Source organism: Cricetulus griseus, chromosome 5 (genome assembly GCF_003668045.3).
Source record: "Cricetulus griseus strain 17A/GY chromosome 5, alternate assembly CriGri-PICRH-1.0, whole genome shotgun sequence".
NCBI classification, from domain to species: Eukaryota; Metazoa; Chordata; class Mammalia; order Rodentia; family Cricetidae; genus Cricetulus; species Cricetulus griseus.
In genome coordinates, this window is record NC_048598.1 from 58,438,179 (window position 1) to 58,510,267 (window position 72,089).

At 40.1% G+C, this 72,089-nt stretch overlaps 1 protein-coding gene across 1 annotated transcript; it reads left to right on the forward strand.

The window, feature by feature from the left end:
* Positions 1-2,390: 2,390 nt before the first annotated feature.
* LOC100772422 (zona pellucida sperm-binding protein 3 receptor-like) lies at positions 2,391-35,481 on the forward strand. Its single transcript, XM_027418119.2, is given in 11 exon segments — positions 2,391-2,499; positions 3,541-3,720; positions 6,665-6,764; positions 14,873-14,958; positions 15,129-15,323; positions 17,269-17,451; positions 21,001-21,198; positions 26,961-27,155; positions 27,582-27,677; positions 34,370-34,575; positions 35,272-35,481. Coding segments are annotated over 11 exon segments (1,746 nt in total). The 5' UTR covers positions 2,391-2,402.
* Positions 35,482-72,089: the final 36,608 nt, after the last annotated feature.

Sequence of the window (72,089 nt, forward strand, 5' to 3'; positions counted from 1 at the left end):
AAAGAAAGCATTCAGGCCCATGCTGCTCTCCAACTGGGAGACGTTTTATTACAGTTTTACTCTTTTTGACTGTTAAAGGTCCGCCTTATATTATTTATATTCTCTTGATTTAGTAGATCCAATGTGTCTAGAAATGTACCTGTTTTGTAGGTACAATTTATTGCCAATCTACCATTTTCACAATATTGATACTGCTGACCAATGAGAGGTGTGATCTTTTCATATTTTAGTATGCAAAGTATTTTAAAGTTTTCACAGTGTGTCCAATTAGCCTCTGAATTTCATCGGTAATGTTTCCTTTTTCATCTCTAATTTTATTAATTTGGGTTCTTTCCTTCTTTCTCTTTGTGTCTTCCATTCCCTTTTCTTTCCTCTCCCTGTCTCTAGCTAGCTGGTCATCTCCATGTCACCCATTCTTTGTATGTTTTTTTTTTAAATTTCTATTTTCTTAACTTCTGTCCTTATCTTTATCATGTTTTCATTTATTAATTTGAGTTGGGTGTGCTCTGTTTTTCTAATATGTGTGGGTATATCATCAAGTTATTTATAGTCTCTGTTTTTTTTTGTAGGCAATTTTAGACATAAATTTCCTTCTTGTTATTTTATTTGTATTCCACAGATAGAGGTACATTGTGTTCTTATTTGATTCTAGGCATTTGTCATTTTCACCCTGGTTTCTTCAATGACCCATTGACCATTTGATATGATATTGGTCGATTTTCATATCCATTTATTTTCTGTGTTTCTTATACTATTGAGCTTTAATTTTTGTTGTTGTTGTTTTTGCACTGTGATAATATGGTATATAAGAAGTCATTTACGTTTTTCTTGCACATGTTAAGCCTTGTTTCTGACCTAACGCATGTTCTATGCTACAGAATATTTTATTGGCTGCTGTATATCCTATGGCTAGCAGTGGGATATTTTGTAGATGCCTATTAAATCCCTGTTATCTACAATGTCATTTAGCTCTGATGTTTCTTCACAGTTCATTGTGTAGATATCTGTTAGTGAAAATAGTATTAAATTGTCCACTAACATTGTGTGAGGCTTATGCGTGCCTGTATATTAGGTAGTTCTTGTTTTATTAAACTGGGTGTGTTGATGCTCACTGCATATGTTTTAAATAAGCTTCCTGTCACATCTCTCTCTTTGATATTACCTTGCAAACACATGCCGTCATGACCTTAGGGAAGTGAAGTCATTGTGTCACTCAAAAACAACAGAAAGGTTTTTCTATTCACTGAGGCCAAACTGCTAATCTTGGTACTGTTAACCCAGTCAAATCTACTTCTACTCTGTCTCTGTCTTCAACAAACACTTTCCTATTAAAATTCTTACCTTCTAACTAAAGGGATGACTATAGTATCCTAGAGATGGCTCTTATTTATTGCTACTACTGCTATGTCTACATTTGATTTTCATTTTTTTTAAAAAAAAATTATTTATTTTTATTTTATTTTATTAGTTCAAATTAGGAACAAGCTTGCTTCACATGTCAGCCTCTTCTCCCTCTCCCTCCCCTCCCCCCCAATATCCCACCTGCCCCTAGCCATCCCCGCTCCACTCCCCAGGCAGGGTAAGGCCCTCAAAAGGGGCTTCCCAAAGTCTACCACATCATCCTGGGCCTGGCCTAGGCCCTTCCCTATCCAGGCCAAGAGAGCATCCCTTCACATGGGATGGGCTCCCAAAATCCCTTCTTTTTTTTTAAGACCTTACATATTTAATACAGTGCGTTACCCCTGTACAAATGGAAAAAAATAAGTTCAACATTTCTGGACCAATATGGCTGTTAATTTTTGTACAATGCCAACTTAACACGGTAAACTGGGATACTTTTTTCCAAAGTTGACAGCATAGCTAAAGTTTCCAAAAATTCAAATTATATATATATATATATATATATATATATATATATATAATTGTTCTGCAGTCAATTGAACAAAATTGTAGAGGCATCCAGCACTCTCCATTAAAAAAAAAGTAAAAAACAAAATCCCAGAAAAACAGCACAGTTCTGTTGCTCTTGTGGTACCTGGCACCAAGCGCCACCACCTCCCAGTTTGATTTTCATTTTTAATATAAAGTATTCTGTACCTACCACTTTGGCATTGATCACAGAGGAAGCCAGTCCTGGAAGCCCCACTCTTATCTCTCCATTTAGAATTAACTGGTCTCCTGAGTAAGTTCCTGGAGAATTATGCCCAATAGAAGCTGCTGTGTGTTGTAAATATTTGTATTTAGTATGTTTTCTTATACACTCAGTTATAATCCCTTCAAAGATAGTTCCTATGTTATTGTTTTGAGTTTACTTGGTAGAAACATTGGAAAGGCATCAGATCATGTACTCTCCAAGAGCTTCACATGTGCTCACCAAGAGCTCTGCCCTCCACAGAAAAGGGATGATGTCAGCCTGGTCCTGCCTTGAGCTGTGGAAAACCTCTCACTCAACTCTGTTCCAAATGACATTGGCCACCGTTCTGATGGCTCCTGTTCTTGGTAAGTAATGGGGGAGGCAATCCAAATGTCACCACATCATGAATTCATCACATATCTGCCTCAAGCAATGTCTAGTGGATATCCATATTTTACATCATAGGGTGTATTAGATATCCTGGTATTTAGGAAAATTTGCTGCACTCCTGACTAAAGATAGTTTCATAGGTGCTTCTGATATTTGTTTAGATCTACAAATAATCTAAATTCAAAGCAACTATGACCAAGAATAAATATATGTTATCTGCCAGTCTGACCATGAAAATATCTATCCCATTGTTTAAGTGATTATTAATGTAGAATAGATAGAGATAATTCCACTGGGTCATGTGAAAGTATTTAGTATTTTATTTAATAATTCTTACTTGGGGAGTAGGATTAAGAATTTTTCCCTCAGGGCCAGAGAGATGGCTCAGAAGTCAAGAGCAACTAACTGGTCCTGAGTTCAATTCCTAGCAATCACATGGTGGCTCACAATACAGACAGAACATCATATACATAATAAATGCACTTATATAAAAAAGAATTTTTTCCTCAAAGGGTTTAATGCTGTCTCCACATTGTGATGATTTATAAAAGCATTTTAAAGCAAACAATTCCTACAAATTCCAAAAGCTCCAAGAAAACATAAACACTTCCTCCCACCCCTGTTTTCTGAGACAGCTGTTCTTGCATAACGAAATATGTTTTTACAAAGTCAGGAAGAAATATTATTTGGCATGACATAGATGACTGTGCTTTGAGTAGGCAGATATGGGCAATGAGAAAATAATGAAGGTGATCTATTTTACTGAGTAGGAAAGAGTAGGTGACATTTCTATGCCTTCAATAACATCATCATTACTATTGTCAGAAAGCACGTCATTGATCATCTATTGTGGTCAGAAAGCATGTCATTGATCATCTATTGTGGTCACTGAGATTTGGGGTAGTGAGTGGCATGGTGAAAAAGGAGGACTGACCTTTCTTTGTAAACATTACTACTCAAACACTGAGGTTCTCTCAAGATACAGCTTGTAGTGTTCCTTGTAATTTGGTGTCCAGGTGATTGTGGCCCTCCTCCCAGCTTGCCGTTTGCTTCTCCAATCAACCAGTTGTTTGAGACAACCTTCTCTTCCGGAACTGTTCTGAAATATACCTGCCATCATGGCTTCAAGAAAGTCAATTCGAGCCATCTTACTTGTGATGAAAATGGTTCGTGGGTCTATAATGTCTTTTGTGCCAGTGAGTATCAACCTGTATTTTCACCTGTACTTTCCTCTTCTCAGAAACTGCTCATAGATATGTAATGAGTTCCTCAAGTCTAAAGAGAACATTTGAACAGAATGGTATTGGAAGTTAAAATTACCTGGGGCTGGAGAGATGGCACAACTGTTGAAAGGGCCAGGGTTGGATCCTAGCACACTTGTAACAAAGCCTGGTGTCCAGTTGATGCCTGTAACTCTAGATCCTAGGACTCTGGTGTCTCCTTTTAGCCTCCACATGCATTGTGTGCACCATGCACACACAAGTGAATGTGTATGCTCTCTCTCTCTCTCTCTCTCTCTCTCTCTCTCTCTCTCTCTCTCTCTCTCTCACACACACACACACACACACACTGACTGAAATGATTGAAATACTTTTAAAGATTAACATTAACTATGCTGCTTGGAAAAAGGAAGTTGGGAGTGTACCATATCCTGTTTTTAAAACACTAATGATTTAAAAATCTATTTTCTATTTTCTTCTGTCTGTGAACAAGGCTAAACATTTAAAGTATGTATTCAGGTATAAGCCCACCAATGTGTTATATTCTATATAACACATTGGTGGCTTACTTAATCAAATGAAACTGAGTATAGTTTTTTTTTTTCTCTTTTTGAAGTGTTTCCTAAAAGTTGGCAGAATATTTATTTTTATTTTTCCTCAAAATAACAATTCAATGAGTCAGGAAAAGAAATCAGCACTGAAAAAAATAAATTAAAAAAAGAAATCAGCATTGGAATATACCATCAGCACTATCTGTAAACAGGAGTTTAAATGATTTAAGTGGCCGTTTACATTTATTTTATTCATTAAATTTTGTACATGGATACACTATATCTTGGTCACATCCACCTCAGTCCCTCCCTAGAGCTCCCTTTCCCCTCCAACAGCTTTCTCTCTCAGCGTCATGGCATTTTTTCCTTTTGTATAACCCACAGAGTCCAGTTGTCTGTATGTGCATGTTTGTTAGCTGTGGACTGGCGGATGAGAACTTACCAATGGCTACCACCCAAAGGAAAAGGATTCTCCCTTCCTCAGTAGCCATCAACAGCCTCAGGCAGGGCAGAGTATAGAGAGCCCCTGCCCAACTCCATACTGGAATTTTTTAATTGGCTCAGTCTTGTGCAAGTAGCCACCGTTGCTATGAGGTCTTGGGTGCAACAGCTGGTCACACCCAGAAGATGGCACTTCCCAGCCCTCTTCCCTGTCCTCCAGCTCTTACATGCTTTTTGCCCATTCTTTCCCTAATGTCTCTAAACCCTAAGGAGTGGAGTTGTGGGTTGCTATAAATGACCCATGTGTCACCAGGCACTCACATTGACTTACTTACTATCAGCACTTTCAACTGTCGTGAGTCTCTGTACTAACCACTACCCTCTGCAACCTGAAGCTTCTATGATCAAGGCTGAGGGTAGCCCAGATTTATGGGTATAAACATAAACATTTAGAAAGCCATTTGACAACATGATCATTTCACCAAGGAACATTAGTAGGTTCTATCTTAGGGCCTATAACCACCCCCCCCATCCCCAGCCATGGACTTTGATCAAGTTTACAGCACCAGGAATGAATTTTCTTCTGGGGAGCAGGCCTCACTCAGATCCACTTTATCTAGGTTATGCCATAACAGTCACACTATTATTGTACCAGTGGTCAAATCTTGCCTACCTCAAGGCCAGTACTGCAGCATGCAGGGTCCAGTGCTGGGTAAGACCATCAATGTCTTTTCTCTCCCAGTAGCCTGTATAGCACATTCTAGCATCATGAAAGCTAGTCAGCAGGGAGGAAGTTTCCTGGTTTTTTGTTTTCTTCTTTTTGACATTGATTTCTTTTATTTTCTCTAGCCAATGTGTGTGGTATCTTCAACAGTAGGTTCCTACCTACTATGGTTATAGTGGGAAACCAAGAACAGTGACAATAACCTATATTGTTTTGGGTACCTCTGGGGAGTTTCTGACCAATAACTCACAGGAAGGTTCACTGAGCCTGGCATTGAGATGTTCACTTAGTAACCCTTGTGTTCCAGGAGCAACATTCTCTACCCACTTGGGGGAATTCTGTTTAAGCTCCTTTTAAAATTATGTTCATTTTATAAACTAGTGGGGTTTTGTAAGGCTTCTCCACACATCCTTAGTTATATAGTTAAACCACTTCTTATCATCCTTTCCCCCACCCACTTGCTGCCATCCTCACTTAAACCTTTAGCTCCCAGCATGCCTGTCCTTGGCATTTTACTCGGGGTTGCAATATCATAGTTTACCATAGAACTTCTCCATGTACACTTCATCTTGGTTAACCACCCCCTTACTTTCTCATTCCTGTCACTCCCTAGCTACTTGAACCTTTCTGACCCTGTCACTCCTTTCTTTTATTACCTATATTCTACTGTCATTCTCCCTAAGTGCCTCCCCCAGTGGCTCGTTTCTAGTTTCCTGGCTTCCACATGTCCTTAGACTAAACACACAGAGAAGATTTGAAGCTAACATACACATTTGAGAGAAGACATGCGTTGTTTGTTTGGGGCAGTCCTGGGCGACTTCACTCAGTATAATTTTCCCCAGTTCCATTCTTTTAACTGCAAGTTTCATGACTTCATTTTTCTCTACAGCCGAGTAATATTCCTTGGTGTATATGGACCACACTTTCATTATCCTTTAGCAGTTGATGGACATCTAGGTTGATTGTTTCCTTGCTATTGTGAACAGAGTGACAATGAGTGTGGTTGTGTGGGTATTGCTGCAGTAAGATAGAAAATGCTTTGGGTGTACATCTAGGAGTGGTATAGCTAAGTCATTTCATCATCCTGTTTCTAGTTCTATGACAAAATTCAACACTGAATTCCCAAATGAAGTACTCCCTTTCCTTAGGTTTTATACCTTGTGATTGTTTCAAACCACTAACCATCAGCTTAATTTTCCTCCAGAGAAACGATGCAGAAACCCTGGCGAATTGGTCAACGGGAAAGTAGAAATTATGACGGATCTCTTTTTAGGTTCAACCATAGAATTCAGCTGCGCAAAGGGGTAAGTGAGAATGAGGCAAGTTGGAAGCGATACTTTTCTTTTAAATAATTTTATAAGGAGTCAACACATTCATGTTTTAAGAATTAAACTCTGTAAGTGTAGGCATCTAGAAAGTTCTTGCTTCTACACAGTCCCATTTATCCTTTCTTCTCTGTCTTCTGACAGGAAATGGCATTGGCTAGTTTATGATTGTCTTTTTGGCACTTATTATATAAGCACAATCGAGGACAAATATTTTCACCAGTATCTAACCCCCTTTTATGCACTGTTACTTGACTTTACATGCTGTTTTGAAGTTTGATTTTTTTCTCCTCTTAACTTCATTGTTTTGTGCTGAATGTGGCTTGAGTTACCCAAGTCCATATCTTCATTTGCAAGGTATCTGGAGATGAGTCCTTTTGGATGTAGGCCACCTGCCCACCAAAAGAATATGTACATGAGAACTTGTTTTCTCTACATCCTTCTGCAGCCTGGGAAGCTGCCAAAACTCAACCATTGCAACACCCTAGCCCCGAAGCTTCCAGCCTCCAATGAGTGGGAATGAAATATTTGTTAGTCATAGAGCATATCCTGAAGGTAAAACCATGCCCAAGTTTCTTGATCCCCCTTTTCCTGCTGTTTGCTCATTCTGCGTGTGTGTTTCGTATTTACTTATTGTGTACTGCATTCGTTTTCCATTGCAGTGACAGAATACCTGTGATTAACAATTTAAAAGGAGGAAAGATCTATTTTGGCCACGACTTTAGCGGCTTCAGTTTATAGTCTTTAGGCGCCATTATCTCAGTGTGCTAACTGTGTGGAGCAAAACTGTTCATCCCCATGGTGTCTTGGAAGCAAAAAGAATGAGAAGGGCCTGGCACCATGGACCTACATACTCCCACTAGATTCTAAATTTCCTCTCTTCTAGTAGATGTACCTGCTTGCGACCACACCTTCGATACCCGAGCCTTTGGGGGCTATTCCATAACAATACTACAGCAGATAGAGATTTTCATTTTGTATCAGATCTTATCACAATTTATTCAATCCTCCCTGAAAGCAGACATCTGTGCATTTCTAATCTCATTACATACTATTCTCAAATTCACTATTCTCTAGATATGGTGTGACATATGAATATAGATATTTCTAAAGGTTTCAGCTCTAGGGATGGGATGGTTGTTCTACACCAGTGGTTCTCAACCCATGGGTTAGGATCCTTTTGGGGGTTGAATGACCCTTTCAGAGGGATTGTCTAAGGCCACCAGAAAGCACAGATATTTGCACTGATTTATAAAAGTAGTAAAATTACAGTTATGAAATAGCAAAGAAAATAATTTAATGGTTGGGGCTACCACAGCTTGAGGAACTGTATTAAAGGTTGCAGCTTTAGAAAGGTTGAGAACCCTGAACTGGAATCCAGATGCAGAGAAGGATGAGTGAAGAGCAAAGGGGTCAGACCAGGCTGGTGGAACCCACAGAAACAGCTGACCTGAACATCAGGGGACTCTTGCTCCCCAGACTGATAGCTGGAATACCAGCATGGGACTGATCCAAACCCCAGGAACATGGCTTTCAGTGAGGAAACCTCGGAAAACTATGGGACCTCCTGTAGTAGTTCAGTACTTATCCCTAGCATAGGTGTGGACTTTGGGAGCCCATTCCACATAGAGGAATACTCCCTGAGCCAAGACCTAGGCTCTATCCCAAAGGATATGATAGAGTCTGATGACACCCTATGGAAGGCCTCACCATCCAGGGGAAGCAGAAAGGATATGTGATAGGTAGGGTTTTAGTTGCAAAAAAGGTTGAGAACTACTGTATCTACATAAAAGACACACTGACATTTTGATAAAGTCTGACAAGTTGCTCTTCAGACACTGTTAAAATTCTTATAATGCAAACGAATGTCTGTTTCTCAGATAAACTTCCAATCCATCTCTCTCTCCCATTTTCCAATGGGATTAGTTGATGTTTTCCCTTTATCCTTAGATTTCTTTGCCTACTCTAGATTCCAGTCCTTCACTGAATATGTGAAATGTGAAGTTTCCTTCCAGACTGCAGTTTCCTTTTTCATCCTCTTCACAAGATCTTTTACAAAGAAAAGAATTTTAATTTGGGTGAGATCCAGTTCAGCAGTGTTTCTTGCATGAAACATTGTTTTGGTGTCAATTATGAATTCTTCACTCAGACCTGCCTTCCCCAGTAGGGCCTAAGGCACAGCTGCCTGTCTCTTGAGCCATACTGGGGACCTTGCACAGGAAACCAGGAGTACTTTCAGCACATGAAGACAAAAATGTACCATATAACTCAGGGGGCTGCCACTCCCACCCAGGGCTGGAAACAGAGCTCTGGCCCACCATCTTCTGGGTCCAAAGGTACACTTGTGGTTCTCCATATGTGTTTCTAGTTTTTCCTAAACATTCTATAGGTTTAGATTTTACATTTAACTCTATGATGATAATTTTTGGTGGAAGTTGGTGTTATGGAGTTATCCTCCTCAAAATTAATGGATTTCATTATGATATTCTCATTGTTATTCCTTTGTTTAAAAAGAAGAGAAATGCTGAGACATGAGACATAAGACATGTTTATAAGGCCCAGCAGAATGGGGAGACTAAGAGAAGAGGAACAGGGTAATGGCTGACCGCCATGGCCGGTCGCCATAGAGAGACAGAGCGACAGCACAGGTGTGAGACAGAGTAGAGAGAAAGCAGAGCGGGGAAACAGAGAGGAAACAGAGAGCGTAAATGGGCAGGGACTTGTCTTTTAAAGGGGTCCTCTGCACCTTCGTGCAGACTTAGTTCCCATGGAACCTTGGGCTGACCAGGGTACTGCCTGTTCCACCAGGTAACAGGGGCAGGCCAGCATAATGCCTGAACCTTTGATGTATATTTGTATCTACACATTTTTCTAATATGTTGGCAGGACCAATATGGTAGAAGGAAAGAATTCCTGCAAGTTGTCCTCTTAGCTCAAGGTATACATGCGTGACCCCCTGAATAAATAAATAAAAAAAATAAAAAAAATGTTTTCTAAAAGTCAACATTTATTCTAATAGCATAAGATAAAAATTTAAGATAATATCTTAGCTTTCAGACATATCTGGTTCTACTTAGAGGCTTTCTATTCAACAATTATAGTGTGTTTGTATATTCACACAATAAGTTCCTTGCTTTTAAGTTTTATTTTATATTTTTGTAACTCTTATTTTTCATGCTCATTTCCTCCTACTTTTCTTCATACCATTCTTTCTACTATCAATTACATACATACATACATACATACATACATACATATATATATGCTTAAGTCTTGATTCAGAACATAAGAGAAAACATGGGATATTTGTATTTCTGAGGCTAGCTTATATTGCTTAACATGATGCTCTTCATTTCAATCTTATTTCCTGAAAATGAGATAATTCCAAATATAGGACTGAATTGTTTGTACACACACACACACACACGCACGCACGCACGCACGCACGCACGCACGCACGCACAAACACTTCCTCACTAGCATTTGTTGTTGGTTTGCTTGATAATAGTCATTCTGACTGGGATGGCGTGGAATCTTAGTGTAGTTTTAATTGGTGTTTCTCTGATGGCTAAGGATACAGAACATGCTTTCTAACAGCTATTTTTTATTTGTATTTCATCCATTGAAGACTAATTATTTTGCCCATTTGTGGATATGAATCCCCGATTAGATGTACAATTGCCTGAGATTCTCTCTCATCCTATCTCTTCATCTGACTGTACTGTAATGCCATTACTATACAGACACTCTTTAACATCATACAATCCCACTGGCCAATTTGTGAGATTGTTTTATAAGTCATTAGAGTAATTTTGTAGAAAGTCTTTGTCTATTCTTATATCTTGAAGTATGTTTTACCTGTTTGCCCTAGCAATTCAAGGGTTCCAGGTCTTCCATTTTTTGAATTTCATACCAAGTGAGTAGCATCTAGTTTTATTATTCTGAAAATGGAGACACAATTTCTCCAGTACCATTTGTTGAAGAGCCTGTCTTTTCTTCAATGTACGTTTTTTTTTTTTTTCCTTCCACCTCTGACAAACACCAAGCAGCTGAAGCTATGTAGATTTATATGTACACTACTTTATTCTTCTTTTGTTACCATGCCTCTGAGATCAGGCATTGTGACACCCCTAGCATTACTCTTTCTGCTAAGGATGGCTTTGACTACTTGGCCTTTTGTGTTTCTATATGAATTTTAGTATTTGTCTATTTCTGTGATGAATAGTGGTTTTGATGGGAATCACATTCTCCTTTGTCTTAGTTACTGTTGTATTGCTGTGATAAGACACCATGACCAAGGCAACTTAAGAAGAAAGAGTTTATTGAGGGCTTACAGCTTGAAGGATGAGTCTATACCCACCATGTCAGGAAGTTTGAGAGCAGGCAGGCAGGCATGCTAATGGAACAGTGGCTGAAAATTACATCAAAGAGCTAGCTGAGAATGGTATTCCCTCAGTGACCACCTCCTCCAGCAAAGTCACACCGCCTAATCTTTTCCAAACAATTCCCCCAACTGGGGATCAATTATTCAAACATAGGAGACTATGGGTGCCATTCTCATCTAAACTACCACGTACTTGTAAATGATTATTTCATTTTAACAGGATTAATTCTGCCAACCCATGAAGATGGGAGGTATTTGTGTTGTTGCTTCATCCTCAATTTCTCTCTTCAAAATTCCTTCCCACTTGTCTTTTACTTCCTTGGGTAAGTTTATTCCTGGGACTAAAAAGAAAAAATAAGCTGTTGTGAATGGGATTCCTTTCCTGGAAAATTTATTATTTGTCCATAGGAAACCTCCTGATTTTTACAATTTGATTTTGTATTCTTCAGCTTCCTGAAAGTTCTGGTTATGCCTAAGAGTTCTCTAGTTAGAGTTGGGGGTGTCTTTTAAGTAGAAGATCATGTTATCTGCAAATAGCGATAGTTCTTTTTTGTTTGTTTGTTTGTTCAATTCCTTTTATTTCCCTGTCTTGAGTTGTTGCTGTAGCTAGGACTTTAAGCACCACACTGAACAACAATAGAGAGTGTATTCTTTTGTCTTGCATTTAATTTTAAAGACATACTTTTGGGTTTTCTCCCATCTAGAAAGCTGTTGGCTACAGATCTCTAATATATAGACTTTAGTCACTGAAATATGTTCTTTGTAATTTTAGCTTCTTTTGAGGCTTTTATTATGAAGGATGTCAAGAACATTTTTTGCATCCTTTGAGATAATTATATGATTTCTGTTCTTAGGTTCCCTTCTGTATTTAATCATATTTACTGATTTGTAAATGTTAAACCAACCTTTAAATTCCTGAAATGAAACCAATGTGTCTGTGATGTTGAATATTTAATGTGTTCTTTAATTTCATTTATAAATGTTTTATTGAGAAAAATTAAATCTATGTCCAACAAGGGACTTGGTCCCTAGATTCTTTTATTCTTATAAAGACTTTAATCTTCTCTGTTTAAGCCTCCATCCTCATAGTCATGATTACTTCTTTATACAGATTCACAAATAAAAATTGGCTGCACCATGTGACTATGACATGTGGGCAGACACATACATTTAGTTTATAATACTGTAATACAGAATTCTCTTTCCTTTAAATCTTCCTTTCATTCTCAAAATAAACCCATTTGGTCTAGTAAGCTTCTCTTTCAGAGAATTTCTCCATTGTGATGAATAATATTTTATTCATAATATTTCACTGATATTCAGGGTAAATGGACATTCTTAGTGTCTTAGAAGGAGTAGGAATTGCCAAGAGCAAACGTGATGTGCTAACAACTATAAATTAAATGGTTTTATAAGGGTATGACAAGTTTTACAACCAGAAAATTCAAATCAAATGTCAAAATAGTTGATATCAGTGATATGTCTTGATCACATATTACAAGGAAAGTACTTAACAAACACAATTGAACCATGCATCTATTATATACCATTTGATTTATAGCTTGTTCTTAAACAAATGTATGATGAACAAAGTATTAAGATTGTAGGTCCAGGCCACACAGAGACCATGAGCAGCCTGGCCTTCAGCTTGGACAAGGAGCCTGGGCACTACTGCTCCCATGAACAACTGTATAAGCACCTGGGACACCAGGAATGTGATCCCCCATGAAGGATGAAGGCTCATTGGGCAAGCTCATGGACCTGTCAGATGGACGTGCACTTGATGGCCTGCAACAGCCTCTGATGGCTAGGCTCACACACAAAAGAATGAGGAACACCACATTTTTTTTTTTTAGCAAGGTGGCAGAGTGAAGAGGACAAAGGCCTCTGGTCACAGCCCAGGCCATACTGACCAGATCACTGCCTGCAAAAGAGCTCCCCAAATCTACCTCTTCCAGGGCACTTGCTTTGTTCTGCCCTGCAGGGAGCCCAGTGATCAGGACACCTGGTGAGAACCAGGGTGCTCTTAAAGAAAACAAAAAGTTCTCTGTAAACACCCTGCCTCACAGCCACACCCCCTCACAGCCACACTGCCTCATAGACACACACACTCCACTTACACAATCACTAGAATTGTGTGGAGTCCCTTTGCAGTTACCAGATGATACAGGGTAAATTGGGGCTCCCTCTTGGGGATCTTAATCTCATTAATAAAAGAATTTAAGAATGGACTCAACCGGAAGCAAAAGGATGATTTTTATTAGAGTTTAGGGAAAAACACACCAGGGCAGCCAAGTTATAAATCTCAGCAAAACCCAGAGGAGAAGCGTGGAGGAGATGCTGTTTAAGTCTGTGTGGAAATCAGGAACATCACAGACAAACAGCCACTTGTTGAGTAGAGTAGCTTTAGATAAATAGTAAGGAAATCCAAAATATCAGGGAAGCCCAAAATGTTAATGAAGGCATGGTTAAAGCACAGATCGGAAGGATAGGAGAGCTACCCTTTGCTGAGTAATTCAGACATGTTGACAGGCTTACAAACCAGCATGGCTGTGTTCTGTAAGTGGCTGTGCAAGTGGTGGGAATTGCGGGAAGGAAAAGCAGTGTCCCACTAAAGGACTAATCATTCTGCCCACGGCTTAGCATGCCATAAGATGAGCCCACCTTCCTAAAGGAGGTCCATTGACCAGGTGGTTGACCTGTCCTGTGGTTGGACTCTACCCAGAAGTTTTTGCTTTATGGGCCTCTGCTACCACTTTTGGGAAGTAACACTTTGTTATCCATAGCATGGATATGACACTTGAGATTTTCAAGTTCATGGAATGTGGAGACTTTGGGAGCCCATTACACTGCGTGGGAGAAGGGCTTCTGGGTTCATCCGGCAGAGAGTGTTTGTGAAACCTGGTTGACTGAACTTTAGGGTCTTGCAGTCATGGTGGGAAAAAGATTTTTTTTTCCTAGCTACAATTATCTTTATGCTTTCACCAAGAAAGGATGATAATGATGGGTTTGTCATGTGGTTCCCTGACAGATCAATAATGTTTGCATGTGTTAGTTCCTGAGTTTCGTTTCCAGCACAACAATAAGTAAATAACAAAGAAAGGAGGGAAGGAAGAACAAAAGAGAAGTAATAAGATAGATATGGCGAGTTTTGAGTTTCTGATACAATGGCTTTGTGTGTGTGTGTGTGTGTGTGTGTGTGTGTGTGTGTGTGTGTGTGTGTGTCTGCTTCTGCATCTCACTGCAGTGTAATAAAACTGAAGGCATCAAGACCATGTACACATGCTTATCAAACTATGCTCTGAGGACAAAGTACATTCTAGTATGTGGGGAAATTTCAAATATTTGTTTTGAGAAAGGGAGTTACATCATTTTATGTTTCTAGTAAGTTGTATTTAGCTTAGAAACAATTATAGCCTCAAACTTGTATGAGCTCTTCCCATTGGTTGCATTATACAACACTTAGAAAACAATAAATTGCCATGAAGAGATGAAAGAAGTTTTAGTACGAGAGAATGAGCCCCTGCTCCATATGATGAAATTCAACTTCAAGATGACTCTAATGGTAATTAGTGGTCAATAGAACATCCATTGTTTTATTTTGAAATGATGAATAAAACTGTATTTGTTCAAAACCTTGAGTCCAGTTGCTGTTAGAGTAAACTAAGTAAGATTCCAGGTTAACCTTTGATCTGTCTTTTAGATACCTTCTGATTGGCTCAACAACTAGTCGGTGTGAGGTCCAAGGTAAAGGAGTTGACTGGAGTGATTCTCTCCCAGAATGTGTAAGTAAGTAAAGACTTTTTTCTGACATAATAATATGACATTCACACTGCATTACAGGACTACCTGCTCATGTCTCTGTCGCCTTCCAGACCCTCCATTTGCAACTGACAGAATTTTACATTTACAATAATACCCTTCCTGATGACTCCTTTCTCTCCCCTTACTCATCTCAGTTGTCACATGTGAGTCCCCTCCAGACATCAGCAATGGGAGGCACAGTGGCAGAGATGAAGATCTTTACACATACGGCTCCTCAGTCACCTACAGCTGTGACCCTAGCTTCACGCTCCTTGGCAATGCCTCCATTGTCTGCACTGTGGTGAACAAAACAGTAGGTGTTTGGAGTCCAAGCCCTCCTGCCTGTGAAAGTAAGTTCCAGGCATGAATTCTGCTTTCAATTGTTCTCATTTATTTATAAGAATAAGATGCATGCACTGGGGGTGGTGACAGCAGTTAAATACAAACTAATGATTGCAACAATGAAGCAATTCATTTTTTCAACGGTTATGCTGCAGTCATCAGAATGGTATAGACTATATGATCTTAATCTACATTACAATCATGTGTACTTTATGGAAAACGCTTTCTGCAAACTCTCTCTTACTGCATTGTTACCTCAGGAAACTTCTTACACAAGCTCACATTTACATGGTAGCCAGTCTTCTTTAGATGATCCTCATGCCTCAGTGGCAAAACTTGCACCGTCAAACACAACAGAAGACTGCAGAAGGAGAACAGACAGAAGCTGAGGCTGGAAATGTTTGGCAGTATTGGCAAGAGTCAGCTGAGGGAATGCCTGGTGTGTAACTGTTGTTCACCCCAGATGGGGTACCAAGGGACAGAAGAAAACGTGACTTCATCAACGTCTGAATTGGTGGAACCAGTTTGACCTTATTAGGCTTGCTTACAGAGTGATGACAGAACACTGGGAACAAGTCTTTTAGAGAGAGCCAGTGACTCGGTAACAGCCATATTGTTACAAAGTTCCACCCCATTCCGGATGGTGACCACATGGAAGCTGACGATGCAGTTCTGTTTTCAGTTCCTCATGGAAGCTAAATCATGCAGTGCTGTTTCCAATAAATCTTTCACATCCTATATACTCTATTGTATCTCCCAGATCACAGTAGCTGGAGTCTCCAGTGAAAGTCTTGTGACTTTCTCCTTGAGTATGTCAATAGCCCCAGCACTACTATCTCTGGATGGTCTGCTCTAGTTGTCATGGCTACCATGGGGTGCAAAGCCAAAAGCGTTATTGTGTTATGTCAGTAGAAACGGAATCTCTGTATAACACACAACCAGAAGGCACTGTCTCTAAAGTTTGAAGTCAGACAGAATATGGCTGACAGACACCTATCGCCATCACCTAAACGGGAAGGGGCTTCAGTTGTATCCCTGCAGTGGTATGGAGAGGAGTAAGGAGGAATAGGTGGCAGGAATGACAGGTCTGGTTGGGTGGGGACTGGGACATGGGGTGGTGTTTGTTCCATGCTGTGGGGGGCAGATCTCTGATGCTCTATCACTCTGGATCACCACGTCATCGCTATAGGTTGTTCCTCTCCAACCAAAACCGTTCTGGAAACTAGAGCACAATATTGGAAGGATTTGGAGACTTGGAGTTTAGGCTTCAATATTTAGATATTTCTAGGCTTGGATTTTTTTTTTAATTGAGAAAGTCAATTCTATAACAATAACTAGCAGGACAGGCTCTCAGTTTTTTTTTCAAGGTACCTAGAGAATATATAACTTTTAAATATTTTCCTTACACATATCTGACATAAACTTAAGTTATAAACTGAGTTACAATATTATAGACCAGAGCCATATTATCTCGGGCTATCTTTAGGCCTTTGAAGCTATCCATTGCCCACCCCGTGTCTGACCTAACATCCTTGTGACTACCAGAATCTTAGTATTCTTAGCAAACAACTAGCTCTCATAAATTCAAAATTTAAGAATTTCAACAGTTATTATCTAAGATCTATAGCAGAGTTTTCACACTGTAGCCCACCTACCTGTGGCCCCACCAGTATATTTGGTTAAGTACATTGATTTGTGACTTTTTTGGTTCTGTCAGTAATAAAAATCTTCTGTAACCACTTCCACAGTGGAGCATGGTATTTGGGGAGGCCTGAATCTGTGTTCCCAGGGCATGCTCACTCATACTGGGTTCCAGAGAGAAACTGTCTTTAATTCCTTTTAAGGTGTGAACTGGGTCCACCACTTTTCCTGGAACTGTAACAACCCCCCTCAACACCTCTTGACTGTCATTTCTCTTTTACAACATAGCTGTCTTTTCCTATGCTTCTCTAGAAACCGTCTGTCACCATCCATAGATTGCAAAGGGGGAGTTGATCCCTGGATTTACACAGTTCTATTCTTACAAACACTCTGTTGAGGTCAGATGCATGAAGGGTTATGTCCTCAGAGGCAGCAGCTTAATCCGCTGTGAAGCTAATAGAGAGTGGTACTCTTCTATCCCCACTTGTGTGCCCAGTGAGTATGGACTTTGAAGGAGCTGCAGTATTTTCATCTAAGGTTATCCAGGATAATATGGATGGGATATGTTTATAGGCACAAGCCCACTTTAAATTTTGTACACACACACACACACACACACACACACACACACCACTGTGCACATGTGGTGGTCAGATAACAACTTCCTGGAGCTTGTTTGCTTCTAGCATGTGGGTCTAAGGAACAGAACTCAGGGTTTCAGGCTTAATAGCAAGCACCTTCATCCACTAAACCATCACAGGGACTCTCTAAATCCACTTTAACGCAATAATCACACAAGTTAAATTTCTTATTGTACTTTTTTTCTTCAACTTTTTTGCTAAAAGGAAGACATTCTGGTTAGTAATCTTTGACTGCTTTTTAAACTATTTCACGTGTATTACAGAGTTTTCATGCCATGATCCTGTTGGTAATATGGATTACATAATTACTATAAAAATCTTCCTGTAGGACGTGCCAGCAAGATGACTCAATGAGTGAATGTGCTCACCACCAAACACAATGACCAGTGTTTGATCCCCTGAACCCACTATCGGGAAGGTGTTAATGAGAGGAACAGCTCTCATCTCAAAGGAATGCAGAAGACAGTTTATTCTAGGGCTGTCTATGAGTGACCATGGCCTGAAAACACAGGTTTAGGTCTCCTCAAATGCCATGTTCCAATGAACCAACAGTTCCCAAAGTTTTTGATAGAAATGAAAGGTCATAAATCATTTTGGTGATTACATCTAGTAGTACAGTTCCAGCAAAGTGGGCAACCTTTGTTATCTGCCTCGGATGCTGTAGGATGACATTCTTAGCCCTTTAGTTGGTATGGAACTAGGGATCTGTTGAGTTGTGGAGTTGACACATGATTGCACTTCAGGTAAAGCTTTATTAAGAGAAAGGGACTTTGGGGGAGAGGGCATTAGAAAAGGACAGTATAATCAATTCAAAACAATGTAACATGACCTTAGAGGACAAAAAAATTTCCCATTAAAACTAGTGTGGGGCTTCTTTAAGAGGGATAGTGTAAAGTGAGAGAGAGAGTGAGAGAGAAATACAGAGACAAAGAGAGATAGACACGGAGATAGACAGATAATAGATAAATGATAGAGATAAATAATAGAGATAAATGATAGGCATAGGCAGATAGATGAGATAGATGATAGAGAGATGACAGATAGATAGACAGACAGACAGACAGACAGACAGACAGACAGACAGATGATAGCCGTAATGAGAGGGATGGCACAGCGAGGCAGATGCATTTTTATACATTCTAGGGGTCTTGTGGGAAGTTTTACACCATGTGATTTAGTCTGGGATCCTTTGTGTGACAAGGAGTATATAGAGCCAGGCACTGCTTAAGACCAAAAATTACAAGTTGTAAAATCATAGCACAACAAGGTCTCTGAGCTCTTCATCCTAAGGAGAGAGAGCTGCCACAGATGAGGGCGGAGCTGATTTCTCTGGCTGTGGAGTCAAACTTTTTAGAGTGACCAGCCTCTTACAGGAGCAGGCCATGAGATAACATTTCCAGACTTTGGTTTATATTTTAGAAAGAAGAATTAATTTATAGGTAAAGAAATCAGAGGAGGAGACAGAGAACAATAGACATCAAATCTGAGTCTCTGGCTTCCTCAAGCTAACTAGAAATAGAGAACTGGAGTGCAGCCTCATCCATTGAGTGACAGTCAGAGGTGGGCTCTGGGGCAGAGGTTGACATCTAGATTCATGCATCAGGAAGACAAATCCCTTTTAAGTCTGCAGTGTGTCAAACAGTAGTCTGGGTGAATGAGTCAGCAGGCAAACTACAGAGGAGGATACAAACATAAGGACCCTGGGTCTATGGGCCTATGAAGAGCTTTGGAATCCATTTTTGAGATAAATTTGATAAGATGAGGTGAGCTACATAGAAGAGTGAATGACAGAACAGACACTCTGAAGGTTATATTTTTGCTATCTTAAGGTAAGTTAGAGAAAACTGTTGAGAAGGCATCAAGAGGGTAAAGGTGGGCTTTAATCTAATTGGACTTGTTACAATGTGTCTTAAGTTAATTTTATTAAGTAGTTTTAGAGCCTCAGTCACAAGAATACTGTCACACACAGAGGAAGGTAATAGATTGATGACTATTTTTAAAAAGGCTAAACTACCTGTCCCAGAATAATTTTGGCTTTGGATCTGTAATGTTGTAACTCTTATAGATGTCTTATAGGCATTCTAACTGCACAGATATAGCTTGTTGGACCTTTGCACAGATGTGGCCTCTTATTGGTGCCATCACATTTTTTTGTGTGTGTGTGCATAGCACAATTATCTCACATCTTACATAGCTAGGAGCTGACCCTAGGCCTCATGAATGAGGCTGAGGAAGCAGGAAGGTCTTCAGGAAGAGAAATGATTACCCAAACCATTGAGGAAGAAATTCCTAGATCATATAAATCTACTAATCATTATGATCTGGTGTTTTATTTTTCTCTTCATTTCAAATAACATTTTATATGTGGAGTTTTAAAATTAGAAATAATCCAGAACTCAATATGTCCTAAAGAAGTAACCAATGAAGAAAACAGATATTTGGAATTATATATACAAGAGACCTGATATAATTGTTTGAACCAAGTAATACAGGAGGTTTGGCAAGCAGTTGTATATATGAATGACCCAGGGATGATTAATTCTGTAAATAAAACTTTCTGCTGTCCATAAGGCAAAGGCTATATACAGCATGTGTTTTACCCTATGAGAAGACATAAAAATTCTTCTAAATATTCTGAAGGCACAACTCAACACCTTTAAAAAAAATCAACAACCTTTGTGTGGCATTTAGAGATAGCTCAGAAACAAAGTCCAGATAGCTTTCAATAGATAATCATTTTGACCAGTTCTCATCTTGATTGAACTGGACAGATCCTCTAAACTAGTGTTTGTTGGTTTCAATGATCATATCAAAATAACCTTTCGTTATCTAATGCACTTCATCTCTGCCTCTGTTTTTCCGCAGTGTGGACCCTCAACAGCTTTCTAACTCTGTCCTAGCCATCTGGATTAGTGTAATGTCTTACCACACTCCCTTTCTAACCATTTCTTTGTTCTTATATCCCACTAACATGTTTTCCTACTTCCTGGTTTTGCTTCATTTATTTTTTAATTAAATATCATGAGATAATTAAAAATACAATTTACCAACCTAGTAAGAGAGAATCCTGCCCAAATTACATTTGTAACCATAGCTGTAAGACAACTGTTAAACTGTTTTGGATAACAAATTATCCTGTTACCAAGAAAGGCAGAAAATGTAATCTGTTTAACCCTTTAATTGCTGGTTTACTTTTAATACACTGAAAAGAACTTTTGTGAATAAAACTATTGTGTTTAAAGGGAAACCCAGGAAGTTGGTTCTGAAACACAAACATGTGCAGGTCATTACAATAAATTACTCTTGCAAAGCAAATCTGTGATAGTCATTTTAAATACCATCCTCATGGTTCCCTATGCCAGTTCCAATAACATATTTCTTCATAATTTTTTTTCATGGCCAGATGGTTGTATTGACTTGCCAGATATTCCCTATGCTTTCTGGGAGGGCAATAAGATACCCTTAAGGAATTTTGAAGTATTTGAAATTGGGACCAAGTTGAAATACCAGTGCAAACCTGGCTATCGACCAGCTTCCAATGAGCCCCAGATTGTGAGGTGCCAAGAGAATCTGACATGGTCGCCTTCCAAAGGCTGTGAAAGTAAGTGACCTTAAACTTGCTATTGATTGCACACGTCTTTTAAATTATCTATTGAATGTATTAAGCACAACCTTTGAAATTTCTTGGGGCCTGTTCCATAACATAGGATATGAATAGTTGCTATAAAAATTCAGTGCACATTTTGAAAACATGCATTAGTCTATGATTATTGTTGAAGTGTTTTATAGTTGTCAATTACCTCTAAATCTGTGATTGTGATGTTAGGATTTAACCCCCCCTCTCTATATATATACAGAAGTGTGTGTGTGTGTGTGTGTGCGTGTGTGTGTGTGTGTGTGTGTGTGCGTGTGTGTGTGTGTGTGTGTGTTGCAGCCTGGGAGGCCAGCTCCCAGGACTATACCCAAAGTAGCAAAAAGAATGCCTTCTCAAAGCAGTGAGTAACTTAGAAAATATTTCTTCTCTATAATGGTGGCCTTTTGGAGATCTTCATCCAAGGACACCTCCAGGGTATGCAACAAGGGCCAGATCTTTCTATCGAGGGGTAAATAATGAAACACTTTCTGATGGTAACCTAATAAAAAAAAAAATGGAACAAGCACACGCTTTCCTGATGGCAACCTTCTCTTTTACCTCATCTTTAATAATCTCTCTTTCTTGACAATCTCTCTACACAGTTACATCTCTTTACACAGTTACCCATCTCTCTTTACACACATGCATACTTCCCTTGCACAGCTATACATCTCTAGACAGTTACATCTCTTTTCACATAGTTACATCCCTCGTCCCAGCTACATCTGTCTTCTACACAGTTACATTCTCCACACGGCTACATACCACCACATTCTCCACACAGATACATCTCTTTCCACACAGTTACATTCTCTACACAGCCACATATATACTTCTTCCTTCATATACATCTCTCCTCTATATAGCTGCATCTTCTGTATCTCTTTGCCCACTCAGCTACAACACTCCACACTTCTCTCAAACTCTCATTGACGCCTGCTGTTGAATCTCTTCTGATTCTTTAGACATATGCTAGTTACCAAGCTCCTTTCTCCAATGGATACTCGAGTCTCCTTTAGTGAGGATCTACTGATGACAAGTGTCCTTTGTCTGTCTCCTGCTATGTATTCACCTTAATATTGGGGGATATGACCCATGGATATACAAATCTAGACAGACTTGTAGAGATGGCTTTCTTTGGTCATATAATAGATATTATTCCATCTTGCTTTATTTCTGTCATGAATTTTTACTATTGTTTACATTGATGATTATTTCAAAGGACTTTTCCTGACAGCCCACTACACACTTCCTTTCCTCTGTTTTTCAGCACTTTTCCTAGTTGTGTGTGTTGGGATCTGCACTGAACCCCTGGAACTGTACAAAGGTGGAAGGGGAAAATATGATTCCATTGGGTTCCAGGGGTTAATTTTAGATTACTGGGTTTGTGCATCAAGAGCCTTTATTCACTGAGCTTTCTCTCTTGAACCCAAGCATATTAATTTTAACCATAACCTTCTACCTCTTGCCCCCATAGATTCTTGATAACTTAAATACAAAATCCAGCTTTAAATTATAGAAAACCATAGCCACTCAAAAATGCAGGGTTGTTGACCCCAGTCCCAATGGACATATCTACAAAACATTTCCACACTTAAGCCTTAAGGAACACTGTCGAGAAGACAGGATGGAAATATTGTAAGAGTCAGAAGATCGGGGACTGTGCTATGAGATTGTGTTTCCTAAGAATGTCAGGAGCTACACCCATAAAGTCTCACCAACATGACTGCCTAAACATGAACTGAACAAGGAAAATACCAATGGACATGCCAAAAAGGATAGGGAAAAAAGTCCATGAGGCCTCAAACTACACAAACACATACAGGCAACTAGGGAATGCTGGGAGTGGAATAAACAGTCTTCTACAGGGAAGAGCATACCAATTGGTTATCCATTACCAAATAGTCAACCTTGAAAACACACACACACACACACACACACACACACACACACACACACACACACACACACACGTTTGCTAGGTGCATGTAATTTGAAATTTGAAAGAGAGCAAGGAAGGGTATTTGGGAGGGTTTGGAGGGAAGGAAAGGGAAGGGAGAAATGATGTAATTATAATCTCAAAAATAAAAGAAGAAAAACCATCATCTTTAACAGTCTTAAAAAAAGTTTAAGTACTGAATGCAGGCAGTCTTTTAACTGTGAACCTCTGTACAATAAAATATAAGTTGCATGGTTCTAATATTCAATGGCACATAATAATAATTTCCATTTTAAATGGGAAGAACAGATGTGTAGAAAGGAATTATAAGATTAAAGTAAGACTGAAACCCAGTATTGAAAACTCTAAATCTTGCAGCTTTATGTCTGGCATCTGGGACACATGATGGAGTCATCTGGGCTCTAAGGGGCTTTGTCTTCATGGTTTCACACAAAGGCCTCTCATGAGTTCCTCGTAGAGATTCCAACCTTATTACATACTTGCTGGTCTTAGTGACTCTCTGAAACTTCTGAACAAGTCTTGCATCTTTCATGTTTTCCAAACAAATGTCATGTGAATGGTGCTGCTAAGTTCTACTGTCAGTGGATGGAGCGTGGCCTTTTAGACCACAGCTATTGTGGGCTCTGTTGCTTTGTTGGCTGAATCTACAGATACTTGCCTAAGCAGTTATTTTAGATCAGGGAACTACTGCAGCTGCATTGTCATATCCAGCAATCTCCTTTCACACAAATTTTCATTTTCATAAATTAGCTCCTTATATGGGTGTGGTCTTGCTCCCAAGGAGCCTTTCCTACTGCTTGAATGAAAAGAGTGGGGTTTCTTTTAAACATTTGTAGATTACTTGTTATATGTGCTTTCCTTGCTTGCAATTTTAAACTTGTATGTGCAAACTTTCCTTGCTATATTTCATATTCTTTTTAATATTTTTGCTCTCTCTCTCTCTCTCTCTCTCTCTCTCTCTCTCTCTCTCTCTCTCTCTCTCTCTCTGCCTGAACAAGAGCACTGAGAATTCATTATGTCATAGATTGAACATTAGGATGTCTTGAAATTTCTGCTACCAAATTTAATTAGTTGTTTACTTGTAAGTTCAACATCACTCAAGTTCTCAAGACACAAGCAGAATGAAGCCAGATTCTTTGCCAGAATGGCAAATTGGCCTCTTGGCCAGTTCCCAATAGAGTTGTCAATTGCTCCCCTCTGAAATTTCATAAACTGGTTTCCAGAATCTTCATTTGACATTCTGGTTTTATAACCCCCCCACACACACACACACAATGGTTCTTTAAGTTCTGTTTGCAGGGTTCTGGGTCTGTTAGTCCAAACTCTTCCATGTTCCTCTTTAAGTCAGTTCTAAAACCCAAAGAATCATATGTTCAAATTATAACAGCAAAGATCCTACTTCTTACTACCAATTTTCTGCATTATTTTCTTTTCTGATTGCTGAAACAAATTACCTTATGAAAGTAACATAGTTATAAAAGGTTTGTTTTGGCTTATAGGTCTCAGGGAAGTCCAAGAACCAGAGAATCTTGAATGCTCAATCTGATTCTCTTTTATTCGGCACAGAACCTAGGGCATAGAATGGCATAGGCCATACTCTTGGTGTCTTTCCATCTCAGTTAACCTAATGTAGACCGTTTCTCACAGACACACCCAGAGGCTAACCTTGTCTAGATAACCTCTCACAGGTACAAGCAGAGATTTATCTCCTAGGGGATTCCAGAGTCCATCAAGATGATGACATTAACCATTACAGCTTGCCTAATATTCCTAATACTTTCCTAATTGAATAATTGGGATTTTTCTATAAAAAATGATAATGTCATCTATTAATAGTGATGATGACTTCCTCTTATGACTCTAAATTTTACAATTTTCTTCCCCTTGCTTGCTTGCTGTAACTAGGTCTCCCAGCACTATCCTGACTCAAAGTGGTGAATATGGACATTTTGTCTTATTCCAGATCCTATAGAAAAATATTTCAGCTTTACCCATTTAGGATGATGTTGACTGTAGGTGTGTTGCATATTGCATATAGCTTTTATACCAACTTTGCTTGGAGAGTTTTACATGAAAGTATTTTGAATTTTATTAATTTTTCATCTATATACTTAGGTTTATTTTATTCAATTAATATAGTGTATTATGTTTATTGATTTTCCTGTGTTAAACTATCCTTCCATTATTAGAATAACTCTCAATAGATTATGGTAAATAGTCTTTTTAATGTGCTGTTTGATTTGGCTTGAAAGCATTTTTTGCTTAGGATTTTTGTGTCTCTTTTTTCAGGAATATTAGCCTGTAACTTTCTTTTTTGTTGTGCCTTTGTCTGACTCTGGAGCAAGCATCTTATAAAATGATTTTATTATTTTATTTTTATTTAAACTAAAAACAATCTTATTTTACATACCAATCTCAGTTGCCTCTCCCTCCCATGCCCCCTACCAACCCCCCTCCCCACCACCTATCCACTCCCTAGGGAGGGTGAGGCCTCCCATGGGGTAATCATTAAAGTCTGCCACATCATTTGGGGCAGGGCCTAGACCCTCCTCCATGTATCTAGACTGATAGAGTATCCCTCCACAGGGAAAGGGCTCCCAAAGTCTGTGCTCTAGGGATAAATACTGGTTCCATTTCCCGAGGTCCCATAGACTGCCCTGGCCTCCCAACTGACACCCACATCATAAAATGATTTTAAAAGAACTCCTTTGTTTTGAGTCACTCATATAATCTAAAAACTGGTATTAGTGAAATCCCCTGGATCTGTTCCTGCTTTTGGTAGGAGAGTTTATATTGCTGGCTCATTCTCATTATTTATCAGTCTTCTCTCTCTTTATGACACAATCCTTGCAAGGCACATGTATTCAGAACGGTATCTCTGTATGTGAACATTTCTTATGTATCTATTTTCCTTGCTGAGGCAGGGGGATCACAAGTTCAAGACCTGCCTGAATTACAGAGCAAGTTCAAGACATTTATTCTGTTCTTTGAATAAGTGGCTACTGCTGATATTTCAGCAGGAGCTACTATCTCAAGTCAAGGTTTGCCAAAAGTCATGAACTGAGTCTTTATCAGTGTTTTAGCAGTCAGGGGTACTCCAAGCCCAAACTTGTCACAAATCTGCAGTTAGTGTGATGCTCAGGATGGGTGATGAGGTTTCAAAAGACTCACACCATTTCCATTGTGCTCCCTGCCTCCTGCTTATGAATCAAAGCATGGACTCTCAAATACTACTCCACCAAACTGTCACCATGCACTCACTCTGCCATCCTAATCTCTAACCCCATGGAGCCATAAGCCCAATTAAACTTTTCATGGTATCTCATCACAGAAATAGACAAGTGACCAACAAGATGTTTGAATGGGGAAATGATCAAATATAGACTTATTCTGCCATCTTGATGTAGCCCTTCTTTCCTTCCTTCCTTCCTTCCTTCCTTCCTTCCTTCCTCCCTTCCTTCCTTCCTTCTTTCCTTCCTCTTTTCTTCTGAATCATGGTTATAAACACTAAAAGTTAAATATACTCTATTGATCAATGTGTAGTATTGTAATTGTTAACTGCATAGCTGTATTGTTTTGCATTGACTGTTTCTAGAATCTATTCAACTGAAACCTTATACCTATTAAGTAATTTTTCCCCTCTCCTAACAGCAAGATTCTATCCTGTTACCATGAGTTTGATTATTAATGTCTTTCATAAGATAGAGTGAAAGTCTTGAAGGTGTCTTTCTCATAGGATGAAGCATGTACATTTCTTTTTATCTCCCAGGGATTTGTTGCCCAGTACCAAATATGGAAAAAATCAAAATTGTAAGTGAAAGGAGAGATTTCACTGGTGTATGCATCTATGCCTATGGAGACTATGTTTTCTATATTTGTGGTGAAGGTACTTATCCTATGTCTACTGATGGAAGGAGTTCATGTCTAGCAGATGGAAAGTGGGACCCTGCAATACCAGCATGTCACTCGGGTAAGAAAATTGAAGGAACTTGTCATCTTCATTTCCCAGATATCCCAAGTGAGTCTATGCAGTTCTATGAAGAACACTCTTCTTAAAAATAAGTGAGTTTGGGATTGTTCTTTCAATAAGTATTACGCAGAAGAGCACAGATATTTACCTTAGCACCACCAAGGCTATTGATAAGAGTTATGGACCAAGATACACTGACAGAGGGCTTATAAAAGCTTTTGTCAGAGAACATAGTGCAATTGAATAAAATCCTTCAATATCTCAGTTTGTTAATGTTCCTGCATATAGTATCTGCTACCATTATGGCCAATGTCTGCATTTGTACATCAAGGGGAAAACAATGGCTTATATAATTACTAAACAATGGGAGACTTTGTTATGAAGAAGAATATTGACTGACATGAACTTTTTCATTTCCTTGTTCTGACTCAGAAATACAAAACCGTCTTGCTCTTATTACCCCACCAAGCTTTGCAGAAACAATGACGAAGAGCAATAAATATCTATCTGATACTGGTAAGACACTGAAAATGCCATGCAGAGCAATGTGACTATGTATGGTTCCTCACCTCAACACGACAGAGTCTATTGCATGCCATAGTTGGGTTAATATAAAAGTAAAGTTTAAAAGATAACCTGGGATTCTATGATTTTGTAGGAAATCATAGAAAATAGGGGTGGGATGTGAGAAAGAATCATAGGAAAAATAGTCTTTATCCATTGTCTTAAAGATAACTGTAAAGGAGAGTTAAGAGTAAATTATCTCTGCTCTGAGGGTTGTAATTGATATGACTAATCTTTCACTACTGCCCATTCTGTTTCCTTCAGTCAGCACTCTGGTATGCTTGGGCTTTTTGACAGATGCGATATCTCTAGCTGTTATTCCTGGTGAACAGAATTTCTTCATGTCTCATAATTGCCTAACCAGTATAAACCTCACAGATGGACCACAAAAGATGCTCCAGTGATTATCTTAAGCTCCAGATACACTATTTCCTGAACCAGTATATGCCACACATCCTGGCTCTTCATCATGAGCACATCTTATTGCCACACAGTATGGTAACGTTTCCCTTCACCCAAGCTGTCCCAGCAGGTGAAGAAACTCAGAGTAATTTGCTGAGAGCTACAGCTTAAATATCAGTGGACAGCTTCAATATCCACTGGCTGGGCTGCTTTGCCTCTGTCCTCAGAAATCAGGATACCTAATCTACTGATCTAAAGATACAAGTAGAAAAGTAAATTATGCAAATATTATTCAAGTGGTTTGGTAGGATTTATTTCGAATGGCACGAACCATACTGTTTTTTGCACCTATTAGTTACCTAGCTACATGGAGATACTGACCAACATATCCTGAGAGGTAGTATCTCTATTTTATTAAATGTGTGTATGTTGTATGTATATATGTATGTGTGTATGTTTCCTGTCTTCATTAATTTTTGAGGTTAGCATGTAAATCAATGAGTTTCATTATGGAACTTTTATGCATTGTGTCATTATACCTTGTTCTAATTTGTTCCCCTCTCCTACTGTTTTCTCCCTGCTGCCTACCTTTTGTTTGGGGAGTGGTTCTGTTTGTTCCCCTGAGAGTATTGTGCTTTGCTTTCATGTCACACATACTATTTTCTCTTTACCCCTACCTTCAGAATTCTTCCTACCCTCGCATGACTCCCTTTCTAGTTGCACACCTTACACACACACACACACACACACACACACACACACACACACACACACACCACACTAAAAGAAAAAGATAAAAACCACCAGTGTAGAAACAAGAGAAAACAGGAGAAAAGCCTATATTGGCCTCTTTTACAGAGACACTAGTTACCACATGCCATGCTAAATGGTGTGTGTAGAGAAGAATTTTACCAGAGAAGTGTCCTGACAGACCCAAAGCATCTGGTGCAAGGAGAGCTGTAGAGCTGCATACAATCTGTGCTACTGGAAACCCAAACCAGAGGACAAGTAACACAACCACACAAGACAGCAAGCACACAATGTAAAGGGCATAGGAGAATCTGAAACTGGAAGATCGCCAATGTCCAAATTCCCCTGTCCCTGTCATTGTAAAGAAGAGTGGGTGGTTGGATTGTAGGACCATGGAAATAGTGAAAGGACTTGACAAAGGTTAAACACAGCCTGTTTGAATCTACCAAGTAGAGAACAGTTTGAATCCATCAAGCAGAGAACAGTGCCACAGCCACCCATAGACACAGCCTAGGGAGATCTGCAATGCTCACCATCATCCCTATCCCAATATTTCCCATGGAGCAGGGGATCCATCCTAGTGCATTGGCACTCAGAAGATGATGTACCTTCCTGGTACAACAGACCTCAAGCTGCATGGACTATGAAGATGCAACAAAAGGGAGAGGACCTGATATTCACAGACTTGCCACAGCAGGGAGGAACTGGCCAGTGGACAGGAAGGTTTTTTATGCAGTTTGTCCTGATGGACAAAACTAAGGTCAAAGCAGGCATTGAACTTTCCTCCAACCATCAAGAAGTGTTGACAGAGAACATAATACTTTCTAAAATTTAAACTTTATTAATTTATAATAAGAACTCTCCCCAATTACACAGCCATATTAACCAGACCCAGAAACTGCATCTCAACGAATTTCTATACAATCAGAATAGCTGTTTTGAAGATATAGAATCATACATGTGATTTATACTTTCAATTATCAAATATATTTTATGCGCTTACCCACCAACAGAAAATGGAATCAGTAGCTTTTCTGTATACCAGTAATGAACTTGCTGACAAATCATATAAAATACTCCATTTATAATAGCTAAAAATAATAAAATATCTAGGAATATGGGGCTGAAGAGATGGGCCAATGGTTAAGAGCCCTGTTGTTCTCTTCATTTCCCAGCAACCCCCATAACTCTAGTTTGGAGAGGGGATGCAAGATGTCCTCTTTTGACCTCTAGGTATCAGGCCAAGCATGTGGTTCACATACATACATGCAGGGAAAACACTCACACACATGAAACAAAATTAACTAATTTAAAATAACCAAGAAGATGAAAAACCTTAAAATATTGAAAAAAGAAATTGAAGATAGCAATAGATACAGGGGAAAAAAAAAACCTTTGCTCTCCTGGACTGGCAGAATTAGCCTTATGAAAATAGCTATCCTCTCCAATGAAATTTCTAGATTCTATTCAATTTCTAGTTTTATCTCCATTAAAATTTCAATGGCATCCCTCACAGAACTGTAAAAAAATCTAAAATTCATATGGAAACACATATAGACAGCCAAAGTAGTCCTAAACAGACAGAAAACAACCAGAGGTATATTACCTGACCTCAAGCTATGCTACAGAGCCTTAGTGACATGGTACCAGTACAAAAACAGACATATAGACCAAGGGAACATAAGGGACCCAGAAATAAACTCATACAGATATGCATTCATATATGCATGATATATAAACTCATACAGAAATGCACACCTAGTTTTTGACAGAAAAGTTAAAATTATCAAGAAAAAAACTCGTTCAAGAAATGGTGCTAGCAGCCGGGCGTTGGTGGCTGAAGCTTTTACTCCCAGCACTTGGGAGGCAGAGGCAGGTGGATCTCTGTGAGTTTGAGGCCAACCTGGTCTACAGAGAGCGTTCCAGGACAACCTCCAAAGCAATACAGAGAAACCCTGTCTTGAAAAACAAAAAAAAGAAAAAAAAAAGAAAGGAAGAAAGAAAAAAAGAAAGAAAGAAAGAAAGGAAGGAAGAAAGAAAAGAAGAAAGAAATGGAGCTAGCTGGCAAAACTGGACAAATACCTATGGAAAACTGAAATTAGGTTCATATTTCTCACCCTGTACAAAAGCTAATCCAATCTTGATCAAATATCTTAATTTGACACCAGAAATGTTTAGACAACTATAGAAAAACATGATGAAAACATTTTACAATAGAGGCATTGGAATTCTTCAGGAAATAGCCACAGTTGTTGACAAATAGGATTACATGAAGACAAAAAAAAAAAAAAAAAAAAGCTTCTGCTTAGCAAAGGAAACTATCAGCAGAGCAAACAGACAGCCAAAAAAAAAAAAAAATAGTAGAGAAGCCTTTTCAGCTACACTTCAGATAAGGGTTAATTTAAATCAAATTAAAAACCAAAAAACCAAACCCCCATTCAACAAGTGAGCCATGAACTGAATAGACAGCTCTCGAAAGAAGAAATACAAATGGTGGACATGTATTTCAAAAAGTGTTCAACATCCTTAACTATCAGGGAAATACAAATGAAGAGTATTGTGAGATTTGATCTCACCCATCAGAATGGCTGTCATCAAGAAAGTGTGAACACAAAAGCCAACTGGGCTGCAGAGGAGGAACCTTGTTCACTATTTGGAGGGGGTAAACTAGCGCTATCGCCATGGCGGTGTGGAGCTACTTAAAAATTCAAAATATAACTAACAGAGGTGCTTCACATCCACCTTTGTTGATTCTCAAAGAAGCAGAGTCAGCCTAGATGACATTAACAGATGAGTGCCCAGTAAAAATGTGGTACATGTACACAAAGAATTTTATCTGCACAGAAAGAAAGATGACATTTGTAGGTACATGACTAGAACTAGTAACAATGCTATGAGGTAACAGCAGGCTCAGGGGAACAAATTCCATGTGTGCTCTCTCACATGCACTCTCTCACATGCGCTCTCTCACATGCACTCTCACACTCACTCTCTCACACTCACTCTCTCACACTCACTCTCTCACATGTGCTCTCTCACATGCGCTCTCTCACATGCACTCTCTCACATGCACTCTCTCTCATATGCACTCTCTCATACACGCGCTCTCACATGTGCTCTCTCATATGTGTTCTCTCACATGTGGCTTTAACTTGCACTTTTGTGTATTTATGTGGGAGGGAGTCTGAGTAGAGGCCAGGAGTCTGGTAAGGTGCCCAGGAGAGGGGAGGAGATAGGGAAGGTCATAGACAGCGTGTGACATGAAAATGGAAGGGGAGTGGGAGGAGTGAGATGGAGGGGAGTGGACAGAGGAGGATCAACCAATACTATATGAAAATGCCATAAGAAACCTTTTCCTTTTTTATGGCCATTGGAGAAAAAAAAAAAAAAGATTCAATGCATTTCCCCTACTGAAGTTTAGTTTTCCTTTGGCCCCATTGTGGTGATATCTTTCTTGCACAAATAAAGCCTCTCTGGGGGTCAGAGAATGGAAACTACCTCTTGCTAACCATAGAGGTCTGGAGGTTGGTACAGACAGGCAGGAAATGATGTAGCTGGGCAGTAACGGTATATAAGTAGGGACAAACAGGGAATCTCTCTCTTCTCTGTGGCAACACTTAGGAGGTAAGGTGTGCTGTGGCTTGCTCCTTCTCTCTGATCTCTCAGCATTTCCCTCCACATCTGACTTCAGCCTTTTATTATCTAGACCACTTAAGAAAACCATTTACATACTGGTGCCCAACGTGTAGCTCGAATCCACAACCCTGAGATTAAGAGTCTCATGCTCTACCGACTGAGCTACCTAGGCTTTTTCGAGACACCCCATCTCTTCTTTTTCATACCTGTTTCTCTCTTTTAGTTGAGACTGTCTTTACTCTGCTGGTCCTACACACCATGTTTGAAGTAGGGAAATTGATTTCACAACCTCGCTCCCAGATGGAGGGATTTGCCTCAGGATTTGTGATGTCTTGAGTCAGAGGAGACTCTGGACTTTGTATTTTAAAGTTGGGACAAGTAAGACTGTGTAGTTTTTAGTATGGAATGAATTAATTTTTCAGGGTGAGAGACATGAACTTAACATCCAGAGGGGGAAGGGTATTATTCAAATACCTGTAGTAAAGTCCTTATCCTTGAAACTTAAGCCCTGATAAACAGCAGCACTACAAAATAAGAGGTGACTGAGCCCTTATGAATAGATCATGTACTAGTCCTGGGGATGGATGCCAGCATGGGGTGTCCTATACTTGAGCTGTTTGTTCTGGTCCCTCTGGGTGCTTTATTATTTCACACTCATCACGGAAACATGAAGGAACCAAATACAAACCCCATTCCTTTAGATTTGCATGAATCAGAATCTAAATAAACCCACTTCTCTGTCACCCAGTTTATATCGTTCTATTATAGGAACAGGAAATACACAGACACCTCCTTACTTTGAAGCATGTGTGTCTTAATGTGCTGGAGGGTATATTTTGGTTGGACTTGCTGTGTGTCTTGCATGTCTTTTCATTTGGGTACCTTTGCCTCCTCAGTGTAATACCAGCTCCACTACCAACAAGTGGAAGACAGAGTTACAAAATAATAACAACAATATTTCCTGTTGATCAAAGCCTACCTAAATTTTACCTTATTTATTTATTTGGTAACATTTAAGATATGAATCGTAAACTTTAAAAGTTGGCAAAAAGAACAATTAAAAATGAACACTAGTTTCCCTTCCTGGGCCCCAAGAGCACAGATAGCACCATTGGCAGAAGCAGTCATTACTATTCAGTTGTTCTATGTCTTTCTAGAATACTTAAAGGATGTACTTGTAACTTTGAAGTAAGAATCGCTTTGTGCCTCTATTAAACTTTCCACGACAACCTTCATTTCTTTCTAAGTATCCAAGAAAGGAATCTCAAAGGTTAATACCTAGTTTATAAAGTGTTACAAATTTTCACTGAAATCTTATGATGGCCACTATCTTTCCATGCCTTTCTCTGTCTATGAACCAATGAGGCTCCTGTTCGATAAGCTGATATAGAATAAAAATGAGGTAAGATTGTGACTGACTCTTCAGCGTCCTTAGTTCCTTCATTATTTTGCTACCAGCCAAATGCCACTGTTTCTGTTGAGCCCTGTAGCATTAAAAGGTGAGGACAGTGAAAAGTGCATTCTGAGTATCATGCATAGGATGGAAGCTGTGGGGAAGAAATACAAACACAGGTTCTAACACTTCAAAGTTATATGAGACTTAGAGTATTAAGTGTCTCCATTTCATTGTTGGTAAAATGGTAATAACAATAGAAACCAATCCATAGATGTATAATGATAAAATTTCTAAGGCCACAGAATTTAGCAAATAGATATACAAAGTACTTTTCTCAATAGATATCAGGACTCTTATAATTATTATTGATATCAGTAAGTTTTGAAGAACCTGAATGCAAGTATGTACAAAGTTTCTCATCATTTTCATTGTCTAATTCAATTTTGACACCTCTTTGAAGAAGAGAGAACGAGGTTCACATCCTATAAAAGTTTGTGCTCCAAACCAGTGATCATACATGGAAAACTGTCTGTGGATAAAGATCACTATGCTGAAATGGAAAATATCACCGTTCAATGTGATCCTGGATATGGCTTAGTTGGTTCCCCAAACATCATTTGTTCAGAAAAAAAAACATGGTACCCTGAGATACCCAACTGTAAGATGGTGAGTGGCACAATTGGGGAACTTCTGTGATTTCACCCTTAAATATAGCAGTCTCTTCCCAAGGCTCTGTCTCAGACTATGGTGGTATCACCTGCCACCTGCCAGGATGCCTGGTTTACCAGATTAGCATTTATAACCTTGAAGCATTGTGCTTGAAGGAGTAGATTTTTCTGCTCTCTGGCTGGATCCAGAAGTTTAGAACTGTGGGTTTCCTAGACCTAGTGACCTGACCATAGCTTTCCATGTTTGTGGTCTGTATACTTTTGGGCATGTGCAGGACTCCACCTCACCTATCCTTATGGGGCTGTTCTGGGTCCTTCTAGCTCTATGCCTTTTCTTCAACTATACTTTTCTGCTCCTCAACAACCAAATGTTGTGACATATACCTATAACCCTAGCAACACCGGAGGTGGGCATAGGAGGGTCCTAAGCTCAAGTCTGTCTTGGGCTGCAAACTCCTGTCTGAAAACACACACACACACACACACACACACACACACACACACACACACACACACACACACACCTCTTCCTCTTGCTCATGTTGTGGCCTGTATATGAGTACCTGCTGAGGATGCAAAGTCTCTCCAGAATTCTCTTAATGCCCATCAATCATATCATCCTCACTTTTGTCAAGACTCCCTCTCAGACTGTACCCTCCCCCCCTCCATTTACTTTTTAAAATTACTTCTTTAGGAACTCCCTGAAGATTGCAAATTTGTGGTTGAAGGCAGAAAACTCTTGCAGTGCCTCTCAATCCCAGAGGAGGTGAAAAAGGCCATGGAGATATACAAACTGTCTCTAGAGATCGAACGATTAGAACAGGAGAAAGAGAGGTGGCTACGATTCCACAGGAAACCTTCTAAACGTGTTAAAATGAAGGGGCCTTTTAGGCCTTTTGGTTAATGTGCAGAATCTCCATGCAGCAGCTGTACTGACCCCTAAGCACTACCAGTCCTGTTAAAAAAGTTTCTGGGCCAGAAGAACTTAGGTGTTTTTTTTGTTTTTGAAGCTATGTCAATGATTATTGGCTAGCCATTATGGTTCAATTGTCTACTTGACTCAACTCACTATAATAGTTAAATATAAACTATTAAAACCGAATTTTTGTGTTGTCATTATGTTCATTATGTTGCATGAATACAACATACGTACCCAGAACACAAATTTACTGTCTAACGTGTCTGTAGGTAATTTTATTTCTCCTTTAAAGAGTGCAGCTCCGACTATTCCAACCACATTCCTGCTGAATTGTCACTGAACACCATGACACTGTGTCTCATGAGTCCAGCACCTGCCAGTTCTGAACTTGCAGGGCAAGATCTGAATTTAAAGGGACATTCTGGAAAACAGAACCTTACTACACTGCAGAGATTCTTTGGTGCCCCTTCTGGTCACATTCCACACTAAAAAGGACTTCTTGTCTCCCTTGAAAGCAAATTGGTTTTGTGTTTTCCTCCACATTGTAGAAATGAAATGAGATATATGTTCTGGTTTGTTTGTTTGTTTTTGTCGAATTGACACAAGTTAGAGTTATCTTAGAAGAGGGAACCATAGTTGAGAAACTGCTTCCATAAGACTGGCCTGTAGACAAGTCTGTGGGCATTTTCTTGATTGATAATGGTGGCAGGGCTCAGTACATTGTTGCTGGTGCCTCCCTGGACTGGTGGTTCTGGGGTATATAAGAAAGGAAACCGGGAAAGCCAGGAGAGCAAACAAGTAAGCAACATTCCTTCTCTGTATCATATCCAGCCTCGAGGTTCCTGCCTTGAGCACCTGCCCTGACTTCCAGGGATGATAGACTTTAAGCTAGAAGATGAAATACAACCTTCCCTTCCCAAGTGGCATTTGGTCATGGTGTTCTATTACAGCGATAGTAACTAAGACAGAAATGTGTGATTTTATTCTCACATTTATGTCTGTGATGCTAAAGTCATCTCAATACAAACAAATCGACTGCATATATTTACGTTTGTTATTTGGCTTTTGGCTAGTGATGCTTGGTATGTTTGCCTGACCACAGCAATACCAAGGTGTATTATCAGTAGATAATACAGTAGATAAATTAGCTTTATGATGTCATGATGGAATGCTAGTCAGGACCAGTAAAGCTCCACAAAAATCAATCTACTGATGCTCTGTTTTTCTGACGTCAACTGAGTTCCCATGGTTGTTTCCTTGGAGACTGAAACAATCTATCTCCAGGGAAGCTCCTTAAGACAGACAGAAAACAACTCACATAGCTCCTGGAAGTCCCTGAAACTGACCAGATTCACTAGGCCCCTCCCTCCCAGAGTAAGCAATAAAGACCACTGAGGGTCACGTTTAGACAAGCCATGCTGCAAAGAAGATTCGGAGACTAGACCAGTCACCCAGAAGAAGCAGAAACTATCTAAGCTCCCTGGAAGGGGTTTACACCACAGAATCCCTTGGAAAGGACACTTTCCAACCTGTTTAGTTGAGCCACCTGTAGACTGCGCAGTGAGCTCCAGGTTCCCACCTCTGTGAGCTGTCACCTGTGCTGGGGTGGGCTTTGGTAATGCAGTTACTTTTGAGTCATTCCTGTAACTAACCCTTCACCCACATTCCTTTAAGAAGACCCAATAAAACTCATTGCTTCACCAAGTTGGACTTTGGCGGTATCCGTACTTTTGTCTGTCGTGGGTTTCCTATCTGGGGTGAGTAGACATGTGTGTTGTGTCTCCTAAGGAAAAGTCTTGTCACACAACAATAGTGTATCCCATTATGACAGAGAATCAACTGATCAGTAACTCCACAGATGATATGTGTAGAAGAAGCCTGGCCAGGAGAATAGAATCCAAATGCAGATGGGAATCCATTGCTGAAAAGGCCAATCACTACATCCTCCGCGATGGGAAGTCGAGTGATTGACTGGCCTCCCAGGACACTGTCCTGTAACTGGTGCTGCCAGATAAGAATGTCAGTTCTCATTTCTTATGGATAAATACAATGTTTCCCTCTGAGGTTCTCTAAGGGGTGTAGCTCAGTCTACAGGTAATTGATCACCAATGTAAACTCTATTTACCTCCTCCTCTTCCATTTTCATTCCTTTTGTCCATAACTCAATTTCAAGGACTTCTTGGTAAACGAAGGCTGACCCTTCCATTTACATGTAGATACTTTTAAGAAAGCATTTTGTTTTTGTTTTTATTACAAGATTTTATGTATTTATTATGTATATACAGCACTCTGCTTCCATGTATACCTGCACATCAGAAGAAGGCACCAGAACTCCTAACGGATGGTTGTGAGCCACCATGTGGTTGCTGGGAATTGAACTCTGGACCTCTAGAAGAGCAGCCAGTGTTCTTAACCTCGGAGCCATCTCTCCAACCCTGTTTTTTGTTTTTAACATTGAATGCACACACACACACACACACACACACACACACACACACACACACACACACACACACTTTTATTTATGTATTGTGTACATGTGTAGATGAGTAGGTGAGCAAGTATACACCCGGGCGCACACGTGAGCTTGGGAGGACAACTTGGAGGGGTTGCTTCTCTCCTTGTACTCTGTGGGTCCTGCAGACCCAGCTCAGGTGCTTGAGCTTGACAGCAGACACCTTTGCCAAATAAACCATCTCACAGAACCTTCGCAGATACACCTTTCTCATTCAACAGATATTGATATGATCATTTGGGGTGGGGTGCATAGGAGAGGGATGCCATCCATGGATATCTCAACCATTTCATGTGCTTTAAGGAAACGTACCCATTATTACTTACAATTTTCCCCTTAGCATAAAACTTAGAGTTTCTGAACTGAAAAACATCACAGAGATTATTTTAATTTCAAACTCCTCTCAACACACACGTGGATAAAGGCCTGAGTGACTTGGACTCCTGGCTGAGCCATATAATTCCCAATAGGTTTTATGGGGATTTGTTCTCCTGATAAATCCACAGTCTATGCTCATTCCTACCACAGTAGAAGTGTGAGGTTTCTAGGAACACTGATCTAAGTGACTGTCTCAGGGATCCATCCAGGAAACATTTGTAAATTAGTTAAACATGGTATGAATAGCTTGTCTTGATGCAGATGAGTTTAGGATCAGACTTGGAAAGCAATAAGAAAGCTAAGCTGGGCACTCTGTCCTTCTCTCCTGTCTGCAAAACATGCTAATAATACTAATGTTGTAACTTCCCAGGAAACCAAATGCAATAATTTGTGGAAAGCTTTGGAACCTGATTATTAAGCAGAATCAGCAACTTGTTAAAATTATCCTGGTTCTTCCTTGGAAGACAAAGTAACTACTTGGTGGCTTTATTTGATCACCTTTCCCTTGAGGAAGGCTAACATTTAATCACTGATATTTCAGGGAGAAAGGCCCACTCATTGACTTCCAGGCAATGTTCCTCTTTGTTTCTGGGAGCTACGCACGTGGTTGTTAGGACTGTATTGTACTTGTGACAGCTCAGATTGACAGTAAAGACTATTTTTAGATTGCCTGCCCCCTTGTTCACCATTGTCACTAGAATGTCAGGTAACACATACTGCTGGTCCAATTGGCAAATCATAAGTAGTACAGGTTTATAATGCCCTGCCCCCTTCAAGTAGGCTCAAATTTATAGTCTGGGCATAAGATACCTGGCAGGTATTAGTGGACCAGCTTTAGCTCAGATAGTGACTACTGAATTAGATTTGGGGGCTAACAAATAAGCCCTCTAAAGCTTTTCTCTGAGTGTGTTTGTGAGCAGTTTAACATTGGGCTAAAAAAGGTCTTTATAGGGATCTAGCCACCACCAAACTTTGCTGTAAGGTGGCATGCTTTTGTCTGTGGCAATGATGTGCTGTTCGTTAACATTTAATGTCCACTCGGAGTTGACCTGTGTTTTAAACAGAACCACAACATATCCCTTTAGTTTTCTACTGATCACATCCTCAATGTCAATTACTTTGACGTCATATATGCATCAAGAATACACACCATTCCTGAAGATCTGCATGGTCTGGATATTGGTGTAGATGATGCCAGACAGGCATAGTGGTGAAAGAGCCAGTAAGTGTCCCTGTTGTGAGAAGGAAGAAACAGTGAGAAAGTCTTGGAGTTGGGTCTGTGAGATGACTCAATGGGTAAAGGTTTCTGCAGCCAAGCCTGGGGACCTGAGTTTGGATCTCAGAACACACATGGTGGAAGAAGAGAACCCACTCCTGTCTCCACACCCAGGCTCTTAGGCAAGCTCGTGTCCTCTGCCAGATTTGGAGGACCATTGGATGACCCAGTCCAGTTCTTGGCTCCATATTGGTAATTTCCCACTATACGTTCTCTTCTGTACCTTGCCTCTTCAACTCTGCCATTCCCCTTCAGTGACTTAAAATGCTGGTACCACTAGGTTTTATCCATCTGGCTCAGCATCAACTCATTAATGGTTTCAAGTTTCACCTTTACCTGATCCAGGGTATCTGAGGATGCTGTGTCTGACGACTTTCTCTCTGAGACTCAGCAGCATACCCTGAAAATTACAGGTAGTTTTCTCAGCACCATAGTTCCTCAGAGCCTTGTCTCTGCTCTGGTGTCCTCCTGTCCTTTATGGTTAAGTATGAAGTTATGGGAAGTAGTAAATAGTTTAATTAAGGAATGAAGAACTAGTTAACAAGTAGTTAATCAGTGGCTATAATTCAGCTCTGTGTTAAGTATAATGAAATAAGTTTTTAAGGACTATATTTAACTTTATGATTATAGAATCATTTGGAAGCTAAATATTATAAAATTAAAGTACTTATCTGGCAGAAACAATTTTATGTTAATGTATGATATTTAAGTGACTACTCCTAAATGATTAAAAGCTAATTCTTCTATAGGGCTTATTTTTTCTAGTGTAGTAGTCATTAAATAGATCATTTTTCTATTAACATGGTAGAGCATCACATTATTATAAAAATAAATGAATTCAGTAGTGTAAAATTATAAATCACTGTATAAATAGAAGATAGTATGTAATGCATCGCTTTATAATTTGGAAAATAATTGTCTCTTGTCCAGAGGCAATTGTCTAATAGTTTGTAAGGGTCAACATGTCCCACTAGAATAGAGCTAGCTATAAATACAAGTGTGAGTTATTGTTTTAATTTATAAATGGAATGATACTTCAAGCATGTTGCTCATTGTTCGCAGACAGCCTTATGGGGTGAGCTATGTGAACACTTACTGAGTTAATTCATAAAAGAGTACTTACCCAACAAATGTGTTTAATTTTATATTTCAAGCCTTAAAGTGGTAAACATTTATTTGAGGCCTAGAACTTTAAGAGTGAAGACTTCGTAATGTTTGATACCTCTGTTCATCCAACAGAAAGGTTTCAAATACAGATGGACAAGCTGGCCATGAGTTATAGCTAACCAAGGAATGAAAGTTCATCTTAACTATTGTTGCTGTTTTCATTATATCTGTGTATGAAGCCAGGGACCGGAAACGGAAAGCTGTCTATTGTGAGATATCTGTACACTTCGTGAAAATGTGTTGCTGTGATTAGTGTAATAAAAAGCTGAACAACCAAAAGCTCAGCAGAATAGCATAGGTGGGATTTCTGGGGACAGAATCTGGGCACGTGATTCCTCAGACTTGGAGCAAGTTGGTTTTACCATACTAAGAAGAGGAAACTGAGCCATGTGGCAGAACATAGATTTTTTAAAAAAATATATGTTAATTAAGTTATAAGAGCTAGTTGAGAATAAGCCCAAGCTAAAGCCAAAATTTCATAATTAATAAGCCTCCATGTCGTTATTTGGGGCCTGGTGATCCAAAGATAGTCCAATAAGAAAGCTTGCTATAGCTGTCTGTGGATAAGGATAAGTACACTGATTCTGAAAATGTCATGGTCCGGTGTGACTCTGGCTTTGCTGAGCTGGGTCCCCAGTACCTCCTACTCAGAGAATAGAATCTGGTACACAGAAATTTCTAAGTCATAATTTGTGAGTCATGGGCTCTCTGGCCCCTCTCAAAGCACTAAGGTCAGTTGAAGTTGGCAAGTCTTGATGAGAACAGGAAAATCAGAGGCTCTTAGACAGCAGGATCCCATATACATGGGAATACTGACTCCTCTAACATTAAATAAACCATACAGAACACTGCAGTTCTGAATGGTCACCAGAAATAGCATGTTTCCAGTGTAGTGGCACAGGCTCCTAATCTGGAAGACGCAAGCTAGAGGATTGTGACTTCAACTCTATTCAGGATCTCACAGTGAGTTCTAGGGAAGCTTGGGTTTAAGATCTCTCTCTCTCTCTCTCTCTCTCCTTATATGGCAACAGAAATAACAGCAGCAAATACACATTAAATTTGTTAGTAGGAAATGGGTGTGTGATGCAACCCTACAAGCCTGTAAAATTAGACCCAGGCCCAGTTTGATTCTTGTCTCTCTCTCTCTCAACAGGCTGCATGCAAAGTAGGAGTCTTTCACACATTTCACAGATATAAATATTTGTCACCTAAACTCTTTGGAATTAGAGAGAGAGAGAGAGAGAGAGAGAGAGGGAGGGAGGGAGGGAGGGAGGGGGAGAGCTACCCCTACACAGGTGCCCAAGAAGACACCAACAGGTTTTCATATGTTCTCTGCTCAGCCACTGGCATGAGGCTATTCTAGGTCCTGAGCTGTGGTTCTGCCAGCTGGGATGTAATTTCCTGTGACTGGAGAGAATCTATTCTATGTCACCCAGCATCTGTCTCTTTCTGGAAGCCTCTGAAGGCTACAGCATGTGCTCACATGCAGGACACTCATGAGCTGTCTCATAAGCTCAGGGGAGGTGAAAATGGTCTAAAGCTGTCTTAGTTAGGGTTTTTTATTGCTGTGAAGAGACGCCATGACCATAGCAACTCTTATAAAGGAGGACATTTAATTGAAGTGGCTTGCTTACAGTTCAAAGATTCAGCCCATATTCATCAAGATGAGGAGCATAGCAGCATGCAAGCAGATGAGGTGCTGGAGCTGAGAGTCCTACATCTTGCAGGCAACAGGAAGTTGAGTGTCAATCATGCTGAGGGAGGCTTGAGCAAAAGAGACCTCAAAGCCCACTCCTGGAGTAACATACTTCCTCCAACAAAGCCATACCTCCTAATAGTGCCACTCCCTTTGGGGGATATTTTCCTTCAAACCACCACAGAAAGTATACAAGCATTCCCTGGAGACTTAACTACCAGAGCTACTGAGAGACAAGGCAAGACAATCCATCCTTTAGCTATACTAAAATTTTCCCAAAGAAGGAAAGGAGGTGTGCCTGGCTTGCTCGTTGTTCTCTGTTCTATGAGGATCACTTTGGCCTGGCATCTCTGCTGTATCCTTTGCACCAATATTCATGGTAATAAACATTCATATACAAAACTATCTGCCTCCTGTGGTCACTTTAGATCCTCACAAAGTGTATTACATGAGCTAACATGTACTTGCTGTGCACACCTGATATTTGCTCACTGTTTCCCAGCAGCAAGAATGACCACACCCTTTCATCTCTCTAGTTTCCACCACATCTCACTCTGGCAGGCCTCTAATCATTAAATAAAAATTTATAAAAAATAATTTTAGTCTTTCGTATATTCATGAAGCTTCTTTATTACTCATTCACAGTGGAATATATTTTAAATCATAGATTGGAAAACGAATTTGCAGCTTCTATTGTGTTGTGTTTATATATGCAAAATCACTCAATGAGTTTAATGAGGTTAGGCAAATGGATAGTTAGATTATAAGCATATTTTGTGTCCAGACTTCCATAGTTGGCTTCCATATCTATACTGATTTTAGGATAACAAAGACAGAATAAGAAGAAACACAATGTTGCACCACCTACCATCTAGTGCTTAGGCCTAGTGTGAAGAGGAGTCTGCCCATAGGAAAGGTCATTCTACAGGTACAAGGGAGCTTCACCATGGACATAGCACTTTCCATCACTCACTGATACTGAGCTCTGTTTTAGGAGGTGCTAAGTGATTTTTCTGGCCTGAAATTTTCACAGCATATTTGTTCTTTAATTTTCTTCTGTTTTTTTTATTTCATTCACATTGTTTTAAAAATGAAAATTGCTGTGTTTATTTAAGGTTTTGGTACATAAGCGAATGCTTCACTGGTTAGTGTGGTGAGGCAGATTAATGCACCTTCCATCCTTCATAGTTATCTGTGTGTGCATAATAAGAATAGCTAAAAATCTTATTTATTTCATTAAAAATCCACAATTTCCTTGACCCTGGCTTGTGTTGCACATTCCTTCTACAGAACTGACAAGTCTAGGTGTCATCTAGCCTGTGTCATTTGACTTATGCCTCTCCATTTCCTGTAGGTTCCCTATGCCCCAGGCTAACTGCAATTCCTATGTGTATGTTCTGTCTGCAAATACGTGAGGTCATGCACACTTTTATGTTTAAAATGTTTAAAAGGGAGGTTCTATATTAGCTGACACACTATGTAAGTGGAAATTCACAAATTCCCTGAAATATGATCGCAGACTGATCTTAAGGAAATCCAGATAGTAACTCAGTGAAATCATAAAAGAAATCATGGTTTGAATGAAAAATTCAACAGTTAAATACAACAACGATCATCAGAACAAAAATTCTAGAACCAAAAGTTTCAGTGAATGAAATTTAAAAAAAAATATGATCAAGACCCTCAGCAGCAGAAACAAAGAACAACTTTTTATTTTAAAAAAAATAAAAAGTATGTAAGAAAGAGAAAAAATAGAAATAGTGGAAAGTGTAAAGAAAGTTTTTGGGACTTACAGAACACCATTAAGTCAACGAAGATTCACAGTTTGAGAGCTTTGGAGAAAGAGAAGAAGATGAGAAAAACCACGGCAAGCATAAGCTATGAAGCAATCGCAAAAAAACGTCTGAAGTCTTAGGAGATATACAAATATTTAAGTCTAGAGAATCACGGCTCTCCAGGCAGATGTACACCCTCCCCCCAATGTTATAAGGCACATAAGAAAGCAGTCAAAAAAATGCAAAGAAAAATCATAAGAGAAGTATGCCGATACATTATTGATGACTTAATAAAGCTTGCCTGAACAATCAGAATGCAAAGCTAGCCACAGCCATAGAAGCTGGGATTCAGGAGACAGAGGTGACCTTGAACTCAGAGAGTTACATTCACCCAGAGCTACATGGGAGTGAATCAGTATAAAAGGGTAGCAGAGCCCACACCTTTAATCCCAGCACTAGAGAGGGACACAAGGAGGAAGCAAAGGGTCTCAGGTGAGATTTAGTCTCCAGCCACGATGAGGACAGGATCTCCCCAGCCCTTGGTAGAGTAAGAACTACTGGCTGAGCTACTTTGCTTCTCTGATCTTCAGACTAAACTCCAATATCTGTTTCTGGGTTTATATTGTTCATGCTACACAGAAGGAAGAGACAAGTAGGGAGTTATCTATGAACTCTATTGTGAAATCAGTGAGCGCCCCAAGAGAAGCCCAGGATGGGAGAAAGTGAATTTATATGTTCAGAGCAAAAAAACCAAAAACCAAAAAACAACAACAAAAAATTAAGAGTTGGCAGCCTGAATGTTACACTTTTATTTATTTCAGAAATAAAGGGGAAATAAAGTCTTTCACAAATAAGCAAAAACTGAAGGAATTCATCACAACTTGCCCAGCCTCTATGTTTCTAATTATACTCTGACCAGTCTCATTAGGCAAAGGTAATTAGACACCCCTAACACTGTGAACTCGAAGCAGGACCTCCTAAAAATTAAAAACTGCATTAGACATTGCTCACCAAACAAGTATATCTGTAAACAAGCACTTACTTTTCAAACTAATTTTATTTAAATATTTGTTCTTGTTGCGTGTGTTTCTGCAAAGCTTTATAGCTGTTGCCTGTTGAGACTCCTTTATTTCTCTTAACTACTTAAAGTTCATCCTAAGGGGTTCAATTGGCACCAACTCCTTTACATCTATTACTCACACATCTCTGCACTGTAGAATCTAGTCAGACCAATAAGGACAGATTGTATATTAATAATTAGGTACAGGCAAGGCCAAACAAGCAGATGGTGGATCAGTGATGTCTTTGGAAAATATTCAGAGACAAGAAGGAAAATTATCAAAGCCAAAATGAAGTTACACTTGGGATGGCAGTGCTTGGGAGTTGAAAGCAGGAGAATCATGAGTTTGAGGCCAAAGTAGGCTTTATAGTGAGGCCTCACCTTAAAAACAACAGGATGGAGTCACTTGTGCTACTCATTTAGAAAGTAAAGAAAGCTATGATATGATAGAGAAATGATTCTTATGCACAATTAGTAGACACTCACTTGGCTACTACTTGTGTTCTGTTAATAATGTTTCAGACACAAGATCATTTTCAGAAAATTCTACACCAATTTTCTCAAGAGTGAGATCTGAGACAGTGTTGATAATTATAACTATTTGGCAGGAACTAAGATAGTCTAAAGAATTACACTTGTATCCCTTCTTTTTGGCTACCAGACTATTGAAACAATGGTCCTCAAGAGATTAAAATTTCCTCAGGAATGCCACTTTGTTCTGTAAAACTATAAAACTGCTTCCACAATGGAACATGGAATTGGGGTAACCTAAGTCTGTGTTCCTGGGCTATGATCTATGTATAGACTATCTCTGTTCCCTTTAAGATGAGAGCTGTAGTTTTTGCATCAGCAACTTTGAGGGATTAGGCTCATACAAGCTGATTTAAATCCACTGTGCATGGGGCAATTAGCCAGTAAGCTATTTGTTTTTCTTGGGACTATAGTAGAGACTGCTAATTGTTTTCCAGTATTGCTTTCCTCCTGCTTGCTCTTAGTAACTCGGCTTTCCTATTCCTTCCTGCCAGGAAGAAACCTACTTGGCCACTTAGCTGGGCTGTCTCTTTGAATAATCTTTCTAGTGTGTGCAATTTCACTGCCCCTTTCCTAGAAAGATATAGCCACTAGCTACTTCCTTTTTGTCACTACCAAGAGCTAAAATGATGCTGGTGAACCAGCTTCTACATTGCTGATGAGGGCAATGCCCTCGGGAATGATGAAGTGTCAGGCAGGAAAGGTCCCTGGGTGACATTACATTCTGAGTCACAGACTAACCTGCACATACTGCTGTCTCTGCATTGCCTGAGAGAGATTAATGTCTTCCTGGTAGGTCACTGGGTTTAGTGTGTGTGGAGGGGTGTGGTTGTGGTGTTAATTTCAGCAATTTACTACACAACCTAAGTGTATATACCTAAGTATAAATGTCAGTTTTTATTGGTGGCTCTTTGTTGCTGTCTAGTTTCTTCAGAATATTCTCGAATATTTATTATACTTATTTATTTCCTTGAAGTTATGTTTCTATATCCTTTAAAAAGTTTTTAATTTGATTCAATTTAATGTGTAAGAGTGTGTTTTAGTTAGGGTTTCTATTACTGCAATGAAACAATATGACCAAAAAGCAAATTGTAGAGGAAAGGGTTTATTTGGCTTATACTTGCAGATATTGGAAACAAGTTAAAACAGGAACTCAAGCAGGGATGAAACCAGGTGGCAGGAGCTGATGAAGAGGCCATCAAGGGATGCTGCTTACTGGCTTGCTTTTCCTGACTTGTTCAGCCTGCTGAACAAGGACCACCCTGGGCAACACCCACCGTGGGCTGGGTCCTCCCCTGCTGATCACTAATTGGGGAAATGCCTTACAGCTGGATCAGCTGGATCACACGGAGGCATTTCCTCAACCAAGTCTCCTTCCTCTCTGAGGACTCTCGCCTGTGTCAAGTTGACACACAAAACCAGCCAGTAAAGGGTGCTTTGTCTCAATGTGTGTCTGTGCACCATGTGTGTGCCTAGTGTCCTCTGACACAATAAAGGGCACTTGAGCCCCTGGAACTGGAGTTACATAGATAGTTGGAGTGGCCTTGTGGATGCTGGGAATCGAACCTGGGTCCTCTGGAAGAGTAGCCAGTGGTCTTAACTTCTGAGCCCTCTGTCCATCCCTGTTTCTATATTCTCATTTAAACTAAGTGTGATGGCATATATGTGTAATTCCTGAATTTAAGAGTCTGAGGTTTGGAAGGTCATAATGACTTTGAGGCTACATAGCAAATTTAATGTTAATCTGAGCTATAAAGTAAAAGACATTGTCTCCAATTAAAAGAACAAAACAAAATTTCTTAATATTTAACTAAAATAGTATTTAGACTGAATTTATTTTCAACTCCAAATGGGAAATATAGTAGATCAAATATTTACTTTAGTTGTCAAAACAAACATTAACAGTTCTACAGGCAAGAGGCCAGCCAGGGCCACAGAGCAAGATCCTCCTGCAAATATAGGAGGGAAATGGAAATACTTAGATTTACACTGCCCTTGAACTCTGCCTCTCACTTCCTCTTCCAGCCCATTTGTACCCCATTACTCTTGTCTTGAAGTGCCAAGCCCACTTGTGTTCTTTCCTAAAAGGAGTGCTGCAAGAGCAGAGTGTAGACTTGCATTCAAGTTGTTGTCAGGGCAGTGGTTTTCTGTTCGCCATGACTATTTCATCATTGTGTTTCCCCAGCATTGATGGATTATTATATCACGAGCATGGAGCTATGTACTCAACCTCACTGTACACCAGTTACAAATTTGTATTACTAAATATTTTCCTAGAACTACAGAGAAACAATTCTGTATGGTCAGAAGTGACTTCCGGTTTAATGAAAGAGGTTGAAAGAAATCAGAGAATGAGACACTACCAGATAAAAAGTTAGCTATGAGCTACAGAGATGGTGGTGAATGCCTTTAATCCCAGCATTCAGGAGGCAGAGGAAGGCAGGTCTCTGTGAGCCTAGTCTCTACAGAGCTAATTCCAAGACAGCAAGAGCTGTTACACAGAGAAACTCTGTCTCAAAAAGCAAAAATGTTACATATGAATAGAGCCTGAGGATCAAATTGCTCCTTGTAAGAAGGGATGAGCTGAGAGCGGTGTCTTTTCATCTACACTGACTACCAGTCTCATGTTTCCATCCTTTTGGCAAATCATCAGTTTTCTGATTCTGTTATTTCCAAGTTTAATGATATCATCACTCCTTGTCAATAGTAATAAATAAATGATGCAGATTTACGTAACTGAATATTGGGACAATTTTCTTTTTAGTTTTATATTTCATGTCTAAGTTAATGCCAAATAGAAGTGTAAAAATTTCAAAGAAACTTGAGACTATTTCACATCATAATAATATTCATAACTTAACTTGCTATAACAAAAGTCAAACTCATGTAGGATAAATTCCCCTTGGCTGGCGATTATACCCATGATTTTAGTACTCTGATACCAGGGCAGGAACACTGCCAGTTTGTAGCTAATCTATGCTATGTGGTATATTTGAAGGAAGTTTGCACTACACAAGAAAAATTTGTCTCAAAAATATACGGAGAGGCTGGAGAAATAATGGGTCAGTGGCTAAGAATGCTTGTTGCTCTTGCAAAGGACCAAGGTTTGCTTCTCAGCTCCCACACTGTGACTCACAACTGTAACTATAATTCCAGGTTATCCAACATGCCTTCCTGGCCTCCGCTGATTCCAGGCATGAATGTGGTGCCCATATATACATGTAAACAAGCACTCACACTCACAAAATAAAATAAACATTTTAAGAAACACATAGAAATTCCCCAAATTCAAATTTACATAGTAATAAGAATGAGCTCATTTTTATTTTACCTGAAATAGGAAATATAATGAACTAAATATTTCCAGTTTTGATAAAAAATAAAATAAACATGTCAGTTCTATGGAGGAATCTATTTTTTTCTGTTATGAAAATAGAAACTTGCTGCATGGATTATTTTACAAGGAACACTGAACCACATATGAGTAATGTCTATAGTTTTAGTTGATAAATTCCCCAGAAAACTAAAGATCTTATCTGTCTAAACTAAAACATAAATCCAGTAAAATATCAGCTGATACTTTTCTAGAAGTTAGTTATTGAAGGTACACACGCGCACACACACACACACACACACACACACACACACACACACACACTATATGCTTTAACAAAATATAGATCTATTTGTGTACAGTCTTTCAAACTGGTCTCTAAATTAGTTTTACCTTTCATTCTTGCATATGAAAGTTACCCACCAAACTGTGTTTTGGATCATTTATCTAAAGAACTACTGAAAGACCCCCGAAGAGGTACTTTCGTAGAAGGAGACCCGCACCCAGGAATCAACGAGGCCACGAACTTGGATGCAAAAGCAAGAGGCTTTATTGGAGACTCGGGTACCCGGGGCGACTTAGCTTCTGTATGGCTAAGCGCACTGAGCCAAGGGAAAGGGGTCCTTATATAGGGAAAAAGGGGCAAGCTAGGAGCAGGGATTCTATTGGATAATTCTAATGAGGCATTGTACAGAGCTATTCCCATTGGTCAATGTATATGAGGCGCTATACAGGGTTATTCAAATGAGGCAAAGTACAGAGTTATTCAAATGAGGTGAAACATAGAGTCTTTCAAATGAGGCGAAATACAGAATCATTTCTATTGGATGGTTCAAATGAGACACAGAGCCATTCCAGATCAGCATATTCTCAAGGTCTGGTGTCTGGTACAACAGACTCAATTCCCCCTCCCTCCGCGTCCAGATGGCTGACCTTGGGGGCGGAGACCTTGGGACGGAGTGTTTCTCATCGGGCGGGGGCTCAGGGGCAGGGCTCCAGGCCGGCTCACTCGGTGTTTGTTCTCGTGCCGACCCACCTGGTGCTCGCCCTCGTGCCGGCCCACCTGGTGCTTGTTCTCGGGCCGGGCGTGCGGCGGGTGGCGGGGGAAGGCCGCCGGGGGTGGGGATCGGGGAAGCCGCCGACAGGAGGAAGAGGAGACAAACTTGAGAAAGAAAGGGCTAAGGGGCAGGGGTCTTTCACTACCACTTTTCTATTGAAACTACAATAAAGTCTTGAAATCAGGAAATACAAGTTCTTGAACACTTATTTCCCTTGCAAATTTGTTCTGGCTACTTGAAACCTTTTCCTTTTATGTTTTTATTTTATTTTATTTTATTTATAAATTCTTTTTGATTTGCCATTTACCATATAAATGATTGTGTCATCTACAAATAAACACAATTTTGTTTCTATCTTTTCAAATCTATGGCTTTTGTTTATTTCCTTGCCTTATTGCAAAATTTATGACCTCTATACATTTCCTAATAAAAAGAGACAGCTTTGCCTTCATGACCATATTGAGCAAAAAAAGTTCAACATTTCAGCAACAAGTCACGCTATTTGTGTTTTACATATCCATACTTACCTCTCATTCTAAGGGTCAATGAACTACCTGGAAGCCATAGAAATTATCATCAGGGGGGTCTATAGACTCACTGGATCACTATGAGATAGCGTAGTGTTGTTTGGTCTCTATGGTTTATCCTTCCACTGGGGTCCTACTCATGATCTGTGTCTCTAGGTGGCAGAAATAGATCAAATTCAGTAGATTTCCAAAGACTGCAAGTCAACTGCTGGAGGTCCCTCTGGGGCAGAACTGAAGAATTTCTAGAGTATATGCCTCATATTGACCTATCCTTATTTTCAGTTTGATAATTAGAAAATTGTAGCAGAAAAGTCACTAATAAGGTAAGAGGCAAAATATAATGTCTTTCTATTAGAATGATTAATCTTATTCTTAATTTAGTTTTGATCTCCTTTTAATATATATCAAGCCATGCCCAGGTTGGCTGATACTATTAGCCACACACAGGTTCCTACAGGTCAGGACACTCCAGACTACCCACATCCCTCTCCCGTCCAAAAGGAAATAAAACAAGTCAAACCTATAAGAACTGGAAGCTGCAAGATAGGGAGGGAAATGAGCAAGGTAAAGGCATGTTTTCAGGAAAAGTGCAATTTTCACCAAACCATGAGTCATGAAGCATAGTACGGGGTTATCCGTATCTGAATCAAGGGAATTCCTCTGACATTGACCAGTTTGGGAGAGGGAGTCATAACTTCCTAGTGATGAGATAGAACTTCCTAGCAGGATGATGGTTCTGGTCATTCGAGAATGTTCTCTGAGCATCATATTGGATAACTGCGTCACCAGCAGTACCCAGGGAATCGAGCAGCACTCCACCAGGAAAAACTCAACAATATTAATTGGCTACCAAGTTAATGGGGTCTGTGTACTGACCAAGATCATGATCTTCCAATAATGATCTTTGTGTAAAGATGCCTGAGGTTTGCATATGGTTTGGGGATTAACATTTGGCTTATCTGCTAATTATCTAGAGATTTGGGGTAGTTTACTCAATCTATCTAATTTGTTTCTTCATCTATACAATATTGATGATAAGAGCCATTTCAGGGGATTTTATGAAGTCAATTATTATAATTTATGTTAAGTTCTGGAATATTGTATGGTTAAAATTAGAAGCAGTGCAATAAAATACTTCTGAATGATTCATGACATTTGCAAAATTCCGCAACTGGTCAGATGCAGAGAACAACTGACCATGGTGTGCCCAATGACAACTGATACATGTATAATGTGACCCTTAGACTTGTATGGCTCAGAGAGCACTGTGAAAGGAGGGGGCCGGAAGACTGAAAGAGACAGAAGCAGGTGTCTGCTGACACAGAGTGTTTTCTACATGTGACAGAGAAGCTGTGCCCATGACATCTAAACAATATGACTGCCTAAACAAGACCTTTATAATGACATGCCAACAAGGATGGGGAACTGTTCAAAGAAGAATCACACCAGCACCCTGATAGGTTGTCCAATCTGAGTCAGACTAAACATGTATGTGCAAGCAACACTAAGTGGACTCAGTCATTCCAAGTCAGCTGCTAGCATGATCCTCTTTTGGACAAGCTCATTCTATGGGTACCCCTATGCTTGCCTCCTCCAGAAACAGATAAGCACAGGTGGTGGGCCAGAGTTAGAATCCAAGTGAAGACTAATTTTAGGAAACATTCTGGCAAATAGCAAAGCAATTCAAGATGGTAAAAGGAAACTTTGCCTTGAGGTTAAGCATTCATGAAGAATAGTAAGTGTGCTTTTCAACAGTTTGTCTTTCCTTTGAAACAAAACTCCAGGGTTCATATGGATCCTGGATCATTTAGATAGTCTGAAAGTCATTAATTTTCCCTCTTATAAATTTATTGTCTTCAACCATCTGAATTTGGTGCATGGTTTCTGTGCAAGTATGGACTCCTTCTCAGACTGGGGTAGTATTGGGGTAGTATCTCATGAGCAGTCATCTTGTGCCTTATGTGCATCAGAAAACCCAGGAATTAACTGAGAAGTAATTTGTACTGACATACTATAAGAATAGCTGTCTTTGAGACTGGATTCCAGAGTGTCATGCCGAGACATTCATTATTCTGTTCTGCCTAGGCTGCCTAGATTTTTTTTAAAAACCTCATTTATCTGTGGACAATTCTGACTGAAGAAGCCATTTTCCAGAAGACACTGCTTCTTAGCCTGGCCTTTCCCCTATGCTATGGCCTCCAGTGCCTGCAGACTCCAACACCACTTCGTCTGTGTGTCTTTGTGTGTGTGTGCCTTTTTCTCTTGTTTACTCTGAGGAGTCATGGACACAGTGACCATGCTCAGCACCTGCTCCACTTGGACAGTGAGAGCCTTGGAGTTCGTTATTAATATAAAGTGAATAAGTGCTAGAAGCATTTTCATCAACTACCAGACTCTCGATCCCAAGACAAGAGACCATCAACTTGGCTCTGTCAAACCTGCACTCAGTACCTGGTCTTCAAGTCATTCTCTTTGCTTCAGTTTTAGTGGCACAACGCAGGGACCTTGACTGGGAGAGCCCCCCTAAGCCCCCAAGTATTTTCTGAGGTTAATGATAAATGATTCTGAATCATTTCTTTGGGGGCAAGCATGTTAGAATGCTGTCTTTTGATTTTGAATCTTTCTTTGAGCTCTGAGAGTTTTCTGTTGGAGGTGTTAAAGACGTGATGGCGCCATTGTAATCACGCTTGCTTTGATTTCTTTTCTTTCTTTTTTTATTTTCTTTTCTTACTGTTTGTCTGCCCTTTATTTGGTTGCCTTGACCTTTTGTTCTAGCTCAGACTTTGAGCACTACATTGGAGAAAAGTGGAGAGAGTGGTCACCATTGTCGTCTCTTGACTGAAGAGAAAATGCTTTTAAGGTTTCCTGTTTAGTATAATGGTAGCTACAGTTTATCACATGCATCCTTCATCATGTTGATCTGTGTTTCCTCTATTTCCAGTTTCTTTAGGCCTTCTAGCATGAAAGGTCATCCAGTTCTATCAAAGGTCTTTTCTGAACCTACTGGGATGGTTATGTGTTTTTTTTTCCTTATTCTATTAATAGGTTGATTTACATTTATTGATTTGTAAACTAACTTTGCATGTTTGTGATGAGTGCAACTTAGTCATAGCATATGGTCATCTTGATGTGTCCTTGAATTCAATGTGCCATTACGTTACTGGGGATTTTTGCATCTGTATTAATCAGGGACCTTAGCTTTGCTTGTTTTCTGTTCATCTGGCTCTTGTGTCAGAGTGGTGATACCATTGCAGAATGAACTTGCTACTTGTCTTCCCTCTAGGTTGAAAACTTGAAGAGCATTGATAATAGCTCACTCTTTGTTGTTTTGGTTTGGCTTTTTTTTTTTTTTTTTTGAGATAGGGTTTCTTTGTGTGACAACCCTGGCTGTTCTGGAACTCTGTAAACCAGGCTGACCTCAAATTCACAGAGATCTGCCTGCCTCTGCCTCCTAAGAGCTGGGATCAAGGCATGTGCTGCCACTGCCCAAGCCTGATAATAGCTCACTCTTAAGATGTTTGGTAGAATTCAGCCATGAACCCATACAATCCTTGAATATTTCTTCAGGGAGGCCATTTGAAACTGCTTCCAGCCTGTTATGAATCTGTTTGTTCATTTATATGTTCTAGACTTTGTTTTGTTATGTCACGTGTCTCCATTCATTCTATACTTTCAAGGAATTCCCCAATAGTCCGGTAGATTCATTGGAATCTGTTGGAATTTTTTCATTTCTAATTTTATTTATTTGGGTCCTTTTTATTTTGGTTAGTTTGGCTAGGTAGTCTTGTTTATCTTTTTAAAAAAGAAACTTTCATTTGATTGATCTTATTTATTATTGCTTTTTACCGTTGGTCCATTAATGTCTTTAATGTCCATAATGACCTTTATTACTTATTGTTATCTACTGCTTTGGGGTTCAGCTTGCTCTTGTTTTCCTAAGGCCTGGGGGTCCATCATTATTCCACTTACTTGATAACTCTCTGAGACTCTAATGTAAGCACTCATAGCTATATACTTTACTCTTACCCGTGTTCCCAGTGTTTAGGTAAGTTGTATGTTAATTCCTTTTGTATTGGATAGAATGTTCTCTATACATCTTTTAAAGTTTGACTTTGGGGATAGTATATATCTGGGGTTTCTTCATTGTACTTAGTTTGGATAACCCATACAGAGTTAAAAGCTGGGTACTGAAGTCACTGATTACTATTTTTTCAGGTTGGATCAATGGGTTTCCCAGAGGGATGTATAGTCATTTATGTGTTTGATGGAATATTCTGTATGCTTCTATTAAATTAATTTACTTGATGGTGTAAAATTCTAGAGTTTGTTGCTTGTTAATTTTGAGTTTGAATGACTGATCTAAAGATGAGTGGAGTATTTAAATCTCCCATATTTTGTGTTTGTTTTATGAAATTGGGAACCATAATATTTGGTAGATGGCTTAGTCACTGTTCTATTGCTGTGAAAAGAGACACCCCAGCCAAGGTAACTCTTATAAAAGGAAGCATTTAACTGTGGGCCTTCTTATACTTTCATAGGGTTAGTCCATTAGCAGAGAACACAGACTGGACTCCGCATGTGCTTTTTGAGACCTCAGAGCCCACTCCTAGTGACACACTGACTCCATCAAGGCCATGCCTTCTACTCCTTCATTTTTTTTTTTTTTTAAACTTTTTTTTTTTTTTTTTATTTTATTTATTATGTATACAGTCTTCTGCCTGCATGCCAGCAGAGGGCACCAGATCTCATTCAAGGTGGTTGTGAGCCACCATGTGGTTGGCGGGAACTGAACTCAGGACCTCTGGAAGAACAGTCAGTGCTCTTAACCGCTGAGCCATCTCTCCGGCCCCTCTAATCCTTCACTTTTTAAAAAAAAACTTTTTATTGATTCTTTGTGCATCCACTTTATGCCTCATGCTCCCATTCATCTTCCCAGCCTTTCGTATCTGCCTTCTGCCTTTGCAACCTTTCCCCCAAAATAAAATTTAAAATCTCATTGTGGAGGCTGTAGTGTAACACAGTGAATCACACAGTATAACCTTTAGTCCATATATCTTTACTTGCAAGTGTTTATTGCAATGAGTCTGTTTCAGGCCTTTGGTTTCTGCTATGCTATCGATGCTGGGCTGTCCCTGGGACTTCTCTTGGATATCCTGTTGTTGCCCTGTGTTGTGGAGACCCTGCAGCTTTGGATCTGTGGGACATGCTCCTTCATGGGCTTCAGCAGTTCAGAGAAGGGGTGATGTTGGGGTAGGCCAACTCACAGCCCTAGTTCTGGGCCTGGTAGCAGCTGGCTTGGTCAGCCTGCCAGGTCTCCCTCATCCCCACCACCTGGGTGAGCTCTCCAGAAGCTCCCACCCCCAGCTAAATCACCGAATGTCACAGGCAGCAAGGGGTGGGGCCAATTCTCCTGCTCTCATGCCCTGCCCTTGAGGCAACTCATCTGCATCCACGCCACCAGGGCCAGCTCTATTGTGTTGCCCAGGCAAGGTGCAGGGCCCACTCTCCCACCTGCTGCAGGTGGTGAGGGATGAAGGGTAAGAGGCAAGGGGTGGCATCTCTCCCTCTCCCATACCACCACATGGCAGATGAGGGGAGGGGTCAGATCTCCTACACTCACATTCTTGGGCTGACTCACCAATGCCCCTGTCAACAGGTCAGCTCTGCTACTGTGCTGCCCACTTACCGAGTTTGACAGGCAGGGCCCTGAGGGCGTGAGAGCTGGAGTCATGGCCCCTCGTCTGCCATGTATTAGGCATGGCATGGGTGAGGGAAAGATGCCCTCCTCCTCTCACCCCTCACCATCTGTAGCTGGCAGGAGAGCTGGCCCTGTCCCTCACAAGCCCTTCTAATCCTTCTAATCCTATCAAAGAGCTCTACCTCCTGGTGACTAAAGATTCAAATATATAAGCCTATGGGGGCCATTCTTATTCAACCACCAAAGCAGACATGTTATTTGTGTCCCTTCCTCTTTTTTATGTTCATGTGTACGTGCACCCTCACATGTGTGTGTGGGCAAACATGAGTGTGTGTGTGTGTGTGTGTGTGTGTGTGTGTGTGTGTGTACATGTGAGATTGATGACAGGATTGAATCACAATCGCTCTTCCACCTTATTCTTTGAGGCTGGATCTCTCAGTCAAATCTAGAACACACCAAAACTGGCTACTCTCACTAGTCAGCTTACTCTAGAGATCCCCATCTCCTCCTTCTCAGACTGGAACTGCAGGCAGCCTTACAAGCATCTTTATAGATGCTGGGGACATCTGCTTCTCTTACTTAAGTGGCAAGTGCCTTCACAGTTGAGCCATCTCCCCAGCCCAGAGTCATATACATTTGTTTTTTGTTTGTTTGTTTTTATTTTGAGACAGGCTTTATACCGTGGAGCCCTGGCTGGCCTCACCTTGAGATTCTTCTGCCTCAGCTTTCTTTCTTTCTTTTTTTTTTTTTTTAAGATTTTACTTATATATTATGTATACAGTTATGTGCATGCATGCTTGCACACCAGAAGAGGGCACCAGATCTCATTGCAGATGGTTGTGAGCCACCAGGTGGTTGCTGGGAATTGAACTCAGGACCTTTGGAAGAGCAGTTGGTGCTCTTAACCTCTGAGCCATCTCTCCAGCCCCATATACATTTAAGGTTTTATATTTTCCTGAGTCACACTCAGTCGCCTTCATTGCCTCTTCTGAATTTATTTTCAAGTCTGCTTTATGCGGTACTGGAATAGCTATACCAGCTTGTTTTCATAATTTCATTCACTAGGTAGATGGACTTCTATCCTTAGACTATGTCTGTGTGTTCTTGCCAATGACTCTTGTTCATTGGAGACAAGAGATGGCTGGATCTTATATTTAGTCCATTTAGCCAGTCCGGGCCTGTATAGTTGGTGAGTTGAGGACATTTACACTTAAGGTTGTGATTGAAAGAGATGTGCTACCCTAGGTATGTCTGTTCCTTCTCACCCCACCCCACCTCCTCTGAGACAGGGTTTCTCTGTGTAGCCCTGGCTGGCCTAGAACTCACTCCATAGACCAGACTCGAACACAGAGATCTGCTTGTCTCTGCCTTGAGAGTGCTGGGAATAAAGGTGTTTGCCACCACCGCCTGGCTCCTTTCTTCTCTTTATCAGCATTAACCGTTTGCTGTTCATTGTGGTGGGCATTATGGGATCTTATCAGCCCACCCCTGTGTATCTATTCCTTTAAATGAATTCATTCTTTCCCATGGAGACTTGTCCCACCTCTGGGTACAATGTTCCTTTAAGTATCTTCTTCAGTGCTTGACCAGTTGTTATGAGCTACCAGTTCTGCTAAATTATAAATATCTCAATGATTTCATTGATTTTCAAAGATAACTTCTCTGAGCCTAACAATCGTGGTTGGCAGTTACATTCAAGGCTTTAGATATATGTTATCTCAAGTTTTGTCCTTCGCAGTTGGATATCATTCTGATGCATAGGTGAGTCATCAATTTTCTCTTAAAAATTTTAAAGTCGCCTCTGTTCCTGGCTTCCTGGTATTCTTTCTTCAGCTGGTTCTTAATGGCGATTTCCACTGTTTGCAACTTGATTCACTCGCTTGTCCTTTGTCCAAGCCTAGCTTCCTGTTCTCTCTGCTTCCCTCTAGGCTGCTTCGCTGCTTTTCTCCTCTGTTTTGCTGACTTTGTAAGTCACTCTGCTGGCCTCTTTACCATATTACTGACTTCCCCTCCATGCGGTTGGCTTTCCTGTAAGGTCCTCGGTTGAACTCATAGGATTGCTTTTCATCGTAGAGGAATCCTCTATTTATTTATTCTGGTGAACTTTTGAAGTCATCTGGCATTTTATGTATTTCAAATAGCTTTACATTGAGTAGTTGAAGAGATAATGGGTTTGGGGAGAGTCCCGTTGCCTCGTGTTTTCATGTTTCTTTTTTCCCATCTATTGTTTTGGATCTCCTCTGGCTTTTTCGCTGGGATCTTGTTAGCAGCATCCTTTTTAATTGTTATCTATTTCAAACATCCACTATTTATTCTTTGACAATTCATTTATAAGTACAAGGTATCTTGATCATATCTACCCCAGACTCTGCCTCCCATCCTTCCAGACACCCCCAACCCATCCCTCCCCTACCTTCATGTCCTCTCTTCCTTTTTAAATGTTTGTATTTTTTTGTAACCCACTGATTCCCATTAATGCTGTCTGTTGGCATGTTGTCTGATCTTGTTGGTCACCCTACCTGCTGGGAGGTCATGAGTGTGTCGACCATGTCATATCCAGAAGAAGGCATCTCACAGCCCCCTTTCCACACACTCCCCCCTCCGGTTCTTACGTTCTTCCTACCATACCTTCCATGATATGACCAGGACCCTGGCGGGGTAGGTGCAGATGCCTCAGCAGTGTGGCCACTCAACAGTCACTCATTCTCACGGCCAGTTATGAGTCTCTGCAGTAACTGCTTCCCAGTGCAGAGAAGAGCATCCCCGATAAAGGCTGAGAGCAGAGCTAACCTAAAGGTACAAGTAAATTCTAGAGGGCAGTTTTACAATGTGTGCCCTACACACACACACACACACACACACAGTGACAGGGCTGGGGGAGGGGGAAGGGAAAGGCAAAGGAAAAAATGGAAAAGGTTAGATGAAACACAAGGAAAAAGAATAGAGAGTTATGTTTGAGGAAGAGAAAGCAGAAACTTTAAAAATATTTTTAAAGGAAAGAGAGACAAAAGCAGTATCTAAATAATGAGATTTTTTAAAATGCAAAATTAGGTAAGTGTAAGGAGAATAAAAAACACAAGCCTCAAATCCCCCAAAACAGTAAGTTCAAAATGCTATGAAAAGTATAGCAGAAATAAAAAAAAAAAGTGGAATCAGGGCACAGAAAGATTGCACAATAATGAATAGATACATAAACAAAATTAGATGGGTGCCTGGCTAAGCAAAACAAAAGTGTAGTAAGTAACAGTATAGTAAAGTAAAATACTACTTAAAAAGCCAAGACACTGGGGTCTTTAAAAGAAGAAACGAGAAAAGCCTGAAGTGTCAGAGAGACGATTTGTGGGTTTGAAAACAGGTGTCTTTTGTGTCATATCGTGGGAGTAGTTTATCAGAACTTAACAAATTTCCACGGTTTATACTGGTGCCAAGCCTGTATTGGACTTGACCTGTGGCTGGAGAGAGCAACGCTGTATTGGCTTCCATCCCTTATGTTCTGGCGGCCTCTGCTGGCCACAATTAGCTTTGCAGTCTGCAGGACAATTTTTTTTCTTACATCACCTTTGTTTTCATGCACAGAGCCCGTCTGTTTTATATGAAACACACCCGACCAGACCAGTAAACACAACCCCTTAAACACAGATTTTTTATAAAACCTGATATATCTTTCTAGAAGACCTGCAGAGTATTCTCCATTATGTTAAAGAGTAATACAAAGAGAAAAAAAAAAAAACTCATCATCATTCCTCTTTGTACTTCTGCAGAATGGAGCTCAAGCGAGCCCACAGCAGTGGCGTTTGTGATTTGCATTCTGTAGCTTGTTGAGCTACATGCCAAGGGTGAGGCAAGTGAAGCACTTATGGTGGGCATCAAACTTAGGAAGGAAAGTAAAAATCCCCAGTGGCCAGGATAAAGAGACTTTTAGTGCACTTTTTCATGTTGTCTTTTGACAATTTCATTCACGTACATGCTCAGTTTTCATCCCTCATCACATGCTCATCTCCACCACTGAAACCCTTCTGCCTGGGAGCAAAACCCCTCCAACTTTGATATCTTTTTGTTGTTGTTGTTGTTTTGTTCTCGTTTTTGTTTTTGTTTTCCAAGACAGGGTTTCTCTGTAGGTTTGGAGACTGTCCTGGAACTCTCTTTGAAGACCAGGCTGGCCTGGAACTTGATATCTTTTTAAAATCACATGGGTTCAGCCAGGCGTTTGGTGGCGCACTCCTTTAATCCCAGCACTCGGGAGGCAGAGGCAGGCGGACCTCTGTGAGTTCAAGGCCAGCCCGCTCTCCAGAGCACCAGGACAGGCTCCAAAGCTACACAGAGAAACCCTGTCTCGAAAAAAAAAAAAAAAAAAAAAAAACACGGAGTGCAGCTCTGATCAGCCTTGCCCCATGTGTGGTGAAATGACGACAGTCCCTTTTTAGGGTGGGCCTTGTGCAGATGTCCATAGCTGAGTAAGTTGGAGAGGACAATGGCTGTGTGTTCAGAGCACTTCTTCCCAGCCTCCACTGTTTCATTCTGTCTGCCCCCCTTCCATGATGCTCTCTGAGACTTGAAGGTCATGATATGGATGTCTTTTTTTAGGGCCAAGCATGACATGGTGTATTGCTTGCTTCACTTTGACCAGTTGCAGGTCTGTCTCTGCATGAAGCTCCACCCACAAAAAGTCGTGTCGTGGGAGGCTGAGAGCAGCATTAACCTACGAGTGACAATGGGAATTGTGCAGAAGGGACTTTGATACTACATCCTCCCACCAGAACAACAGCAGGAGGGTCTTCCTTGGGACCTGTGACCACAGCCTGCTGACAGGGTTCCTGGTGCAGGCATGGTTTTCCTTCTGTGGAGCAGGTTTCAAATCAGTCAGTCAGTCAGTCAGTCAGTCAGTCAGTCAGTCAGTCATCTTGTTACCCTGGTAGTTGTCATGCCATTTTTGGCTGGTGGGCATATCAGGATCTGGGTATAATTGTTGAGGATTTTTCTCCTTCCTCAGTTTCTACACACAGTGCCTTTTAACACCATGAAAGCGAGTCAACAGGGAGGGAATGTCCACCTCAGATTCATCTTGGTTTCTCTACATCCTGCAACCCACACAACCTGCAAGGGCACTGTTTGGGATAGTAAGCTCTTACCATCCAGTTCTGCTGGGCAACCAAGGCTGCTGGCAGTCGTCTGTGATGTTTGGGAGCCCCTGGGGCCTCACTAGCCAACAATCTATAGGAAGGTACCTCATCCTTGGTACTGGGATTTTCATCTAATAACCTTTGGTGTCTTGGAGGAGCCAAGTCCACCTGTGTTGGGTATTTCCACTCAATTTTAAAAGGTATAATTTAAGTAGACTCACAAAATTGTAGGGGCTTTTCATACATTCTTGGTATTGGTTAATCCCCCACCATCTTCTTTCTCCCGTCCACCTGTCACAACACCCTGCTCCTCCCCATCCACTTCACATCACACGCTTTCTGCTAGGACCCTGTGAGAGTCTCTGTGAACACCAGGGCAGGCAAGAAAATGATCTGCACAGGGCAAGAAGGCAATTCGGCTAAACATGATTTAGTTAGCCAGTGTTGGGTCAAACTTCTAGAGTCTGACACCAGGCAGTTTATTTTTTGCCATATCTGAGCACAGCAGAACTTGGAAAGAGTTTCCTGATGATAATTAACTCAGTCCCATATGTACAAAAAACAAAAAACAAAACAAAACAAAAATATGTTTTGAAACTCTTTACAAAGTACATATGGCTTCTTCCATCAAGAGGGCTTCTGATGACTCAGAAACTGATCAAGGTAAGGGTCTAAAGAAAATGATGGAGGTATACATAATAGCCTGTGGGAGTCAGGACTGGCCTGGCCCTATAGGTAACACAGAAGTTACATTGGCTGTTGTAAAGTACAATTGACAAATCTCATGAGGATGGGTTGTATTGACTGAGATGCCATGTTCCAGATCTAGGGAGGGAGAGCCTGGGATAAACAAACATAGCAGTCTGGAGGAGTCTGGTGAAGCCTGGCCCTACAGATAGCAAAAAGATCACCAGGCTATAAAACTACATCCGCTGCCAGCATTCCAGGTGGAAAACAGGTAAATAGCTCCTTCCTTTGGAGGGATAAGCCTATGTGCTTAACTAGTGTTTATCTGTGGGCACAGGACCTCACACCCTTCATAGCATACCTCTCTTCTCCACCTCATCTAATGGCCCCTTTCTCTCTTCCTGGCCTTGATAGGTATTTGGGTTCAAAAACAAACAAGAAAGCAAACAAACAAAAGCCCCCAAAACAACAACAACAACAAAGTAGCCTTGGAATTCAAAGCTTGGATAGCCATATTAAAGAGGATGTGTGACGTTTGTCTAGCTGGGCCTGAGTCACCTCATTAAATAACTTTTGCCACTTCCTTCCATTGACCATTGACCTGTGTATTTCATAACATCATTTTTCTTTACAGCTGAACAAAATTCCACCATGTAGATGTATGGACTTTTCATCATTCATTCATCAGTTAATGGACACTATGGGGATTCAATTTCCTAGCTACTGTGAGCATGGATGTGCAAGCATCTCTCCAGGAAGAGACAGCGTTGGGGTTATATGCCCAGGAATGGAATACCTGGGTCAGAGAGTAGACCTGTTTGTAGCTTTCTTAATCAATGAAACAAATCCTGACTAGTTTATATTTCTGCTAACAGTGAATAAGGGCTCTTCATTTGCCATATCCTTGCTGGCTTCTGCTATATTAATAATAGTCACTCTCTCTAGGGCAGATGTAACCTGAAAGTAGTTTTAATTTGTTTTTTCCTTATGGTTAAGGATTTACATACTTTAAACATATTGATTAAACATTTGTATTTCTTTTTCTAATATCTACTATCTTCTTCAGTTTCTATTGTAAGTGTCTTAAAGTTTTCACTGTCAAGTTTTACTTCTGTGGAATATTTATTCCAAGGTCTTGTTTTTTTGTTTGTTTGTTTGTTTGTTTTTTGGGTTTTTTTTTTTTTGGTTTTTTGAGACAGGGTTTCTCTGTGGCTTTGGAGGCTGTTCTGGAACTAGCTCTTGTAGACCAGGCTGGCCTCGAACTCACATAAATCTGCCTGCCTCTGCCTCCCAAGTGCTGGGATTAAAGGCGTGAGCCACCAATGTCCAGCTACTGTTCCGAGGTAATTTTGTGAGGATATTGTGAATGGAACTGTTTCTCTGATTTCTTCCCCAGCTTGGAATTAGTCTATGGGAAAGCTATTTGTTTTTGTATTTGGTATACAGGAAAGCTACTTGCTTGTCTGGGTTACCACTATATGCTGTCACTTTGCTGAAAGTCATTATTGGTTCTATAACCCTCCTGGTGGAGTTTTTTAGAGTCTTTTCTGTGTTGTATTCTGTTGTTTTCTTTTTTAATTGTTGCTGCTGTCTAAGCTACTGCTATCCTATTGAGCAGACTGCAACTCTAGTAGTGACTAGGCCACAAGAGCTGAAGCCTGAGGGAATTCTGTTCCCTCAAGTACTGACTATTTCAAAGCTATTAAGGAAACTTATTTAAATTTCTTGTCCTGCTAAAGAAGTCAAGATTTGCCGGTTAGTGGTGGCACTTGCCTTTAATCCCAGCATTCAGGAGGCAGAGTCAGGAGGATCTCGGTGGTCTACTAAGAAAATTCCAAGACAGACTCCAAAGCTACAGAGAAACCCTGTCTCAAAAAACCAAAACCAAAAATAAGAAAAAAGAAAAAAAAAAGAACTCAAGATTCAAAGGCTGATTCCCAGAGAGGCTGAATAGCAAGGAGCTCACCTAGCTCAGACCTCCCGGAGTCTTCCAAGAAGTCCTTGTGCTTTTGCTCCCATATCCTTATAAGCCCTTCTCCATCTGGCTCCTCCCCACAACTTCCTCTCAGCTAGTTGCTGACTGCAGGTGAGTTTTATTTAACCAAACACATCTTTGCATCATTAAGCAAATGTTCCAGACCACAAACAAAAACAACACACCTTAAAATAATATTCTACAACAGTCTTCAGATAAAGATTATTTCATCTCTTTCTTTCGTATCTGTATCCTCTTTAGCCTCCTTTCTTGTCTTATGGTTCTAATTAAGACTTCAAACACTACATTGAATAGGAGCAGAGAGACAGTAGATGCCCTTATCTTTTTCTTGATCTTAATGACAATAGGGAGAATTTTTCTCCAATTAGCATGATATTAGCTTTAGATTCATCACATAAGGCCTTGCATTAAACACACATACATACACACGCACACATACACACACACACACACACACACACACATACACACAGCAGGCATTGCTATTCTAGTATCTGACAAAATACACTTCAAGCCAAAACTAGTCAAAAGACTTTAAGAAAGACCTTTCCTTCTGATCAGATGAACAATTTGCAAAAAGACATTACAATTCTTAACATCTATACATTGCATAAAACTAGACCCGGTCTCTCATCCTACACAAAAATTGACTCCAAATATATTCAAGACCTCATTGTAAAACCTGAAAACTGAAAGTACTAGATGAGAAGGCAGGGAGTGTGCTACAATAGTCAGGTAGGGCAAGGGCTTTATAAATAGGACTCTGATTCTCAGGAACTAAATCCAACAATTGACAAGTGGAACCTCATATTGTCCAGAAAAGCAAACAGTCTGTTGAAAGAAAAAGCAATCTCCTGAATCAGAGAAACTCTGCCAGCTATATATCTTATTAAGGATGAACATCAGGATACACAAAGAACTCAAAATAGTCAAAACATCAAGAAAACAAAACAATCCAGGGAAACAATGGTCTACAGATCTTAATAAAGAAGTTCCCAAAGAAGAAATAAAATGGCTAATAAAAATGTAAAAAGTGTTTAACATCATTAGTCATCAGGTAATGGCAAATTAAAACTACTTTGAGATTCTATCTCACCCCAGTTGGAATGGTTATTAACAAGAAATCAGATGACAACAAATTCTGGCAAAGATGTTAGGACAAAGAGTTCTATTGGTTGGTGAGACTGAAAACTGGTTCATCCACTATGAATACCAGTATGGCATCTCCTCAAAAATTTAGAAATAGATCACCACATGAGTCAGCTATTCTACTGCAGAGCATATGCCCAAAGGACTCTATTCTCCTGCATGGATGAGAGACTACATGACTATCGTCCATCCATGTTCATTGCTGTTCTCCTCACAGCAGATAGAAGGTGCAATCAGTGCATAAGTTCATCACCTGATAAATGGACAATGAAAGTGTGGTAATTACACAGAATATAATCTTATTCAACAGTAAAAAAAAATAAATTTACAAATGGCAATGCAAAAACAACAACAACAACAAAAAAAAAAACCCTAAGTAGCTCTCATCTTAATGAGAATAAAAGATAGCTTATTCTGGGGTCATTTTGAGTGACCATGGCTCAGGAACCCAAATTCCATGTTCCAATGGGGAAGCAGATTCATGAAGTTTTATAGTTTCACAGAACAAAGAAAGTCATAAATCAAGGCAAGTTTAAAATACATTGGTGGGCATCAGAGAGGAGGGTGCAGCAAAATAGGGAAAGCTTCCCTTTGGGTTTCAGATGTCATCTGATGACATTCTTAGATTTGGGTTGGTTAGAAACTAGTGATCTGCTAAGTTAAAATATTCCAAAGAATTTTATATATTAGTCATAGAAAGTTAATTCTTATGCAGAGGTGGACAATGAATGCCTTTTCCAAGGGACAAAAACTAGCTGAAAATCAGGCAATTAGCGTTTGGACCTATAACATTCCAATCTTCCTACCATACTGTGGTCTAATCAATCAGTCTCAGCAGACACCACTTCTTTCCAGGAATTTTCTTCACATAGACTAATGGATTGAATTATAAATCCTTGTATTCATCAAGATAATACAGGCACTCAAAAATCAATATACCGTGTTCTCCATCAAGAGTGGACCCTAGCTTGATCTTGGAATATAGAAGCCAGGAAACTAGAAATATGCCAATGTGAGGGGTAGGGTATAGTGAATCATAGGTAATATGTAAATAGAGATGGGGAATATTATGAGTTGAAAGGTTTAAGGAGACAAGAGACGAGAATAAGGAAGATGGAGTGGGCTGTTCAAAACGAAGGGGACATGAAGGATCCAGATGGAAACTGATGTCTTGAAACCAAAATTAAAATTATAATTCATGTTTTAAAACTTGGAAGGGAGATACCTGACACAGATGGAAACAGCTGCTCCCAGAAGACACAGGTCATTACATAAAAACCCCAGTAGCAGGGGTGTGTAAGGGGCCATGGGCCCAAAACTATGCGGCTTAAAGCCCACCTTTGTAAGCCTTTTAATGACCTTTAAGTTTGCGGCTTAAAGCCAGCTCTGTGAGCCTCTTGTAACCTGTAATTAGACACGGTTTGGCCAAGTGGAACTGCTAACTGCTTCTGTTCCGAGAAAGGGTCTGGGGCTTTTCTGTTCACTGTTCCAAGGAAGACCACTAGATGTTCCTGCTGTTAAGAAGAATGTTCCAGTCCCAGCAAATACCTGATGTTCCTTCTGTTATTCCCCCCAATTCTATTGTTGCAGGGCTATTTAAGCCCACTCTAAGCCCCAATAAATCGAGACCTTGACATTGCACAGACGGACTCTTGTCCTTTCTTGTGCCACTTGGTCTCCTTTCTTTCTCTCGCCCATGACTCTTTCAGGCAGCCCTCCTTTGGAACCCTGAAGACTGGACCTGTGGGATGGTCGGGGTGGGAGAAATATATATTAGTTGTTGATTGTGGATGCTATAGAGGTACCCAAAACAACTCATCTTCTTGCCATTTTACTTGGTTGCTTGTCAGCACTGGATGGTAGAACTCTATTACTGTGGACACCACACACCTTGGGTGCATGACTAAGGACATCAAGCTGGAACTGAGGTTGAAATGTCATCTCTGCCAGCTAGCTTTTAAGGTCTAGGGAGGTCTATGCAGGATAATGGGTGAGAAAAGGCATTAGTAGTCTTAGTCAGCTGTGAAGCCTTCAATCTAGGAAACCAACCTGTCAAGCAAGATTTGCTTGATTGTGCAACAGTGACATTCCTTCAAGAGTCTAACCAATTGCTTTCTGACTGGATCTGGGACCTGCTTCACAGGAGGAAGTACATGCCTGGTCCAGTAAACCTTGTGAAAAACAAACAGAAAAACACAGACATTAAAATAAATAACCATAATGGGGAATATTGTAGGCTGTGGGAGAGAAACTGAATACTGTCATTTAGATAAATTGGCATGGCACCATGCCACCTTCTCAGTATTTATGTTGGTATGCATAACTAAACAGTACTCTCAGACTTAATCAGAGAAACCTCTCTCCAGAGAACACAGAGATTCAAGGCTACACAGGGTGCTGAGACTAACAGATGCATAAGTATCCAGCCCTAGACACAATATTTATATCATCCACCCTAAGGCACAGGTGGACAGAATAGAAGATCCAGAAGATAATGAGAAGAGCTGTGAGACGTCATCTCCTGGCAGGACAGAGACATTGCACTCACGGACTCAAGATAGCTGTGGATGTCTGTACTAGGTCTGCACAAGAATGGGCCCATAAACAGCCAGGTACAGATAGAACAGGACCTTAGGGGCCCTGCCCCTCACTCCTGAACTATTTGATATTAATAAATTCAGTGAACAGGGAAACCATTGCCTTTGTTTGAATACCTACTGATGACCCTACCATGCTCCGTAAGAAAGTTTATAATCCAATAGTCACAAAAGTGGCCCTGATAAAGGCAAATGGTCACAAAACAATAGTTGTGAAACTGAGAAAGAAACTGGAAGGGATAAGAGTTGACAGAAATGGGGGAGGGGATTTGATGGGTAGAAGAATAATCAGAATACATTATATGAAATCACTAAATACAAAATTAATACAAATGAGAAAAAATATCATTTATTTATATGTATTATGTATGTATGTATGTGGGGGTGTATATGAGTGCAATGTGCATGTTTGTGTGTGAGGGTGTATGGGAGACAAGAAGGTAGAAGGCTCAACACAATTAAGTAGCTGGTGTTGATTCAAAATTCAGGAGTCTGCCCTTGAGTAATTTATTTTAGGTATATTTAAGAACAGCACATTTTGGTGAAAGCTCTCTTGGTGATAAATCAATTCTATGTGCATAATAAAACACAAAGTAAGCCAAATAAAGATCCGATGTGACTACATTGAAATTCTTTGTACAATACATATCCCACTTTTCATAAAGATGGATTCTGTAGATTGACTGAGAAAAACAAAGCTTATGATGAGGGTCTCGGTGCTCATCCTGTGGTTCCAGTCACAGATATTGCAAAGGTCACCAGGCTATTAACCACATCTGCTCCCAGCCTTCTGGGTGGATAACAAATTATGCATCCTGTTCTTTGAAGGAACAATTCTATGCATTTAACATGCAGGTTCCCCTATTGTTATCTGTAAGCATAAGGACCTCTATGCCTCCTACACAGATATAGCCTTTATTATGTTGACATTCGTTCATTTAATCCCTAGTCTCTCAAGGTACCTCTCAAGGTATCTTATCAAGATGGGATACTGGATTTTTTCAAAGGTCTTTTGGATATCTATTAAGATGATCACATGGTTCTTAACCTTGAGTCTATCTATGCACTGAACCATATTTATTGATTTGCATGTATTGCACCATATATACAACCCTGTAATAAAACCATCTAGATCAGAAAGAATGGTCTCTTTGTTGTGTTCTTGAACTCATTTACAATTGAGAATTTTCACATCTAGGTTCATCAGGGAGACTGATGGATACATTTATTTTGTTGTTGTGTTTGTACCTTGTTTTAGTGTCCGGATAGCCTGAGCTGTTTTTATTTATACAAGTTCAATAATTTGCATGAACAGTTTTACAATCATTTATTTCCTTATGTTTCTAATAAGGGCTACAATAATTGCCCATTCGTTCCTTTACCTCATCTCCCTTCTGTCCCCCAACTTACCCACCAGTAACCATTACCTACTTGATTCATAGCTCTAATGTTCAAAGGATAAGCAGTGCTGCAAATGACAAAGCAAGTTTTTCTTTGTAGACCAGACTGGCCTCAAACTCACAGAGATCTGACTGCCTCTGCCTCCCGAGTGCTGGGATTAAAAGCATGTGCCACCACCACCCAGCGGAAGTTTTTCTAACTAGGCACACCTACAGGTAGAAAAGTGTGCCCAATTTTGCTCCTAGTGGTTAGCAGTTACCTCTGATGAAATTCATGTTCTCACAATCACCTCACCAGCAGAAGCTAGATCAAAATTCATTCTACATTCTGTACTGTTCTATCTCCTATGGGGAATATACCAGGTGTTGTCCTATCATTCTATAAGCAACATAACCTACAAGTTTATCATTAATAGTTGGCATTGCTTATCCCTTGTTCTCATGGCCCTTCCTCTCAGCTTCCTACAGTGTTGGCTCCTACAGTCTTGGCATACCTATTAGAAATGAGGGCATCGTGGATTTCTATGATTCTGCTTTATTTCCTGCTCCAAGACTGTTTCCATTAACTCCTGATAGCATCTATTTATTAACATTTCTCCTAGACTCCTGTGGATAAAACCATTCTCTCCAGAACAGTTATGCAAAATTGTAATATTATCATGAATTACTGTGACTCTTTCAGGCTACTCACAAGGTACATTGGAAAAGCAACATCCTATTCTTGAGAAGCTTGAATTCATGGTCACACTTGAAACGTCTAAGGCTTTATGTGTTAAATCAGATCCACTGTGTATTTTTAACAACATCCCCTCTGGTTCTCCCAGAGTTTTCCTTTTGTAATAGCCATTTTATCCATAACTCTGAGAAAGTGAAGCTAGAGGCAGCCAGCAATGTGATATGGATAAAGAAAGCAAGGAGAGCAGGTAGCACATGTGCTCCTTGGGTCGTGCCCAGCATTATAGCGTGAACTATCTATCCATCAGCCTTGCCAAAACTGGGTCAGATTTTCCAAGGCCTTGCCACAAGGAAAATTTGTTCATGCTATTCTCAGGCCTTATCTCCCAAAGAAGTCACATGGCTCCTAGCACCCCTCCCCCATTTTGCATGATGGTTGCTGTGAGCTTTTATTGTATCGAGATATGTCCCCTGATTTTCTAGATTCTACATGGATTTTATTACGAAGGGATGTTGGAGCGTGCAAAAGGCTTTTTTGTCTATCTAATGAGATGGTCACATGGTTTCTATCATTGACTGTATTCATCTGGCTTATTATATTTATTGATTTACATATATTGAACCACTCCTGCATCTCTGGAATGGAGTCCACTTGATCAAGTTGTGATCTTTGTATGTGTTCTCGAATTTAGTCTGCAAGCATTTTATTGAGAATATATTGTGTCTGTGTTCATCTGGGGAGGTTGACTTTTAACCCATTATTGTTGTTGGATCTCATCTTTTTGTAGGTTTGTTTCTCATTATCATTCATGATGTTACTTCTGTTTCTACCAATCCCTATTGTATTTATCCTAAGAAAATAAACCTAGTTTATAAATAAATAAACCATGTCAGCTCAGACATGGATTTTAACCAATAAAAAGTCTTTATGAGCAAACTTGTGACTACAATGGATGTTTGGGATCTCAGTGAAACCTTTTCAGGGGTGAGCTTTTAAAAGCCCAATAACCATGTCCTTGGTTGACATACTTCAGTGAACAAGAACAGTTAGCCAGAATCAGAACTACAGAAGTTAAAAGCAAGGTCAGTATATTTAGAGACATTGCCAGAATTATGGACTTTGATGAATTAGGTCTTTGTTTTAGTCTTGGCAGGTGTTATTGTTGTCCACATGCTGAGTTTTACAGCCTGAATGGTAGGTACTTCCATCAAGAAGTCAGCTGTGCTAAGGTATCGAGGCCTTCTATAAATTAGAAGAGGAAGAGAGTTATCCGTCTTTCCTTGGAGATGCACCCATCATTCATCTTCATGTTCTCCTGTATCTGAAGCCACTGATATCTGTTCTAAATGCCTCCTTAGGATGAGGACAGTAGCCATTTGGTGAGTGGCAGCTGTTTCTGTCACACACCAAGCTGAGTTAGATTTTTCATGGCTCTGTTTGTTTTTCCCTTGTACGTATTGAATCCTTGGACTCCAGAAGACAACAGTGCTACAATACCACATTAGACTGTGCCAGGGCAGAGATGGCAGGTGATCAGCAGAACTGCCCGCTTCACATCTCCTGATGGGGAATATCAAAGGCACCCCAATTTAACATATCCCCCATTCACTTCTTCTGTCTGCCACGCCCAGCCCAAAGCTGCCAACTCTCTCTTCTTCCTCCCTCCACGTTACTCAATAGCACCATCCATTAGTCCTGGGACTTGCTCTTGATTTATTTTGGGGGGTCTCTTTTTTTCCCCCTGAATTTAATACATTTGCAAATACTTATTTTACTTCCAAAATATATTTATTTGAAGTGCTTCCACTTGTATCTTTTCTCCAGTCTAAGCTACCATCAACTATGAAGGATAATACTTAGTATAGCCTCCTGCTACATTCCTATTGGCAGTAAGAGACACAACCAGAGGCTACCAAATGTTGCCTGAGTAGTTGTGCCTTCTTCAGAGCCTCT